Genomic DNA, 72,089 nt, shown 5'->3' with positions numbered 1-72,089 from the left:
CTATGCCAGTTGGTATAGGCTGCAGATTGACCAATCAACTCATCTAAACAACCACTATGGAGTTCCAATACTGAGTACATGTGTCACAGGATATACCTGTGTCCATCGCATTCATGACAGAGAAGGGATGAAAAACTGGCCATACATGCCAGGTGACTTTGACATTGCATCAGTGAGTAGGCATGTAGAAGGGTGTAACAAGGCTTAGAAGTGGGTTGATGCAGTGCACAACATGTGTACATTACCCACTATCTTCATGAACAAGTACATTATGATGTCTATCAATAAACGTGAAGGCAGTGCAATGGCAAGTTCAGGCATCACGTGCAATGTGCATGCAATGGGTTGCATGGCTACAAGCAAACCCTCCACCCCCCTTAAGCAAAAATGCAGGGAGGCATTGCATGTCAGCGAAAGGGTGACCAGAGACGTGTGTATTGGCAGACAGTGTTAACTAGCGTCAATTGCATCATCTGGGTCAACTGACAACACAGCAGATGATGATGGGACAGTAAGCAGGACACATGATGAACCCTGAGTAGTACACCCATGTGTGCAGAAGCCACTACACCAGTTGAACAGAGTCAGTGGGCCTGAAACAGGGGGAGGCCTGTGCTCCACACATACTGTGACACCCTAAACCTGTGTAGGATGCTGGACTGAGCCAGAGTGGGCATGGAATGGATGACTTTGACATTGATGTATGTGGAAGTGCACACATACACACGTGAAGGAAGCTCCACAGTCATTACATGGCCTTGACAAACACGCAACAACACTCACAGGACGGGGCATCAAAGTCCAGCATCTCTCCAACTCCTTTGACCATTCCTGCTGGTTTGAACTCCGCAGCGACTGACTCGTGCAAAGTGAGGTCTTCCTCCTCAGGTGGTGGCCCACTGCCAGTCACCAGAGTCATGTTGTAATTAGAGGCACGCTTCACCTTAGTACTGTGTTTGAGGTCATCCCAATGCTTTTTGCACTCTTGAGCTGTGCGCACCTCATGGCCGAATGCGCTCACACAATCTGCAAATTGCTTCCAGTGGGACATACGATGGGCAGCTGTAGTTTGACAATTCGGCCCCCTAGCATATCACGGTTGTGGTCCTACACGTAGTCCACAAGGAAGTCCAGTTCCTGCACGAAGAAAGGCTTCTTCCTCGATGTGCCAGAGACCGGAGCTGTGTTTGGGGTCCCAGCCTCTACTGCAGGTGCAACCTTACTCCTCTTGGACAGTGGTCCGGACCCTGGCTGGCAAATGCCGCCCTGATCAGTATGGGCTGTGGCGCTGGTGGATTGAACCGAGGGAGTGGCAGGTGGAACAAGGAAGGAAGCTGCTGGAATGGACCCTGCGCAGCAACATCTGCTGTGCCAGGGTCATTGACCGGGACTGTCCTGGATGGTAGATTCACAACCAGGGTGTTGTCGGCTGCCCATTCACTTGCCAACATTACTGCCCCGGGACACGTGCCTCGGTCAGGGCAGCCCTGCGTGCACATACGGTGTGTCTCCTGACCTCCTGTAAATCTTCCAGGAACTCTTCAGGTGCCAACGCAGCCTGTGCTGGCAGACCCTGAGCCTGGGTGGTGGTGTCCACAGCTGCACCTGCAGCTACCACTACCCTTGGGCCCGTGGTAGTCCATGAAATGGACTGCCAGGTCACATGGGCGCCAGTGCCAGATGCAAGAACTGCATCTCCCGGAGCCGCAGGGGGTGGTTGCATGACTGCACCAACACGTGGCACAACATTGTGCCGAATTGGCACACCCCTGCCTCTTCCCCCTCTGCAGCCACCCTAGACACCCTGGAGTCCTTCTACTCCCTGGTCACTGCGGCCACGTCCCTGACCATGCCCGCCATGTGGAGTACGCCCACCTGGGGTGTCCCTCACCTTTCGTGGCCTCCCAGCCATGGCACAGATGTAGTAGTGCCGGCACTGATGTAGAAGTGCCAATGGGAGGTTTACAAGACAATTGTTCTGGGCAATTGGGGTGAAGAGGGTGGGATACAAGATGTTAACAGCACCCCTGCACCTGCAAGGCTGTATGTGACCCCGGTGATAAAGTGACAGGTTACACAATGCTCAGGCACCCCATAACTGCAGTAAAACCATGCACGCAACCCCTGGTAGCCCATGTGTGTGGAATTAACCTCCCGCAGTACACAGTGGCACCCAGGGACAAGAAAAACATGTACGTGTGGGACACACAGGCTACTATGACCTCGAAAATGGGTACGCGATACACAGGGGCACCCACAGTGGGAAAAATAGCTTGCGTGACTCACCGTCAGACTAGTGTGATAATGAAAAACACGCGTAGCCAATACCCCCCCAAAAGAAGAGATACGTCCTTGATCCCCTGTGAAGTTGTGATGGTGCGCAAAACAACACGAAGTAGCAACACACACGTCGCTCTCCACAAAAGGCATGTACAGCGAACTGCTGGCCCCACTTACCTTTAACCCTGCTGAGGGAAACGCCTGTGCGTGTCACTTCTCTTACGCACTTACGCCCGTTCCTCGGATTACACACATTAACACGCGTATGTGAATTTTTTGCAAGTGCGGATGCACCCGTGCTGACGGAAACGCCCGCTCATATCACGTCACATACGCGCTTACACGTTAAGGGCCTTTCCTCGAATTACACGCTGAGGTGCACTTTTTTCACGTGCCAAATCACTCCATATCAAGCTGGCCACGTGACAACACACGGAAAACCACGCTCCTGCCCAGAAGGCCATTTTCCTGTTCCCCAGAGCCCCGAGCACGCTCCCACCTGCCACCTGCTGCTGGCTGCCTGCCTGCTGGCCACGTGTCTTGCTATTTGGTGCCTGCACGTCAGCCATCTGCAGGGTCCAGTTGCTATGACCACCCCTGCCGGAACAGAGGACTCCCGACTGGTATTCCATCGCTCCACAGCCCAGCCCCAGGACGCAGTTGCCCACCCACACCTGCCTCAGGGGTTGCCATGTCCTACACAACACCATCTGGCACCAGTGGCAACCCCCCAGCAGAGAGGCAGAGGGCTGCCAGCTTCAGTGCCAATGAAGGTGGCATCCTGGTGGAGCAAGTTCTGGGGAATTATGATGCCCTCTTTGGAAGTTAGTTCACGCACCGACAATGAGGGATGGAAGAGGATCTGGAAGGACATTGTGGCTGCCATCAACGTGGAGGGGGTGGCAGCCTGTGACATGCAACACATCCGGAAGCGCTGGGAGGACTTCAGGTCCAGGACCCTCAGCAGGCCCGGCAACTCTTGAAGGCAGCGGATGCTGAGGGGTGCCAGGTCTGCCTTACCAACAACCAGATGGGGGTCCTGGAACGTATATGCACACGCTCCACCTCCAGGTCCTTCAGAGGCAGACCCGTCCGGAGTCAAGCGGTAAGTGTACATGTGTACAGATTGGACGCTGTGAATGATGAGGTGTGCCAGGAGTGTGCAGGTTGGACATATGTCTTGAAAGGCCCATGTATGGATGTGTATGTACAGGGACATGGGCCTGCTGCATGTGAGTCCAGTCATGTGTGAGGCACATCAATGGTGTATGTGTTCAAATGCATGGTGCCCAAATGCATGTGTGGGTGCACACATGTTTAGATTTCTGTGTATGTACTGTGGCATGGTTGTGGCGTGACACTTAGATGCGGGTTCCACCTTCATGTATGTGCACAATGTATATGTGCGTGTGTGTGTATTTGACATGTGTGCCACTGTGATAATCCATGGATGCATGTGACACCGAAATGTAGGAGGCTGATTGGCAGATGTGACATGGATGCCAATGATTTCACTGCGACAGGTGGTGGATGTCTGGTGGCTTGTGTGCATGTGTTTGGCATTCTTCATGTTGCATGTGACATCAGGCTAACCTTCAGATGCTCATGCTGTTGTATGTGTATGGATGGTGCTGCCTGCTGCAACATTCCTGTGAATTTCTGCATGTGTGTGGGTTCAAATGATATGTGTGTTGGGGAGTGTGATGCTGTCTGTGAAGTTTGACACTGCCAATCATGTGCAACTGTCATATGTGTATCAGACCATTGTACAGTGCCCTGATGCCTGTATTCTGTCTCTCCCTGTCTGCAGCATCAACTGATGAAGAGGGCGGAGACGGTGCTGTGGAGCACAGCGGCAGGGATCACACTGCCAGCCGGAGACACAAGGCCCAGCTCCCCTCCCATGTTATCATCTTGTCGGGGAGTGAGGAGTCTAGTGCTGCGTCTGTGGATGCAGCTGCCAAGGGTAGGTCTAAGAGGCGGAGATCGGAGGTGGACTCCTCGGCAGCAGAAGGGGCAGCTGAGAACCCACAGGGGCCTATGGAGGAAGATGGCACAGAGTCATCCAGGTCGGTGGGGGTTTCGTTGAGGAGGAGGCCTTGGAAGGGCCACACACAAGGTCTGGAGGGGGGGATTCCACTGGTGCTAGTGGTGCAGTCCAGGGGCAGCAACAGGAGGCGACACAGGTGGCCGCGGAGGTGCCTGTGTGTAATCCTGTCCCTGATCCTGTGACTGCATCATCCCGCACCAGCAGGGATGCCTTCGTCCAGACCCGTTTTCAGCGAGGGGAATCCGCTAACAACAACTGGCCTTCCTCTCCCTGCGGACGTGTCAATCCGGGACCGTGTTGAGCCTGTCTTCGCTGGGGTGGCGTTGCGTCAACTTGGCATCCGGGATAATGTGCAGGGTTCTCGTGAGGATGCTGCACGTTATTTCAGATGCCTCGTTGACCGTGTCGACCGACTAGGAGGTTCCTCTGTGTGCTGGACCTTCTAGCGACCCTCTCCTCAACTGAACCCCCTATGCGCCAGTCGTCCTCTGTGCCATCTTCCAGGCCATGTATCACCTGGCCATCCTGTGGAGCTGCCCCTGACCCAGCAGCCAGGCTGGTGGAGGACACATCCCTGCCACAGTCAGGAGTTGGAGCTTTCAGCAGGGGTGGCCACCCCAACAACTGGACCCCAGCAGGAGGAGGACGAGCAGGCATCAACAGGCAGGGCACATGCACAGCAGCAGTAGGCTCAAGGTGGGAGCGATGATGGCTCGGAGCCATCAACATCAGAGGCGCAGGCATCGGCCGGAGGGCAGGAGGACTTTGGATAGGGGGTGTCTTCTGTGTGGCAGCAGTTGGGCCAGCAAATAGATGCGGAGCGGCGGCGGGCGGGAGAGGCACGGCTCACTATGGCCAGGGCGGAGAACTCCATGCGCAGGGCGTTGAGGCGGGCTGAGTGCCTTAAGGAAATTCGTAGGGAGTTGGAGGTGGACATGGCTTTATCCCTGCGAGACCTCAGGGCCAGGGAACAGGCCCGCCTCCTGGACGTTGAACAGGAGTTCGATGATGCCCTGGCCCGGGAAATCAACAACTGAGCAGTAGGACTTGCCCGCCGCCATTGTATATAGTTCATTAGTGTTAGGTTTCCTTTCTATTTTTCTTTCCTTTGGGGTGCATGGACTATGCCCCACCTTTTTGTATATAGTTATTTAATAGGTAGGGTTTTTTGTAGGTTTCCTTTGGATTTTTGGGCTCATGGACCCTTGGATGTTCTTCTGTAAATAGTTTTCGATGTGGATTTCATTTTCTTGGGCCCATGGTGGAATACTTTGCTTTTTTTGAACTGTGATTTTTTTTTTTATGGACAGACCCATAGGAGCCATTTTACTTTGGATTTTATTGGTTGCAGCATTTATTTATTTTTTGATCAATTTTGGATTTCCGGGCTTGGATTATTTCTTTTCATTATTGTGTGATTTTGTTTTATTCATTTTGTTGATTCTTCAATACACTTATTTTCTATACTTTACTTGTGTGGTCTTCTATCATTTGTTTTGTGCATGTCACAATGTTGTTTTTCAAAGTCATGTGTCACCAGTGTGTGGGTCTGAGGGACATGTATTCATGGGCATGCTGGTTACGTATTTTCTATCATGACTTTGGGAATTCAATGTGGGGTATTTGGACTGGAGTGGCCTGGGGTGGGATTTGGGTGGCCATAAGGCCAATGTGTCTGGAGTGTGATGACGTGTCGGGTGGGGGGACATGAGTCGGGGCCTGCTGGCAGGTGTCCGTCACTGCTGGGTGGGTGGGGGTGCAGGGAGACATGAGACGGGGCCTGCTGGCAGGTGCCCGTCACTGCTGGGTGGGTGGGGGTACAGGGGTCATGAGTCAGGGCCTGCTGGCAGGTGCCCATCAATGGTGCATGGGTGAGTGGGTGGGGGGATGTGAGTCAGGGCCTGCTGGCAGGTGCCCATCACTGGGGGTGGGTGGATGGGTGGGGGACATGAGTCGGGGCTCACAAGTGTGCTCACAAGTGCATGGTGCCATGTGGGCTGCCTCCAGGGCATGGTGAGGGTTGTAGGGTAGTCCCCTGTGGTGTGGGCTGCCTGTAGGGCATGGGGAGGGGGGAAACCGCACACCTGGGAGGGCCCACGATGCTAAATTGCACGTGAAACTCCCTGCGTAAACCCCAAATACACGTACCCCGCTCTCGCCTGGCGTATCGTGTGTAAAACTTCCAGCGCACCCCAGAAATACACGTACTGTGCTCGTCCGAGGCCTATCGCATGTGAAACTCCCCACGTACCCCCCAAATACACGTACCCCGCTCGCACAGGGCCTATCATGTGTGCAAATCCCTGCATACCCCCAAATACATGTACCCCTCTCGCACAGGGCCTATCGCGCCTGCAAGTCCCTGCATAACCCCCAAATACATGTACCCCGCTCGCACAGGGCCTATCACGTGTGAACCTCTCTGCGTACCCCCCAAATACATGTACCCCATTTGCACAGGGCCTATCGCGTGTGAAACTCCCCGCATACCCCCCAAATACACGTACCCCGCTCTCGCCTGGAGTATCACGTGTGAAACTTCCTGCGCACCCCCGCAATACATGTACAATGCTCGCACAGGGCCTATCGCGTGTGAATCTCCCCGCGTACCCCCCAAATACACGTACCCCGCTCTCGCCTGGAGTATCGCGTGTGAAACTTCCCGCACACCCCCGAAATACACGTACCACGCTCGCCCAAGGCCTATCGCGGGTGAAACTTCCTGCGCACCCGCAAAATTCATGCAGGCTGCCCATCCACCCTCCCCATGCCCCACAAGCAGCCCATCCACCCTGGCCATGCCCCACAGGCAGCCCACACCACAGGGGGGAGTTTTTCCACACAATTTGCTTGGTGCGAGCGGGGTACGTGTATTCCGAGGGGTGCGCTGGGAGTTTTGCACGCGATAGACCTGGCGCGAGTGGGGTACATGTATTCCGAGGGGTGTGCAGGGAGTTTTACACGTGAAATGCCTGGCGTGAGCGGGGTACGTGTATTCTGGGGAATGCACGGGGAGTTTTACATGCGTTTTCATGGTTGGGGCGCTGTATGCTGGTCCACTGGCCTTTGCGCCATGTACTGGATTTGTGCAATGTTTTTGGCGCACGGGGTTGGGGGCGTAACTGGCGCTGCTGCAGGATCATTGCGCCACTCTGCGTCACGGCTGCTTATGGATGTATTAATCCATTAATACGCTGTGCGCCTGAATGGGTTTTGGCACATGCGGCTGGTGCAGACTGCCGCATTCGCACTCTGTGCGCCAGCCGCGTTTGCCACTTGATCGCCGAATTCTATGAATTACCCCCTATATATCCTGCAGGATTGTGTTTGGGTGACCTATTGGTAACAACGGGCTTTTTAGATTCGAAGTTGTATTTTTGAGTCTCCATAGGCCCAGAGACTATTCCCATGTGCACCTGAAGCACCTATTTTGAGTCATTTGAAATATATTTCCTTGTGAGTAAAGCTATATACCTAACATTACACGCTTAAGTTGCAAAACGCAGTAGTGCCCCCCCTCTTTACCTTTTTGCTTAGACAAAATATCATGGTTTTATCCATTTGAAACAATTTAAGACAAAGTGTGAAACCCAAAAAAACAAATAAAAAACAAAAGCATAGCCAACTATGTTGATTTTTCAATAGGAAGACACATTTCCTCAGAAAGATGTTTTTGAATTACATTTCTATACATTTAAATGATCTACAAATGATCACAATAAAAGTATTAACATTTACTACCGTGCTTCATCTTGTGTTTACAAAACAACAACATGTTAGTCCTAGGTTTAGCATATTCTATAGAAAAGAACATAATGAGACGAGCTAAGTAAATTATTTGAGGCTTGTTTGCTGTGATGCTGAATTTGCTTTGAAATGAAATGGTTGAAGGCATACATGCTTAAGGAGCTTTACTAAATCAAAAACGGTGTGATAGCTTTAAGTAAGTCATTACCTCTCAGGTAGATGATTTTGCTGGCCAAAATGTCTGTATTCCGAAGGGCTTCAATTAAACTATTACCTTTTAAGCCTCTGTTTCCACAGGGAGAAATAATAGTTTTAAATCACCTAAATGTGACAAGAATTTAGATTGCACAGAATTGCTGCTACTGGTCATGGCACTGGCATATATGTATGCCGTTAACAGTTACGGGGACACTGTGCAGGGTCCTCGAGATGCAGGCCTGCTGGCAGGGGACCCCATGCACTGTTTGAAGGGTGCAGGCGTTCGCACCAGGGGAGCATGCAAATGTAGCTGTACTGGCTGTTTTTGCTTGCGTGGGAGCCTGTCAGGGGCGTTTCATCCGCGACTTCCGTATATGGTTACTTTGCGCCGAAAATTCCATGAATACGCGGAGCAAGCATTTTTTATTCTGCGCGCAAGCTCACGCAGTGTTATTCTCTGCGAACGGCCCTTGCAGGTCTAATGCCCTCTTGTCCATGAATCGGGCCACATATAAAAGCGTTGTCACGTTTAGCATGATTTTATAAAGTAAGGGCAGGCCTCTCTTAAAAATAGCTCAATCAAATGCATGTTTTAAAACGTTTGTTGTTGATACCACACATCCTAAGATTTAATTTGCAATGCTTGAAACAAATAATTCTGTGCTTCTCAAAAGAATGTGCAAACTTAGTTTTACTTTCAGAGAAGAATGGCGTAAGAGCTTGTTTTTTATGCAAATTACCATGGGCAATATACCTATATATGTGTTGGGAAACCGGTAGCTCTTTCACTGTTTTACCAAGCTCTAAGCGAGGACTTGAGTTTTCACGTTGTCTTGATCTTCTGAACTCTAAACAATCAACAATTTCCCCGGATTTCCTGGACCTAATAATACATCAGTAAACTAATTCTGCGTATGGTATTGATGGCAGGTCCAAAAACTTCACTTGGGGAAAGAAGCAATTCTGTCCTTTATCCCGCCTGCTTTGTTCCAGTACAGTTTCATTAAGCTCATTTAAAACAATTCTGAGAAGTCATATGATCAAACAGAATAAAAACATGCATTCACTTCATTTTTTTTTTTCGAAAGGACTGAACAAAGATAGAAACTGCAGACTTGCAACTGCCGCCCTAAACAGAATCTTTACACGAGTGGGCTGGTAGTGCAGGCTTCCCCTGGGCCTACCTTTCCCAGTTCTGTAACCGTCGGCGGATTGATTTCTTACGAAACTGTCTGGCAGGAAACAGGTCGGTCTGCCAGTCAGAGAAATAGGAATGCGACATGTCTGAAGTAACAGTGTGCCCCTTCGTACACATGAGCCACCACTTAGAAGAGACCAAGTGCCCTTTAAGGTAGATCTGGGTGGCAATGGCATATATGTGATGGGTAGCTTATATGATTTAACAGACCTAACTACCTAACTGTTTAAAGTGTTATTTGCATCTGTCATCAATCTCTGTTCATAAGCATTCTGTAGCTTCTAGCGTTCTTTATTTATTTAAAAACAAACAAAGGCACACTATCATGGGAAAAGCTGATGTGATGGCACTTCCTGTGATACCATGTATGCATACTTGCCAACATTCTGTGACCAAAAAGATGTAGGATTTTTTTAAGTTTCGAAATAGTAACTAGAATTAAGATATCGTTGGAAATGACTTCATGTCACCTTTGAACTGATGACATCACAGAAAATAACATCACCTGAAATATGACCCTAAACAGATCACAATGAAGCCCTGTTTTGCATGGTCTAACCCAGATCAACCTGAGAAATCATATTACTAAATGAGTGGCCTCCGAACACTGGTCAGATTTGACCAGTTATTTATTTCCATGCAGTCTGTACTACAGCACAACATGCATGGAGCCCTCACGTTTCCAGTGACCATGGTGACAAGGCCATCTAGGTCCAATTTCACCCTTTGGATACTGGGATGGCTAGTGTTTTCATACCCATTTGGATTTTGGGAAAACTTCAAGTTCAAGAATTTCAAGCAAAAACAGGACTGTATATTTTCTCACACGTGGCCAGGATAAACTTGAGAGCACAGCAATTTTAAAATAGTTTTTCACTTTTTTACCTAACCTTTTGGGTAACTGCCCTATTGTTCTGGAGCAATGGGGATAACAACATCATTTTGCCCTGGAGCAGATATTGAAAGTTTCGGGGAGAAGTCTGCCCAGACGGCACTGTGACGAGAAATTAGCCCTTTTGGAGATGTATATGGGGTTTTCAGTACTGGAATTTAGGTGGCTCTACACCCATAAGAAGAAACTATTGCACTTGAGAACAGCAAGGAGACAGATGAGATGTGAGGAGGGACACAGCACTTGTTTATGTCGTTTGGTTATTAGCCCCCCCTTTGAATTCCCTTGACCATGCTTATCCCGATGGCCATTCCGAACCAGTTATCAACTTTACAATGCCCAAAACTCCTAGTCCTGGGATCTATTTGAGGTAGTTTTATCACACAGTAATATCAAACTTTGAAATAAAACTGGCAGGCACTTCAAGCACAAAGCAGTCCTCTCAGAGTTAATGGCTTTGTTAGAGTTGTAAATATGCTAGTGGAGTAATAAAAATGTCTTACGTAAGTGTGCCTTCAGCCACCTGATATGAGCCGTATGCATGTAATTCTCTGAAGGCCTCTTAAAACACGCATTGACAAAGTCAGCAGATAGGCATTTGCCAGGCACGTTATATTCTCAGGTAATGCCACCATTTTGCAGATGCTGCCCCTAGAGGCTAGTTAGTATCATTGCTGCAGTGCCTGGCAAATACCTACACAAAGGTCCAAGCTGCTGGCATTGCCATTGCTGGTTTATTCCTGCTGCTGCCTGCCCCTGAGACCCATCTGGAGGGCCATGGAGGTGTTGTGAAGTGTCCTGTCTGCTCTATCTGCAGGCCTCTTGAACAGCATATACTTTATTTTTCACACACTTTGTTTCCAGTCGTGTTTGACTAATGGGCAGCAGTTAATTAATAGCTGCGGCAAACATCATGTGTTGGAGTGCTCTAACCTCTGAAACGTATTGGGTTAAGTGTCAATACAGATCGTATGTTGTGGAAATGCTATGCACGCTTTACATAAAATATGGATGCTATGTCAAATGGTGACTTACAAGCAGAAGGGTTAATCACACAGGCTTTTCTGAACATTGTCTACTTTTTTAACTCAGTAAGAGCTTCAGGATAGCTTAATGCGATCTCAAGTTTTGCACTGTTGTGTGTAAAATGATCAATCATCCCAGCTTTTAGGTTCTATCATGCTGCATTCTGGTACTTATAGTCTAGCACTTCTAATGTAAGAAACAATGCAAAATGAAATCCCAGTGTTTGCAGAGAACTACTTTAGATATGATATGATATGATATGATATGGTATTTGTAACGCGCCTATACACAGGTGTTTCAAGGCGCGACGAGGCAGGGAGGGGAGGAACAAGGGGAGACAAAACAAACGATCCTACTAGGCCAGGTGTCATTCAGATCGCGCAAGTGCAGGGGTGGGGGAGGGGGGAGAAGTGCAAGGGGAAGGGGAGGGGGGGAAGTGCAGTAAAGGTAAGTGGCGTAAGTAATAAATAAAAAAGGGCCAGATAGTGGCAAGTGCAAGGTAAGTGCAGAACAAGTGCTGGGGAAGGGGGGGGGCTGTAGGGATACAGAGACAGTCCCTTAGTGCAGAGGGGTTCCAGGGGATCAGTGACTGGGACCAGGACCGAAGGAGAGCTGTTTCCGCATATTTTTAATATTCAAGAGAGTGAATAATGTAGTGGCCCCAGATGACAAAAAGTGGGCAGTGCATGGTTTGCTTTTCTAGTTTTTGTGCCTTAAGAATTCTTATTTTGCTCAGATTACTTTGCATGCAGATTACTGCTGTGCAACAAAAGGGAAACACATTACCTTTTTCCAATCAAAATGGCTCATCCCATGAGGCTATCTACACTTATATGTAGATTCCCAGAGATCTTTTTGCATCCTGCATGTATGGTAGAATTCAAGGAGGGTCATCTTTGTACTTTTGTGATGTTAACGCCTATTGTGCAGTATGCTCCTTTGGCAATATTAAAAAGATGCCAATGATGTCCCTTGCCACTTTAAGGTTTACAAGTTGGCACAATACGTGAGCATTTTAAAGAATGGGATCAGTTTGTGAACTGCAGTAAGAAATGTCACTCCCATAGTGAAAATCAACAGCCAGCACCCAGGCAACCACGTATAGAAATGTGAAATGGTCAAATCTGTTTGATCGGATGGGATTATCATTCCTATGAACAAGTATTACCTTGGCAGAGGACGACTTTTTTCCTAAGGTGTGCCACCCTGTTAGAAGCACCACAGCCTTGGCAGTGATTTGCACAAAAGATACAAACAGCTCAGACACTGCTGCATCACGTCATGCTCTGCTCTACCCCTGATAACCTGACACCCTCTGGACTCCGTACACAGGTCTGAGAGAGACACATCAGAAGTCAGTCACAGGAGTGCAAGTACCACAACCCATCAATCAAAACAAATGACTTAATTTGACAGAGCAGCCCACAAGACACTTGGATACCTATTTCACTGCGATCAGCAGCTGTGTGCCCTGGGCCGGTTTGGAGGCAGCAGCCTGTGGAGCCATAAACCTGTCACTGTAAATCAGTAGGATGAGACCCTGAAGTCGGTAGGCTGTAGGACTGCAAAAAAAACAGTAGCCTACCGCCTAAATCCGTAGGGTTGGCAAGTATGTGTATGCAAAAGTTGGATTAGGAAGTCACTTCCTCTGTCAGATTGGTGAAATGCCGTACCTTGTGATGGCGCAGCAGAAAAAAACAAAGGCCCTAATTCACAGAAGCGTTTTATGATGACAAAAGCCCATTGGAAAACACTCTGTGAATAAGGGGTAAAAAGTTGCATACTTTTAATTGCTTTTCTGCAAATCCTCAAATAAGGGGATTACCTGTTTGGCAACATTTAAAATAATGTCTGCAGTAGAATTGATTATCAGATAGTTTAGTAATACAAAGTTCCTCTGGGTGAAACCATGCCATTCACATGCATTACCATATGGTGTCACGTCCATTCTGGTCATGATTGGAGTTACAACGCGTCAGTAGTCATGAGGTATTTTTGGCGTATCTGCTACATCCGCCCAGCACGATTTGAGGTATTTACTGCTAAGAGGTTTATTGTCACTGAGGCAAGCATTGAGCAGGAATGTATCATTTTTGTTTTATTAATACATTATATCACATTGATTACAATCTTAAAACAAGCATTAACATTCTATACACTTTTTACAAACTTTAAATATGTACCATTTCCTATGTTTTTCATCTTGCATCCAATACTCATCTAAATGACCAAATTTAAAATAATCCACCATTTAATGTTCTTTTTATATGTAACGCACTTAACCAATACACCACAACGTGGAGGGAAGAACCTAAAACAACTTCACTTTGGACTGATCTATAGCACAATTTTTTGTGATAACTAGAATTGCCTCGGAAGCGCACATCTGTCTGATAAGGACAACTGTTTTACACACTTGGCAACAGCCAATGCAATACTAATTGAATTTTTTTCGCTACACAGCGTCAACCACCACTCTTCCCTGATTCTCACTTTATATTGGCTTAAAAATGTCCCCAACAAATTTCCTCTCTTCTTCAAATTGGGGCAAATAATCAATATATTTTGCATTAGGACCACGATATCTACAGCCACACAATTCCTTATTCAACTGTGTTCTTCTACCTAGAATCTCGATAACAGGGAGCGCATTACCCGCATTCTTAAAAGAATTTCGCTCCACATGTCAATGTCTATATACATGTCATTTGGAAAATTCTTTGAAGAATTCGGGAATGTACTCAAAGGTTTAACCTCACCCTTAACATTTCCAAATGATGTATATCCAAAACATTCATTTTGAGTAGTTATCCAATATGCGATCCAAACATACATTTTTGCCCTCCCCAGGTGCTTTTTTAGGGCGTCTATATCAAGACCTGCATTAGGTGTATTGGATGTGCTATGAATGGGCCTGATGATTCCCAGAGCTTCCAAATTCTTTATCATCTCTCCTAATGATCCTAAACATGCCAGCGGTAGTCTATACTGGCGTACAAATACTGGACTTCTGCTACACCCTTCTGGTAGTGTGGCCACATGTAAATCAGTTAAACCGCAATCATAAGCATCTTTTGCAAATACATCCTTAAACTCCATAAATATCTCCTTCAGATTGTTTCTATCCTCATCGCTGTCACACGCATCCGCTAAGGAGATCTGCTCTTCTACCATTTTGGAAAATTCAGGAAAATCTTCTGGTAAGGGAATCTCGGCGCTTTCCTCTAACTGTGTGGCTGTGTCTTTTTGTAAATCTGCCACTTTTAAATATTTTGGCATATCAGCTTCCACTTCAATGGACTGATTTTCTGTTTCATTTTCATTTAAATTAAATGTTATGCAATCCTCTTGATGGCAGCATACTGTCTCTTTTGAATCATAAGGATACACAGAATTAATTTGAAATATTCCTTTGTGCTGAGAGTCCAGGTGTTCTGGCAACTCACCCTTGGCATCTACATACTTTTCAGGGATATTTCCAATCACCATGTTATTTAAATCTGCTGTATAATGTGATTTTTGTATGGCCATTCCTAATGGGGAGTTTTCCTCTAAATGAATATCCTGACAACCTTTTTTATTTACCATAATTTTTACAGATCCTTCACTAATATCTACCAATGGAATGTATTCATAATCCAGGCCTTGCTGTTTTATGGCATCAGAGTCTTTCATCTGCTGTCCATTTTTGCGTTTCAGTGTTATTGCAAACTGTTTTGTAAATGCAGGAATAATAGTATCTTTCCTCATTTGTAATTCGATTGCATAAGGAACCAGTTGTGCACAATGATAAGCCCTTCTTTTGTCTTCAAATTCAGGTGCCGGGCCACCTAGGCGTGACCATATTTTTTGATCAAGGAAATCTAACACCATACACATTCTGTGCATGATGTCATTGTCCATGTAAAAGTAATTTTGTGCTCCACTCACTATCCATACATTATGGTAAATTGTGTTCTGCCCAATGCTAATTTTAAGCATGCATCTGCCTGCAATTCGGTTTTCAAAGTCTGGACTGTCCAACCCAGAAACATATTGGTTTTTAATCCTAAATTTCGGGATTTCCTCCCTCTCCATTATTTTTTGCAACAATTTCTCATTAATGAAGCTCCTCTCCTGCGCTAAAGTGGCTTTTATTGTTTTAAAACAGTCATTTACACCAACATGAACCCATGGTTGCTCATCTTCCATGTGTATTTCAGCAAGAGCGGTAATGTGTTTTTCTGAATCTGTTTTAGGAGCAATATTCTGTTTGATTGTTTTCTCTTTAAAATAAAAACGTAATGTGTGCTCATCTATGGCAGTCTGCCAATTTTTCCTTGGGTCCAAGTATATTTGTACAGGTAGTCCTTCATTGTCGCTCTGCATTTTGTCTTGACACATTAATATAACAGTGACACTAGGAATGCAACTATTCTGGAGATATACCTCCACAGCATCATTTGTTTTGGCAACGGTGTGACATTCATTTATGTTGCTGTTTTGTGATTTTAGTTTCTTAGGTCTCAATGGTTTTTTGGTTAAGGACCACAGCACTCCATTCACCCCATCTATGAGAGGAGACAATCTTTTCAGGCAATCTGTCCCCATCAGAAATGGAATTCCACAAATAGATGTGATCAATACCTCTTTTTTCATTCTGTGCTTTCCTATTTTTATGTCAACCTCAGTTACACCTATGATGGGCACCTCCCCCCCATTAAAGTTATGCACTGGACCTTGATTTTCCTTCACTGTGATACTATTCTGTGGGGGTCTCCCTTCATTGATACTCTTTACCAGCTCCTTGGACATAATTGTGGCCTGTGCGCCAGTGTCAATCATATCAAGTGTTTGGCATTTTTCTTCTACAGTGATGGGTGCATAATATCTGTCCTCAGCTTCCTCTAATACACATAAGAAGTGTGAATTCTTACTGTATTCAGGGCTCACCTTTCTCAGGCCTTTTTCACTTTTGGCTAAGCACATTGGTAAATGGAAAGACATTTTTCCTTCCTTTTTACCCATTTCTGCGCGAGAGACTTTATTCATTTCTCCATGATCAGAGGTTTTTTGGAGTGTGGCCACTGTTCGCCAATCCATCTGGGTAACATCAGGGACCACATTACAACCTTCCAACTGAACATGTGTAACAACATCATTCAGCAATTTGTCATTGTTTAATTCTGTGCATTTGTGACCATTTAGTGTGATACCAGCCCTTTCAGCCTCTTCAAAAATATGTGGCTCAAAGAATTCTTCAGGTGATTGACCTGTACCCTCCTTTTGAGTATTTACTTTTTCTGCCTGTGTTTGGTCATTGTTTTGCTTGCCCAGGAAAGGAGCTATAGCATCCCCACTTACTCCCTGTTCACTGGTATTCCCCATGCATGAGTCATTTTTCTTAAATCTGTCTCTTTGTTCTTTTGGCATTTCCGGTGTTTCTTTTTTATTTGCACAAATCTTCAATGTTTAATTTAGTTCTAGGTTAAACCGTACCTCTTTTTTAGAAGTATTTGCATTTTCTGTTACATGTTCATTTATTGGTGCTTTCACTTTTAAATCATTAGGCATCTCAGAGTCATTATGCAAAATTACATCAGGGCAATCTGTCTTATTGGCACTGCAGGTGTCATAAGTATTTAGTCACTTCTCAGAAGCCCCCCGGTCATTACTAGGGCCATCAGCCCCCTCTTTAGATGGTTGTTTTTGCGCTGTATAGAGCTTTCCTATTTGCTCAGCTAACATTTTCACTTGGGCCTCAAGGCACTGGAACCTTTCCATCTCTCTAGAATCCTCTTTCTGTGGCCTAGGTCGATATTGGTTGTTTTCCACCTGATTGGATCTATTCTGATACCTCTCAGGTGATTGATGTCTGTTGGGATGGTTTCTGAACTCTTGATTCATTTGTGGGTGCACCCATCCTTTGATTATAGTCCCCTGGTGGGGAATCATTGTACTGACGTGGATTGTAGCTCATGTTTTGCCTCATGTTCTGTCTCTCAGATTGTGGGTACTGCCCCTATGTTGATTTCCATTATCAGTAAATCGATCCACATATCGGGGTCTATCCTGATTACCATATATCATGGTGTTGGGATCAAATCTGCTCTGTGTCCCCAATGTCTGGTAGGGACCATCATTTCTTTGATCTTGATTTTGTCTCTGGTTATTGTTCATACCTGACATATCAGGCCGATATCCTACCCGGGGTCTGTCCCCTAAATACCTAGGGCTGATGTTGCTCTCCCTATTACTAGGATCATGTGATTGAAACATTGGTACAGGCAAGGGCGATCTTTGTTGATTACCCCTTTGTTCAGGTGTCACATTATTTTTACCTGGGCTTTGAGCAGACTCAAGGGACATTTTGGCTGACCTGATTTCCATTACTGTGGCTGAGGGTTCTTTAGATTTAGGTCTAGTATCTTTCATTTTATCACTTTCTCTACCCTGACAATAGAGTACCTCATATAGTTTTGTGCTTTGATGTATAATTCATTCAAGGGACTTGTCATGGTCAAATTCACGGACCAATTGGGTTATGATGTCTTTCTGTAGCCCATAGAAGTATGCAGTTTTGAACTCATTGGAATTTGGGTCAAAACATACATCAAAGCGAGAAAATGCTCTTTTTAAGTCTTGTAACAATTGGTGAGGGGATGTATTAGGCCCAGCAGTGATTGTGTAAGCGACTTTCTTTGCCTCCTGCAATGACGGAAAAGGAGAAAAATGACGCCTAATTTCTTTTTCAAACTCCACCCATGTCATATTCTGCTTTTCATTTAATCCCCTTATGATGCTGGCCGTCGGGGCATCTAAAGTTAAATGAAAATATTGTCTGTACTGTTCCTTAGGTACCTGGAGTGCTTTAAAAATGTCATGAACCGCTTCTAAGTGATCCTCAATGCAGCATTCACCTCCCTTTTTAAATGGTTTGATCAGGGCTTCAATGGATTTCATTATTTTTATGGGGCTACTTGTTGCAATGCATGGCATTGCACTACTTAGTGATTCAATCCTCTTTTCAGGTGTATGGGATTGGTGGCTGCCCCCAATGGGAGTATCAAATCCCCCAAGGGCTCTGCAACCAAGTTCAGTCACCGGCCCAGTCACTGGAGCACTAGCTCTTTGGGTAGAACTAGAATTCACCTCCACTCCATTGAATGTGGTACCCTGCCACCTCTCCTGGGACCTGGGAATGCACATTTGTTGTTCTAAGTCTTTGCACTTTTTAAGTAGCCTGCGTGCTTCATTTTGCAGATAGTTGTTTTCATTACTCATTTTATCTATTACCTCCTGCATGTCACACATTTGCATTTGGCATTCATTGAATTATTTGTTTCTCTTGTCTTTTTCTTGAATCGTTTTAACCATTTCTTGCTCTGCACCTTGGAGATCACTTTTTTTTTCAAAATGTTCTTTTTGTAAAAGCTGCATTTCTGAAACAATCTCATCTTTATCCTGTCTAATGTGGTCCACTAAGGCTTTTAAGTGTACCAATTCTTGCTCACTATCAAATTGTGTCTTGCTTTTGGATAACTGAGCATCAAAGTCTCTGCATTTTAATTGCATGTCTTTTTGCCATACATCCAATTCTGCTCTTAACATTTCCTGATTTTTACTTGCCCCATCTAATTCAGTCTTTAACCTGTTATTTGCTGGGTATCATTTTCCTGCATTCGCAGGGACCTATTCAAAATAAACCATATTTTGCCGCATAGCCGTATTAAACAGTCTTTCTCTGCACTTTTATCGGCTGCATTCAATAATCTTGTAATGCAGACCTGAATTATGCTGCCTTCTGCAAAAATATTGTCTAGTTTTTCTTTCTGCACCTCACCCTGAATGCGGTCATGCCATTCTAAGGTACTGTTCGACGACCACGTCCCATGTGCAAACATCTTTGCCTCTAAATATTGCACTAGGTCTGAGAATGTGGTTTCCCTTAGTGACATTCTGAAATTTGTTTTTAGTAACACACTGCTATTATGAAATGGGTTCCCTTTAATGTACAGATGGCAGTGTGAGACATACTTGCCACGCCCAGTAGGTGCTCTGTGATCACTTTCCCGGCCAACACACCATAAATATGTTGGGTATTTTGTGTAGATTTTGGGCCTGGTGGTATTTTCTTACTGCCGAAAATAATTTAGCAACAATCACTCCTTGTATTCAGATTGGTTTATGTATAATAATAATACAGTGGATATGCATTATTTCAGTACACAGACATGCGTGGTTGGTATGCGTGGTTGGTATGCATGGTTGGTGGTATTTTGATGAGCATAATTCCTTTGTTTTATTTGTGACCCCAATATCCAGAACCCCTTATTTTTGTTTAGATTTTTCGTGTTTTCACTATAGAGACCTCAGGCTTGCATTTCAGGAACAGCACATTTTCATTTTAGTGTGCCACCATGGGCAATTTCTCGCTGTCTTATCTACGGCAGTGAGCTATCATGTGGTATTTTTCACTAACTTATATACGGTAGTGAACTATGTCCCGGGTCTCTATTTTTGCTGACTCATGTACCTTCAGCAAAAGGCTATAACACACACAGTTAGTTATAATTGCTCATACTGAATGACATTGCGCACACAGCTGCAGCCAAATCTTATTTTTAGCTACCTTAAAAATGACAATTGCACTGTCTAAACATCTCCCCACATCATCAGCACTGTATTGGTAAATATAAAACACACCACCCGTCTGCTTTTAGATATTTTTTCTGTATTATAAAAGTTGCATTTAAACAAGATCTCACTCTTTACAGAAATAAATGAAATAGCACAGTAACAGCATTATTTGTGATACACTGAGAAGAGAGTGGCGGAGAACAAGAATTCAATTTGCAACATTAAACACATGGGTAAAGCACAGGAATCTGCTTTCCTACACTGACTGAATATTTCCACACACACTCAGCCCCCACAGTTCAGCGAGATAATTACCAGGCTTATTCAGTATGTAACTTCTTTAGCTGGTCGCCTTCTGGAGGGGTTCACCCAGCAAGGACAAGCATCTGCTGTCACTCAAACTGGGACTTGTTGACTGGAAATCCCAGTCTCTGCAACCAAGTTGAATCTGCTTTAGGAATCAGGCATCCCCAGCTATCAACCCAGTCCTTCTTCGAGCTGTGTCAAGATGTCTCTCCCTAGCTCCTTCCTCGAGATTATACAAGAAAACTCTGGTTACCTCCTACCAAAGGATCCTAACCAATAAAATTCTATCATGCCCTAACCACCCTCTGCACACAATGGCTTGGCTTATACAGTTAAAACTGTAACCAAACTGATTTCCTGCTTATTCGAGGTCTTTGCTTCCTGCAGTTACTGTGGACAGAACAGCAGAGCAAAAAGAAAAACAAAACTGAATGTGCATTTAAATAATGACTTTCAGATCCTGTCATTTTCCAATCATGTTGCACTGAAAAACACCTTATTATTAGTGGGTTATGATCAGGTTAGTTGTTAATAAGGTTAGTTTATTAATTTTCAAATGTGTCTCTTGCAACATAGGCATTTCAGGTGAAAAATAGTGCACGTTTTGAATGTACAAATGTGTGCTTTTAACTGTGAAAAAAAAATGATTTTCTTTTTATATGTAGAAATCGTTTTTGACTGAATAACCTGCCCTCACTTATATGTCCATGTTACACTGGCAACATATAGCTTGAAGCAATTGCATCATAGCAATGCACCAAACCCATGCAGTGGCGCTGCACTTCAAAAAGAACATGCTCTACATTGTTCCTGTGCATTGGTGCTGTTCTCTGTGCTCCCAAAACACGCTAAACAATCCTACAGATGTATATCAAAAACATTCATTTTGAGTAGTTATCCAATATGCGATCCAAACTTACATTTTTGCCCTCCCCAGGTGCTTTTTTAGGGTGTCTATATCAAGATCTGCATTGACACACATCTTCTGACAAGCATTCCCCACACTGATAGGGATTGATCCGTACTTTTAGCACAGAGAATAGATATTTATTCCCCGCTAGCATGCATTTTCTATATAGCGATAGCGTTTTCCAGATAATCAATGTGTGCATACATCGCAGACCTAATTACCAATGGATAATTTGTATTGTCAGGGATTGTGGGAGCACTAAGATTCTTTTCCAAATCATACCCTCTATGATGTTTCATATGGATTAAGGGGTAGTAAGGGAAACTGAAGTTAGGGTCAGGACTACTTTCAATTTATAGAAGTGCAAAATTGGTACCATTGAGAATCTTCCAAACCTCCTATGTATAGCCAAATCATATGCAGCTAATGATTCAATTCTTAGTCTTAGGGTTCGCACATTAGATGAGTTGCTTAGATTATTATTCAAGTTAAAACCCAAATAACGATTCATGTCCACACTAGAGACATAGGAAACAACTATTCTATATTTGGAAAATGCTATTTTCTTTACCTTAGCAAGGTTCTGAATGATTATATTCAATTTAAGGCAATTTAGCTTACATTTTTTCTTATCAGCATATGGTTGTAATGCATATAGTTGTATTTGAAAACATATGGCCGTTTGGTCTTACAGAACCAGATCATCTACATAGAGTTGTGTGGATAAAGGGTATCCATTCATTCGAGGAGGTAAGCATTGTACTGGTTCCAATTTCCTGTAAAAATCAGATATATACAAATTAAACAAATCAGGGGTCAAGATACATCCCTGCGTTAGGGAAAATTCTCATTTATGGCTAATTTCCCTCACCTAGTGAGTCCCCCAGCAGCTTTGCTGGACTTCTGGAGTTTATTTTTCTGTTTTTGTGAGTGTGGACTCTGAAATACACCACTTCAGTAGCCCCCGTCTTTGTGTGTGTCACACAGCACCTTCAGTGCTGTGGCACAGGGTTGTCTTTGAGACTTCCCTCGACTCCATTTCTGAGGCGACTACTGTCCCCCAGAAAAGGGTAAAGTTACCATTAACTTTACTTAGTCAATCTACCACAGATCCAGTACACCCCATCCTCCATGGAGTACTGGAAAGGGTTAACTCATATTCCTTTTTTATCTGTACCTCCTAGAGAATTGTTTCGCTCTTTTAACATTCAGACTTGGCTGATGGCCGTGGTATCTACCCTAACTTTTCTATTGCGATTATATTAGATAAACGGGGTACTGTTCTTAGCCTCGAACATAAACCCGCTTGACCAAATTGTTTTTCTTTTTGCTCCGGTTGGGTTTATTCACCATTTCTTTTTGTTAAAGTCCTTCTTGAGTTTCACTTTGCGCGGCAAACCATGTTCGCCTTCTTTGTTCACTGTCTTTTGGCGGGCTTCTGCTCTGAAGCCTGGGTGTCTAGGTGGGCTGAATGTGAGGGAGGGGTGTAGTCACCCCCTGCACAGGGTATCCTAGGAAACCCAAGTCGCACTTTGTCATGATTGGCCAGGGTAGTTGTCCGGGCTGGACAACCCCCCTGCTGGGTGATTGACAGCCAGGCTGCGTGAATGGGGTTTTTTCGCATAAAAGGCAGGTCTCTTGGGCTAGAAGTCAGAGAGTAGCCACTGGAACTACAAGGAACCGAAGAGAAGCAGAGAGAACGACGGCTGCTGCAACTACCCCATCCCGGTGAAGCCCTGCTGCAGTCCTGAGCTATCTACCCTTCAACAACTCAGAGAAGATCCAGTCCGGAGTCTTCTTCCCTTGAGCTTGGTGGGGATAACCAGCTCATCTTCTTCAGCCAGAGGATCCTCTTCTGTGGTCGAAATCGCTGCTCACTGCTGTAGTGGTCCGGATAGCCACCTGAAGAGCCTCTCCTGTTTTTAAGGAGCGTACCTTTTATTCTGTGTCGCTGCTGTTGGCCTCATCCCTGTGTGGTGCAGACCCCCTTCAGACGTCCTTCCTTCTCGATGAAGCTCCAGGAATCGTGGGTCTGCGGGAAACCAACAGGAACAACTGCCAGGGCACCAGCTGCACCATTGGAACCAGGTACTGTGTTCTGTTGAGGAAACTGGGTGAATCCCTTTTCTTCATTTTGAAGGCTTGACCTTGTCTTCCCTCCTTCTTATAACTTTTGTTTCCGAACATTGACAATATCAAAGTACTTTCGGCTGCGTTGAATCGTGAACTGTCTGACTGTGTGATCTTCGGCAACTGGCCCCGCCGTCTTCCACCCTGGCTCCGGCCCTTTGACTTTTGAACTCCTGTCTCTGAGTGTTTCTTGATTCTGCCTGCATAACCAAAATATTGCCTGTGATTTTTGCCTCCAACTCCCTCTGGGTATCTCAGGTGCTAAGTGTGTTTTTGCCCCGGTAGCATTTCATGTCACGGATACACGTTTGTTTAGTAGACCGAAATGTCAAAAAGTGATTGCAATCGTATTCGCGGTAACGTGTTTTGTGCCTAACACCAGTTAATTCCAACACAGGGTACTTACCTTGAGATTTACTGTACAAAGTGAATTGGTTAGTTGTAGTATATTTAATGTGTGGTTTTTTATTGAAGTTGAATAGAAGTGTTGTGTTTATAACGAATGGTTTAAAAATAAATGTACTTATATTTTTCTACCTGAAACCTTGAGTCAGTGTTTGCTTGAGTCACAGTAATTGTGGTCCCTTTGTGTAATCTCTGCTACTGCTCATATACTCTTGAGATAAGCCTGGCTGCTCCGCCACTGCTACCACTATGACATAGTAGTACAGGCTTGTACCAAAGGTAAAACTTGTATCCCCACCTGTAGTCTTAATTGTGTGTAGTGGTCCCTAAGGGCACTGCACAGGATTGTGCCTAACACCCTGCTTTAGTCACTTATAAGTTACATTCCTCCTTGATAAATTCCCTAGGAGGTTTAGCTTAATTTAAATCAAACTTCCAGTATAGAGTTGCACCAGATATCCTGGACAATTCCAGACTCTGAGTTTCTTCCATAGTCGGTTTCGGTCAACACTATAAAAAGCTAGCCCGACATCTATAAAGGCTAGATATGTTGCTTTCTTTTCTCTTATTGCCCTTTTCTTCAATCATTTTAGAATCCATACATTCAAGGCAGTTCCAGTGAGGTAAGAATTTCAGTAATGGTAAATCTTCCTGACCTGTGTCAACACCAGAACCTTTTGCTTTACTGGTGGATTAATTGTCCTTATGCCTATGTGAGTGGGAAGCTTTTTCAATGCTCACAGAATCTTTTACTATTTTTATGGATGTCATTTTTTAGACTCTCCATAGTGTCTTTTAAAGGTTATTCTCTTTGACAACTTTTTGGCAATAAGTGCTTGTTATTGCTGGGTTGCCCTTGGGGCTCCCCTTTTCACTTTCTGTGGCTAACCTTGAGAGACCTACAGTTCCCAAGGGTAGAAAGGATCTTTGGATCCCTTTTACATTTTATTTGGTGAAACCAGCACGCCCCACCTTATGTGGCGTGCTGGGGAGATACAATGTATCCCCTTTCACACCAAAACTTAAACAATGCTGTTACAGAGACAAGCTTACATTTAATGGCTGGTGGCAGTGATATCTTTTACTAATTAAGTGCACCTTTGCCGCGGGCTGTGTTCACAGCTGCAGTAAAGACACCCAAGTGTGCTCATTTTACAACAATGGCCCCTGTCTTGTTTTTTTGCACATTTTTGTGTTTCTTGTCTTGTCCTTCCTTCTTACTTCCCCTGACATCCAGGGTGGGGAAATCCTTTGTGTGATTTTTATCTTCAGTGGGAGTCCCCGCACAGGCTCCAGTCTGTCTGTGAAGGCAGGAAGCGAAGGAGGAGTCCAAAACTCCACAGTCCTTTGTCTTCCTCCTTGCCTGAATGGGGACACATCCCAGTGGGGGGATGGCTGTCCTGATTGGACAACCAGAATGCCCCTTGTTGTAAAATGCAGTTAGAGAATTCAGAATTTGTGCTGTTAGTTTGTTTATTTTATTTTATTTATAAGGCGCTACGAACCAGGGTGTAACTGTGCGCAGTTTACAAGGATATGCATTTTCTTGGTTACCCAAATGGCAATACAGTAATAAGAAAAAAAAAGTTACAGGATCACATATTTACACACATTGCAAGGATATCTTATTTACACAAATGGAATGTACAATAATATATAAGTTAGATTTCCAAGGTCTACATTGTCTAAACAATAGTTACATAGTTACTTAGTAAAGATGAGCAGAGATCCTATCGAAAAGGGCACTAAAGGGGAAGGTATCTACTATGGAATGGTGATGAGCCAACGTTTGATATGATATAGCATTTATAATGCGCCTATACACAAGTGTTTCAAGGCGCGACAAGGCAAGGGAGGGGGAACAGAGGGAAGACAGATCTTACTAGGCCAGGTGCCATTCAGATCGCGCAAGTGCATGGGAAGGGGAAAAGGGAAAAGTGTGGGGAGGAAAGGGGAGGGGAAGTGCAGTACGTGGGATAATAGAATAAATAAGATAAATACAAAACGGCCAGCTGGCTGCAAGTATAAGGTAAGTGAAGACATAAGTGCTGGTAGGGGGACTGTAGGGATACAGAAAACAGTCCTCAGGGGTTGCCAGGGAGGCAGTGAAGGTGTGCAACTGGCGGGGCATGGGCCCGAGATAAGAAGGGTAGCCAGGTAACCAGTGCAGTTTCAGTTTCAGCCAGGAATTTAGCAGGGGAGAGAGGAGAGAAAGCAGAAGCAAAGTGGAAGGTTTTAAGGTGCTTCCGGAACGAGAGATGGTTCTCCTCAAGTTTCAGGGAGGCCCCAGCCAAAGAGAAAGATCTACCACCAACTCATTGCTTGGAGAAGCCACTGACCCTGAGGGAGTTGGAGGTGGAAGAGCAAAGAGCTCGAAGAGGAAGATATTTAGGAAGAGAGAGTTGAAGGTATTGCTGCCCCAGGCCCCAGAAAGCCTTGTGGACAACGCAGAGGGGTTGAACTTAATCCTCGCAGCCACTGGGAGCCAGTGCAGAGATTTCTGTCCTGGAGAGATATGATCCCTTGGCTTGAGGCTAAGGACAAGTCTTGCAGTCCTGTTCTGGATGAGTTGCAGAGGATGGAAAGTAGAAGCAGGCAGATTTAGAAAGAGGCTGTTGCAATAGTCCAGCCTAGAGAGAACCAGACCTCTGGAGACAGTGAGCGTCTGGGGTAAGGAGAGGAAAGGAAGAATACCTCTGAGGAGGTGCAGTTGGTAGTGTGACTTCTTAGAGACGTCAGATATGTGAGGAGAAAAAGAGAGTGTGGAGTCAAAGATGACCCCAAGGTTTTTAGCCTTGCATGTTGGAGCAGGAAGGGGGCCAAGAGAGGCCGGCAGAGAGTGGCAGGAAAGGAGGGAGCGGGTGTGCCGATGAGGAGAATCTCAGTCTTACTGGCATTAAGGCATAGATAATTGGCACTACACCTCTCCTGGTTAGCAGACAGACAGTCAGAGATGAGTGAAGGAGAAGAGGTCGCTGAAGGTAGCCTGGTTTCTTTCCTAAAATTATAGACAGACTGGTCTGTTCTTAGGGTGGCCGGAAGTGAGTTCCAGAGATGAGCTGCCATTATAGGGAAGCTGCTGGCCCTTGCTTTTTGTAGTCTGCACCTGGGCACTTTCAGGCAACCAGAGTTTGCAGATCTGGTATGTTGGGAGGTATTATTTTTTTGGGAAAATGTATCCACAAGATAGGACAGGGCTGAGTTATTGAGGCATTTGTAGGTTAGGGATGCTGTTTTTAGTTGTATTCTCTCATTGATGGAGAGATAGTTGTCTTGTCTAATCCCAGAGATATGTTGCCTTCTGGAAATACCCAAGGCAGTTCTATGAGCATTATTTTGCATGATCTGGAGTTTATTTGTGATGTATTTGCTGGCACCTAGGTATAGTGCATTGTAGTAGTCTATTGTAGACAGTACTAATACTCTGTCCAATGTGGTGCAGCTTTTTTGCGGAAAGGAAGAGTTTGCATGCATGGATGAGCTTGCAAGTGTACGCTGTCGCTGAGGCTGTTGCGCTGACCTCTTTGCGCAGATTCAGGGAGGAGGATAGGTATTGTTAATTTTTTTCAGCTTGGCAGGTGTGGCTAGGAGGAGTAGCTCAGTCTTCTCATCATTCTGGCATAGGCCATGTGTGGCCACCCAGGCCTGAATGATGAGTAGTTTGTGTTAGTGAGGACTAGGTCTTTATCATAATCGCTTGTCAGAGGTATGAGGAACTGGGTGTCATCTGCATAATTAGAATTAGTGTAGGTGACACCCAGATTGTCCATGTCATCAAACAGTGGTTTGATGAATGCATTGTACATGGTTGGCAATATGCAGGAACCTTGAGGGACTTAATAGGATTTGAGGATAGGATCTACTGCCGCCGAAGGTGAGAAGACTCTCATGGATCTATTGTTACAGAAGGATTCAATCCAAGTTGTAGCTTCTGCTGAGAAATGGGCCGTTGTGGAAAGATGGTTGCATAGCACCTTATGATCAACCAGATCAAAAGCAGCTAACAGATCCAGCAGGAGCAAGAGGGCTGATTTTCCTTTGTCTTTCAGCTCGTCAATCTGGGTCTTCAGATTAATTAAGGCTGTTTCTGTGCCATATTGGGGTCTGAAGCCAGATTGGCAGAGTCCAAGAAGCTTATTAGTCTCTAGGTAAGACTGTATTTGAATGTAGGGAGCTTTGAGGATAATCTTTAGTAAGAAACGGAGTGTGGTAATAGGCCTAAAATTGGTGGGTGTGTTGGGGTCCAGGGATGGATTTTTTTAGAAGTGGGAGGACCCATGAGTTTTTTAGATTAGTGAGGACAGTGCAGGTGCGGAAGGAGGCATTAATTAGGTTGGTAATAAAGGGGGCATGTACATTTGCAGCTTCCTTTACGACAGAAGCAGGGCATGTATCATCTTGACAGTTGGAAGGTATGTGAGAGGCTATGATTTTTTGCACTTCCCAGGTGGATACTGTGTCGATTTGAAGCGTTGCTGTGGTTTAGGTAATGTAAGGCTGGTTTTCAGGGTGTTGGCCTGAGGTGGTAGGTTACATTTTTTGATGGCTATTTTCTTCTGGAACACGGTGATTGTATTAGATAGGGCATCTTGTGTTTCAGTGCACCATTTTTTATCTCTGGTGCAGTTATCAGTTGTCGGGCTTGGAGATTCAAGTTCTCTAAGAATAGTGAAGAGTTCTCTCATGCTTGAACTCGCTTTATTAATCCTATCATTGTAGGTATCACGTTTTGCTAGCAGAATTTCTTCTTTGTAACTGGCTGAGATTTTTAGCAAGATGCCTTTGTTACTAATGGAAGGGTTATTTTTCCAGGTAGTTTTGCCTTTTCTTTTTTCATTTCTTAAGGCTTTAAGCTTGGGATTGAACCATGTGTTCAGCTGCGCCTTGGGTTTACTTTTAAGCATTTTTACCGGTGCTATGCTATCTAGGGCTATGGTGATGGTTTTGTTGTAGAGTTCCACTAGTTCAGATGGATCAGAGGTGGCAAGTGATATTAATGATACAGAACCAGAACTATTGAGCAAGTCTAACATCATCTTCATCATCATCAGAATAAATCAACACTGTTGTGGTTATACAAGAGCTAATATATTTAAAGGGATGGAATTACTCAGAATGTAGCAGCACTATTCAATAACCCAAAGGGCTTAAGCATAGTTAATGTGAAAATACCACACTTCTCACCATTGGGACAGTACTGCCTTGGCCAGAGTTTCACACTGAACAAGTGAGCAAGTGATCCGGGGTATGCAGTCCACAAAAACGCATGGGATTCCCATGCACCCACTTGCACAGTCTTTGCTCTGAGGTTTGACACACTTACAGGATGGGATGGCATTTTGTTCTCCCATCCTAGTTGTGTTGCTCTGCCTTTTGAGGTCTACTACAACCTGGATGATTATAGAGGGGTTGAGTAGGGGCAGTATTGGCCTACTGGAATGCAACTGGAAAGCTTAAACCTCCTTCTTTCTTGACTTTAGTATAGGCAGTACATGCTAGGCAATGTTTCCACTGTTCTGCACCCCCCGCCCCCGTTGCACCAAGTGGTGACTACATGCAAATGCAGTCATATGACTGCTGGTGATTTCACTTCCTATATTTGGGCACCCCCCGGGAAATTCATAAGTCGGTTCCCCTGCCCAATTTATTCATTTGTTCAATGCTTGTCAGATCCGTGGACATGATTAATTTATTTATTTCTGCAATGTTGGGTCCGACCAATAAACCAGGCCGTGGCGGAGGCCTTTACTGTCTCAGGTGCCCCCTGGAATTGGATTATGCTTCTTTCATTACCACAGATGTAATGAATGTGTATTACAGAGAAAAGCTGGCATATGTACTGGGAACACTGCACATGCTCAGGCAGCATCAATCATGCTTTGTAGAGGATATGATATGATATGGCATTTATAATGCGCCAATACACAAGTGTTTCGAGGCGCAACGAGGCAAGGGAGGGGGAACAACGGGAAGACAGACAACGATCTTACTAGGCCAAGTGTCATTCAGATCGCGCAAGTGCATGGGGAGGGGGAAAGGGAAAAGTGGTGGGGGAAGGGGGAGGGGAAAGTGCAGTACAAGGGGTAGTAGAATAAATAAGATAATAAACAGGCAGAGGTGGCAAGTGCAAGGTAAGTGCAGACATAAGTGCTGGTACGGGGACTAAAGGGATCCAGAAAACAGTCCCAGGTGCAGGGGTTGCCAGGGAGGCTGTGCAGGTGTGCAGCTGGCGGTGTTTGGGCCCGAGATCAGGTAGGGTGGCCAGGTAACCAGTGCAGTTTCAGCCAGAAATTCAGCAGGGGAGAGGGGGAGAGAAAGCAGAAGCAAAGATGAAGGTTTTGAGGTGCTTCCGGAACCAGAGATGGTTCTCCTCAAGTTTCAGGGAGGTAGGAAGGCTGTTCCAGAGGGAGGCCCCTGCCGAAGAGAGAGATCAACCACCAACTCGTTGCTTGGAGAAGTAACTGACCCTGAGGAAGTTGGAGGCAGATGAGCGAATGGGGCTCGGGAACTAAGGTACTTAGGAAGAGAGAGTTGAAGGTATTGCGGCCCCAGGCCCCAGAAGGCCTTGTGGACAATGCAGAGGGTTTTGAACTTAATCTTTGCAGCCACTGGAAGCCAGTGCAGAGATTTAAGTCCTGGAGAGATACGATCCCTGGGCTTGAGGCCAAGGACAAGTCTCGCAGTCCTGTTCTGGATAAGTTGCAGAGGGCGGAGAGTAGACGCAGGCTAATTTAGATAGAGGCTGTTACAATAGTCCAGCCTAGAGAGAACCAGGGCTCTGGAGACAGTGAGCTTCGCGGGGAAGGAGAGGAAAGGAAGAATACCTCTGAGGAGGTGCAGCTAGTAGTGTGACTTCTTAGAGATGTCAGAGATGTGAGGAGAGAAGGATAGTGTGGAGTCGAGGATGACCCCGAGGTTTTTAGCCTCAAAGGTGGGAGCAGGTGGAGGGCCAAGAGAGGCCAGCCAGAGAGCTACAGGGAAGAAGGGAGCCGGTGTGCAGATAAGGAGAATCTCAGTCTTGCTGTCATTAAGGCAGAGGAGAGAGGTTAGACCCCTGAGGGACACCAGAGGTAGAGTGAAGAGAGGAAGGACCCAAGTTGGACCTGGGAGGGTCGGTCAGAGAGGAAAGAGGTCAGCCACGCCAGAGCCTGACCAGCAACACCCAGGTTATCATGGAGACAGTTGAGCAGGTTGGCATGGTTGACAGAATCAAAGTCAGAAGAGAGAACAAGCAGGATGAGGACGCAAGGGCGGTTAGAATCAAGGTTGGAGAGCAGGTCTTCACGTATGTTCAGGAGTGCAGTTTCCGTGCTTCTGGCAGCTCTGAAGCCAGACTGATGGTCATGAAGACAACCAACAGATTCAGTATGGCGATTCAGCTGGGAGATGGGCAGTTTCTCCAGGAGCTTGCCCAGGAAAGGAGTGATAGAGATTGGGTGATAGTTAGCCAGGCAAGTGGGGTCAGCAGAGGGTTTCTAAAGAAAGGTGGTGCACAAGGGATTGCTTCAGGGGGGATGCAAAGACTCCAGTGGCGAAGGAGTGGTTGCACAAATAGCCAGGGCAGGAGCCAGGGAGTCGATTTGGTCCTTGATAGTTTTGGAAGAACAGGGGTAAACCTGTTTCGACGAGACTTTCATAGATTGGACTTGTCTAGAAACCACGTCTGCGGAGAAAAGGGGAAAGGAAAAGAAGGATGGAGGAGGGGTGGCTGCAGAAGGGCTAGAGGCAGAGTAGGGGGAGGGAGAGGATAGGAGGAGAGTGCGGACAGGATGTCCTGAGTTTTTGAGACAAAATGAGAGGCCAGTGCCGCACAGAGGGCCTGGGAAGGAACAGGAGAGGTAGAGACTGTGGCAGGATTGGCCAGTTACTTGCAGATTAGCAGATTAGGACAATGCTGGCCTAAATTGGGAACAGCCAGCATAGACATGTTGCTACAGAGGCATATTTTGGGCAAAACCAGCATGCCAATGTGTTACATCAGCGACAGTGCTGTCTTACACTGTGGACACATTGATCATTAAAATGTGGTGTGTTCTACAATGTTCTTGTCTGCTGTTGGTGACTTGGAATGTACATGTTCCCCTTTAGAACTGATTGTAAACTCATGGTTTTTTGGTCACTTTTCCTGCTGTAAAATGTACAATTTCAGCCCCATATTTGGAAAAAAAATCTTGGGGGGATCCCCCCCCCCCAAACATTCCCTAGATAGTTATAGCTTCCTCGCTTCGCTCGGTTGCCCCCACTATTTCAGAGAAAGATCAACACATACACACTGGAAGAAATCACAAGAAACTAACCTTTGATCACTGCCCCGACACCAAAAGCTATCTTTGGGACATCATGGCTATGCCTGTGATGCTATTGTGTCAAATGTCACACACCATCGCTTTTGAATATACTGCTTTGGGTGAGGGTGTTCACTTTTGGCTCGCCGGCCCACCGGGTGACAAAAAGTTAATGCTTCGGCCCCACATTCGAAAAGGTTGGACAAGGCAACAATTCAACCATGACTGGCATCTCCAGCATGCGCTGGTAAAAATGACTCATGTCAGTGTGCGCTGCAAAAGAAATGTTTGTTAAAGGAGGTTTATAGTTCTTTCATATATGTGAAAAGAGGAATTATTAATAACGTATATACAGTGCTGTAACATCATGAAACATTTTCACTAATAAAAACCTATGAAATTCACTGAAACAACTTTGTTAAAGGGATGTTATGGTTATGTTGCACTGATAAAAATGTAAAAAATTCATTAATGCCATCAATGATGCCACTTGTGATGTCATCTTTGATGTCCTGGGTGTTACTCATAGAAGTGCATGGTGGTGTTGCTTAGCTTACCATAACTGACACATTTCTTTGGTTTTTCGATTTTATCTTGTAATCATAATGTCCTTTTAACAACGTGTTTCATAGGTTTTTATTAGTGCAACTTAAACATAGCATACCTTTAACAACGTTTTTTCAGTGAATATATCAGATTTTCAAAGCTTGCTGACCCATGTTTCGACAATTGAAATGTTTAAAAGACTGTAGCTAGGTTTCGCTGGAATTGAAACCTTAGATGCGATATATGTAGATACGAATCCAACCTCAGGATGGTATGTGCATGTCTTCGACACGTAACACCACAGACACATCCTGTCCTTGGCCCTGTTCAGTTATGGTGAATAGCATTTGTTGAACATTTTAAATGAGATCCTTTTTTGTTAATCAGAAACCAATTACAAAATGTCCTCCATGCGCGACAGCGTTTCTTTGAAAAACAGGCTATTCAGTGATAAGAGTGTAGTGACAACAAACCGATAAAGTCATATTTCTAGACCCCAGGCTTTGATCGTCTTTAAAAATGTATGGGTATTTTCATCAGCTGTTGAATAATTTATAGCAGGCAGCGTTTCACTCGTTTATTGACATACGTGATTAAAGTATACGTTTCTCTGATTGCGGCAGAAGCATACAATGGATATGTTAAATAGACTGAGTATTCCGGAACAGACTGTGTAAGGAAATTAAGGATGCAAGCTGTCTCTTACGTATCGACGTGCCATACTAATGGATTACTGTGAATGCGGCACATTGTACATTCTCCTGAATATGGTGGGCAGATTCGATAGTAAGCTACTCCATCCAAGGGATGTTTTTGTCCTGCTTTTATAAAATGACACACACACGGACGTGCAAGTGATATATTTCCAGTGGAAGACTAATAGATTGGAAAGGAAATAAATATTTGATTAAAGCAAACTCGCCTCATAAACTGGGGAATGAATAAAGACTGGGGGAACATGTTACAGGAAGCATTTGTGCATCATACTGGTTAGAATGTCATGCAAACCGAACCTTTGTTAGATATTATCCAAATCGCGGTATTTTGACACACTCGGATAAAGGGCCCGATTCATGGAATAAACTGTGCGGGGAAAAAGCAGACTTGCGCAAAAACGCACGCAAATCCCTGTTCGTCGATTCATTTTCACACAGGCTTGGGCGGAGCACGGAAAATGGGGACGAAGATGCTCAAAAGATCCCTCGCACGCCCACAACAACACATGTAAAAGTGAATTTATGGATTTGGCCGTGCATCCTGCCGGACTGCAAAAAACCCACGCACAGCCCTCAAACTCTACACCAGCCAAAAGCAGGTGTAAATACTCGTACGGTGGATGTGCAAATATGGAGTAGAGTTTGCATGTCGGATTGAGGGGTGCGTGTGAGGAGAAAGATCGTACTTTCGAGGATGCGTACACAGTGTAGCGGGGTGCAGTAACGGTTTATGGGGTTCGCACACAGATTTTCACGAGTTATGATAAATGCTGCCCATGTTGTTGGGGTGCCGGTGACAGTCACAGGCCAACCTGCGCAGGGTCCCAGAGGTGCACGCCTGCTTGCCGGGGACTCCAGGTACTGATTTCAGGAAGCATGTTTTTGCATCTGGAGTGCACGCAAATGTGGCAGTTTCTGTCTGTTTTGTCGCTATGTGTGGACATGTCGTGCTCGTTCTGGCCACGACTTGCACATAGGGTATAATGCGCATAGATATCCATGAATACGCATCGCGGGCAGATTTTTATCTGCATGCTGGCTTGCGCAGGTTCGTTCTCAGCACGCAGAACTTGCGGGAAAAATGTGCATGATTCCATGAATCCGTCCCAAAGTGTTTGACTTTGCTGCTGTCTGGCATGCTGGGTAAATTAGTTAAATAGCAGTGTGACGCCAGCTATCATATAGCATCATAAACAACAAGATGCGTTTCATAATGGCAAAACCCCATTGGAAAACGTTCTGTGAATCTGGGCCCAAGTCTCCAAATATTTGTTGTAAAACCCATATCGTCCATGTGTCCGAAAGGGCTGTAAATAAAGGGGTGGTCAGGCAATCTCTGAGCAATGTGGTACAAACGAAAGGACTACGATGCCAAAGAGCTAAACCCACTTAACATGGTTACTAGGACCGTGAACGCCCGAGACAGTTGAGCATGTTATATCTTGCCATTCAAACAATGTAGTTAAGTAAAGTGCACTTAAATTGTACAGTACTGCTCTATGGTATCTCGCTAACAATTGACCATAAGACAGCAATAATTTCGAAGCAGAGTCCTCAAGCTTTCTTATGCCTTGTGTGTGTGTGTGTGTGTGTGTGTGTGTGTAGGTCATCTAGTTCTAGTTTGTTTTGCATTCTGAAACTTTAATTCTGAATCTGAAATGGCAAATGTAAAACTGCCAGTACTGGAATGCAACCAACACACACTGAATGACCTATTCAGGCTTAGGCTGGGGTAACTTGATAGCTCTGTCTATGAATTTATGTTTTGATAAGGTTCTTCTTATAGCTGGCTATAACTTAACATTAGCAATTCACTCAAATAAAATCCTTCAAGTTATATGTCTAGTAGTACCAGCCAAACGTGTCCTATTTACGTAGTGATTCAAGCATACATCAATTTTATCACAGACATATGTGTCAAGTTTAAAGACGTATGGTTGCACAATCTTACTTGCAAACCCGTATATGCTATTCAGTGGTATTAGAAGACTGACTTACAATCAAACTCTCAGATCCTTCTAAAACCACTAGTTCTGCTTTTGTGTCTTACACACTTGACTCTGTACACAATCAAAGTACACTGACCTTTAATGACAATTTTCGGAGGTAATAATCAGGGCAGACACGGGCTTCTGGATTGTCCAGGAATATTCCTTGGAAGTTTCTTTAATCTATCTTGAAGCCTTCTCTGCATCGTTTCCCGTCCCTTATGGAGGTTTTTTTTTGTTTATTTTTTTTTAATTTGTTTGTAATCCAATCGGAGATGACTGCGAGTTGGCCAAACGAAGTAAACTAGTCTTAGATTCTAAAATGTATTTCCCTGATGAGGTTGAAACCCTGTTTGAGTCCTGAAGTGGCAGCATCACTTTCAATATGTGTTGGAGAATGTTCACTGTTGCCAGCAACCATTTCGGTTTGTCTCCCCCTATCAGTTTGTACCAGCAGTTTTCCACGTCTTGGAGGTTGAAGGTTGAAATGGTGTTTTTCAGGTATATAGATCGAATATTTTGCGTCGCCGGACAGTTCAGAAGTGGCGAATGGTTTCCTTTGTCGTTGTGGATTTACAGATACGACAGCTATTTGTTAGAGCTAGGCCTCTCATTTCCACAACTTCGTTTGTTTCCAGTAAGTTCAGACGGATTTTCAGAAAAAGGTTCCGTGCCGGTCTTCTTGGGAATAGTTTGAGGTATGTTTGTACAGTGTCCAGTTTCTTGAAAAATGGGGGAAGATGTTTGGCAAGTTTAGATTTGTTTGCTGTTTCGATGGTCTTTATCCAGTCCTGTTCTCAAATCTTTTTTATAACTTTGACTGGGTTGGTTATGAGCTCTTCTTCGCTACTTTCCACTGTATGTAGAAGAGACAAGTTCTTAGTTTCCCACCTCAGCAGCATTTTGCATGATCCACGTTGGATTTCTTGGTTTATCGGGCGGTAGGCATATGGCGAATCTTTCATGATACATTTTCTATATAGTAAGACACTGTTTGAGTCAACTGTTGTTTCCAATGATGAAAGACTGAGTTCACGTCTGATCAATGCGATGGGGGTTGAATTTGATAGGCCGAAGATTGTTCTTCAAAAGATTGCTTCTAGTTTAGGCCATAACTCGGCAGGAAGGTTAGGCATCGCGTCAGTGCTGTAAGTTAAAGATGCAATGACCTTCTTTTTATAAAGTCTCTGTCTGGGATTGACGAGTAGCGTCCAAATTTAGTGTCAATGGCTTTTCCTTGGATTTCTAGTTGTATTGTTTTTTCATAGAGAACCTATTGCATTGCTTTGTCCTTCATCGAGCTGTCCAGTGTGATGCCTAGGTATTTGAAGTTGGTGACTCTTTCAACGGTAGGTAGCCCCAAATGGAGCTGAATCTTTTCTTTTGTCCTGGTCGATTTTGCAATGATCATCATTTTTGTTTTTTTGTCGTTTATTTCCAAATTGTTTTCCGCCATGTACTGCTGCAGGTTGTTAAGTTGGCCTTGAAGGTCTATAGGAGTGTGATCTAAAAGGATCAAGTCGTCTGCGTAGAGTAGTCGACTGATATGGTCTCCTTCAAGCTTTAGTGGAAATGCTCGTACTGATTTTTCAGTTTCTTGGAAGTCTCCTAGGTATGTCCAAAACAGGGCCAGGAACAGGTGACAGCCCTGTTTGACACATCTGGCCCTGTTTATCTCATGGAGAGGGCCCCTGGTTGGTTTAACCGGACTCGCATGGACGTGTTGGAATATAGGGCTTTGATTGGACCAAGCAGTTCGTGTGGACATTTCTAAGTTTCTGCCATAGTCTTGAGCGGTCAACTATATCGAACGCCTGAGTAAGGTCGACAAAGGCGATGAAAAGGCAGGGTCGACCTTCCAAGATCTTGCTTTTCAGCGAACTCAGGATAAGTATGTTTACGTTCGTGCCCAGGTTCTTTTTGAAGCCCGTCTGTAGGTTGTCCTGGCAGGGGGATTTGTTCGCCCATGTAGTGAAGTGTTGTAGAAGGAGAGACCCAAAAAGTTTACCTATTGGGTCTAGAAGGGCAATTGGGCGATAATTTGCAGGATCTGCCCTGTTTCCTTTTTTATAGATGGGAACTATATTAGTAGAAGTCCATGATGGTGGGATGGATTTGGATGTAGTACAGCGTCTGAAGATTGTGCTCAGAAGAGATGACCAAGCTTCTGGGTGTGTTTTCAAGTCGAGGTTGGTGATCCCATCTGGACCTGGAGCACGTGATGGTTTTAATTTTCTTATCAGGTCCTGGATGTCGTCTGTATTGTCTAGGCGTATCCATGGGGTGTCACAACTACCCGTGTCCTCCTGAGCGGTTTTAGGCTGTTGGAAAAGGGTGTCAAAGTAGGCCTCCCAGACAGATTCTCCGATTCCGTGCAATTGGGACGGGGAGCACCTGGTGTTGCTTAATGGAGGAGGGACCAGAAGTCTCTAGCATGGTTGCCGTTTATGGCCTTGAGGATATTTTCAGCGTCTTGTTTGTATAGTTTGTGATGATATCAATTCAACCACGTTTTATAGGTTTTTACGGCTGCGCTAATGATGGTTGATGACTGCTGAGGGTCTAGTTTACGTGCCTGCCTTTTAATTCTTCTGAGGTCCCTCTTTTTTTCAGCAATCAATTTATTGTATATGTGTTTTAGTTGGGTCTTGGTTTTCTTTTTCTTCCCCTGTGGGACCCTGAAGGAGGTCAGAAGTGGGATGTAGTCCACCACCATTGGTTTTTCTTGGTTGTATAAGCCCCTGTAGGCCACCGTTAAAGAGCTAATTGCCCTTTCTGTCATTCTTGTGCCTTGACTTGTAAAATCTATGTTTGAGGTCATTGATGGTTTGGTCGGAGGGTACGAAGACCAGGCGGTTTCTAGGAGGTTATGATCGCTTTTGGGTGTCCTCAGCACTTTGAATGTTTTTATTAAAGGCAGTAAAGATCGCAACGCGAAGATGAGGTCAATCATTGATTTTGTGTTCGTTCTTTCCCAGGTTGGAAGTATGTTTTGTTGGTAAAAGACCTGGTCGATGTTAGAGAAAGATCTGGTTTTCATCAGATTCAGCCATTTGGTTGACCTCTGGTCTGTTTGAGGTCTTGTGGGTTTACTCGTAGTGGCGTTGGAAGGGGCCAGGCAGTTGATGTTAAGATCACCGAATATAACATGTGGTCAGCTTGGTGGTTGGCTTGGATCCAGTCGATTTCCGCCTCGATCATTTTGATGAAGTTTATACAGTCTATGGTGGCTGGGTTCCAATAGATAGTAATAATGACCAACAGGCTTGACTGGGTTATGTTGTTTTTCACATCGGTTGTTAACCAGTTTAGCTTCTCCATCAACATGTAGTGATTCTCTTTCAATTTTTGGATGGCAGTTAAGCCGCGCCCACTACGAATCGCGATTAGTAGACCCGCTGTCGTGCGTCCTGTGGAGCCCTTTTTGGCTAAGACTGTGTTAATCTCGTAGCCATTGAGGATGGGAGGTTGAAGTAAACATGTCTCCTGCAGGCAGATGATGTAATTGCTTAGGTTTATGGTGCCCGGGACAGTTAAATGTTGGAAGCCTCGTGTGTTCCATGAACACATCTTTATTGGGTCAAGGTCGCTGGTTGATCGATTTTCAGTCGTGTTGTTGCAGATCTTGTCCTTGAGTGGCTATTTTTGACATTGGATCTTCAGGGCCTTCGGAAGCCATGACCCCATGGTCTGCAGTGAAGAACTTGGGTGGGGCTTTATCTCACTAGAGCAGATCTCGTTCTGTACATTCCTTTGGAATTTCTGGTTTTCTTTTAGTTGTAAATTCTTGAGTTGAAGACTTGAATCTATTGGAGAATCAAGGCGGCTTCGGTTTTGATGGACAGGTTTTAGGGATCAGGCTGTTGGATTTGAGGACCCCACTGTCTCTTTTTTACGGTAATCGTTGGTGGGGGATCCGTTCATTGCTGAGGAGGGTCTGGTTTTCTTTGGCGTGCTACAGTATTTTTGTTGATCTGGTTTCGGTCATTTTCTTTCGAAGGTTCCAAGATCTTTTTAGGTTCCAGGTTTCTGCTTACTTTTATTCTCCTCGATGATTCAGTTAAATCATAGCCCATAATTAGCAATTCCTCTGCTGCTGATCTTAGAAGGTTATTTGTGGTCGACGATGCTATATATAGGTGTGAGATCACCTTAGAGTGGTTATGACCTGGGTCGATAATCTGAAGATCAGCTGATTTAACTGAACGTAATTTCGAGATATTGCTAAAGATGTCAATAACTGCTCTTCTGTTTAACGTGACGCCATCGTAATTTCAGGGGATCTGCTCTAGCTTCAGTATCCATCGGGTTTGTGTTTTCTTCTGGTAAATGCCTGTCTTTGATTTGTAGCGCGACTTGAATACCTTTGTGTGCTCTCTGGTTAAAGTATTCCCTAATCGATCATTTGGTCAAGGCTCCCTAGATCTCCTACGGGGTTTGTCTTTGTGTCGCACATTGGACTGATGTCCATAGTTACCTTGATTGCTTGTGTCTCGACTTTGGTGGTTTGGTCTTGGTTGAGCGGTGGGAGTATACTGATGAGTTTGGGTTTTAAATATGTTGTGTGTTTCATGGTCGCATGATGTCTGCGATAATCAAGGGTAAGGAATGGAGATTCTGGGGTTTCGAGTTCTTCGATGGTGGTTGTTTGTGGTTGAAGAGACGTTTTAGCAGGTTCAGGGTTGCCTTGGGAATCTGAGTGTGAACTTATTATCGAGTCTGTTAGGTGTTGTGTAATGTTCATCATGTCTTCGTTGATTAGAAAGGCTTTTAGCCCTCTTGGAGATTGATTGATTGACTCAATTTCTTCAGAGTGAGGCACTCGTGCTTCTTTAGCTATAGACTTAGGCTTTAAGTGAGCAACTGGGAGTCTTAGGAGTGGTGCCGTTTTACCTTTTGCAGGCTCTTGTTGTTGAAAGATTGGTTCAAGCGTCTGTTTCCTGCTGGGTTTGGGTTCTGTGGTATCTTTTGGGGTCTTGGGCTTCACAGTTGAAGAAGGTACTATTACTGTCAAGTCAATAAATGGTAGAGTTTGGGTACCTTCTGATTTGGAAGATGGCTTTGATTGGCACGAAAGTCTCGTGTTAATGCAGTTTCGTGAGCGTTGAGGGGGGATGGTGGTCGTTGTGCCAATCTCGGGTCTGTGGGATTTTGCTTTAGTTCTAAGGCCGTAAGGCCTTCGAGATAGGTCAGTTGGGTTAACATTGAAGTTTGGATTTATATTTGATCTTTGAGAGTATCTCCGATAGTTTCGTAAAGTTTGGTAAATGGTCTGAAGGCAATCGTTATTGCCGACAACAGGGTACACATATCAGGTTTTTTTGGTTGAGTTTCTTTAGAAGCTGCTGAGCTTTAGTATGATGGTCTGCTCCTGACTGTAGACAATGGCTGCATCGTTGGTGTACCTGGGTGTGGCGGCATTCTATTCGGTTGATCCAGAGAATATCTTCGTGGACGGTTATAGTTGTCCAGGTTTGAATAAAAGGTGTCTAAGGTTTTCTCGAATTGCAGTCTATTTTTCGATTTCAGGGGAATGTTGTTTTCGTACGGGGTTCCCGAGGTTTCTTTGTTGAGTCTATGTGGTTCTTCTAGAGCAGCAGGTGATGCTTTTTCCGCCTGTTCTTTACTGTTATCAGGTTCAACTGGGTGGGGTCTTAGATCACAATTAGGGGTCAGGTCATGCTGGTGAGGTAGGTTTGGCCTGATAGGGGACCTTCTGCCGGGCGATAGTAGGTTGGGGCTTTTAGATGGAATTTGAGCCCCCGCCGACAGGTTTTCGTCCAGGGGTTGGATCCGTTCTTTCTGCTCCAGTTCAGGGGCTTTTGTATTAACGGTTGGAGCTTCCTTCCGGGTGGACACGGACGCTTCCGGTCTATCCGGTGGTATGTTTGTTGTTGGGGGTTTTGGGGGGGACGTTGAGAGAGAGCCTGTGTCAAGATCGTGCTCCACTTGCAGTGCAACAGTCTTTGTTGGGGCAAGTGTGGATGCAGGTTTTCTTTATTCTGTGTTCCTTGCCTTGCCTGCTGTCAGATTTGTGGCCAGGTGTCTCCCCTTTCTAATACTTGCCTCCTCTATCCAACTCTATCCAACTGCCCAAACTATGCCCCCTCTTGATGTGCCCGAAGGGGATCTGGGATTGCGACCCTCCAGTTGTTTCAAGAAGATAACTTCAAATAGCAGAGTAAGCATGAGTCATTGTGCCCCTCCAGATGTGTTGATAGCATTACATTGGGTGCTGCATTCTGTAGTTGTTCATTGGGTCCTGGGGGAGGAGAGGTGGGGGTTGTCGAACTGCAGGGTTTTTCGGCCTCTTTGTCTTCTGCCAATGTTTACTGAGCGTGGAGGTCGGGTTGTCTACTATGATGGTGTGATTGGCTAACTCGCCATCAACAATCTTTCTCGTACTTGCCCAAATTCAGGGGTTTAAGTGGGGAAGTGGGGTTTACATTATCATGGACGTGGGTAATAGCAAAGGTAGCAAGCAGTAGAAATCTGGAACAATTTGCGGGTACTGTGGGAAGATCAAGACAAGATGCATGCTATGGGAGATGGTAAGAATCAACTCCAGGCAAATAGCTCTCAAATGAAAATAAACAATATCATACTTCCCAATGATGTCAAGCAGAGATGTCCTTGTCCTCTCTTCCTTATACATTGATGGTGTCAATATTAAACGCACCATCCCCTTCTGAAGGATGTCACGTGGAGAGCGGACATTGCAGATCCGTTATCCCGTAGACCAGGGAGCTTTCATCAACGCGTATTTCCAGCCAAATCGAAGAATATTGGTTGTTGGTTTGAATGCATCTAAAAGGCAAATTTGCCCCTAATTGCTCTTAACATAATAGCTAATTTTAGACAAAACCAGCAACAGTCCAGATACTCTCATCAAAAGAGGGAAAACAAGTTACTTCTAAAGACTGAAGGTAAAACGAGTATTAAGCCAGTTAGAAATGTAACATATTTTTCACAGAAGGAGAAATTATGCAAATGCAAAAGGGATCTGGATCAGGCTACTCAAATTGAGGGAGAGCGACAGAGAGAGAGAGAGGGGAAGGAGGGAGGGGTGGTGAACGAGAGAGAGAGGAGGAGGAGAACCAAAGTGAGCGAGGAAATGTGTGTTTGTGTGCCCTTATGTTTTTAGGTGGAGTTATAGGGAGCGCCCGCCCTCCTACTGGTGAGGCTGCCTGTCACAGGTATACCAGGGGAAACATATCAAACCGGGCCGTAGCCTGGCAGAAATGTCCATGCAAGGATTACATCGGAAAGTGCGTTTATCTTTAGAGACCACCTAGTCGTTTATTTGTTTTTTTGGCAGTAATTTCATGCTTTCAGAGCGTTGCATTTATGTCTAAATATATACTAGTCGCAACTGTGAAGGATACATAGGATGTGAAGAGTTCTCTGGATTGTTTGTAATTCTTATATTTATATATAACATTGATAACCTATATTTGATGAGTGTGTCAACTTCCAAATTATGCTAACTAAAGCCATCTATCTCCTTGTGCTCGCTTACAACTCCAGCCTAATTAAGGATTTCGTATTTGATGATACACTTATTTTCCAGGCATGCTATTATGGCAGCAGGGCAGCATTGATTGCCAACACTGGGCTTGACAATAATTTTTGAAAAATAGAAAAAGATTATGAGATTAAATCAATGCACGTTTAATAATGTGAAGGACTTTATCACTAATTCCATTCTTAGTGCCTTTTTCTTTCGACTGTATTTAATTCATCGTCTTGCATGAATTGGCAGGCTCTCGTTATCATTTTCATAAGCCTTATTAGTTTCCTGCATTATAAAATAGTATTAATATTAGTGGATTTCTTGATAAAACAGCTACTCTTTTGGCAACAAAAAATACATTTTAACATGAAAAGTACTAAGGAACAAGCATGACGCATATGGCAATTCTTAACCTTTTCTGAAAGCTCCTGCAACCCAACCCTTGTCAAGTGAAATTGTCCTAAAATATTCACTGACAGCAGTTAGTACGTACAAAAATCATAAGTGTTTATTCTGTCTGTTAAAATAGCAACTATTCTGTCATTCTTGAAAAATAATTGAAATCACTTTATGCTTAGCAACGTCATCCCATAGACTAAACAATTTGACGTTAATTTACATGGAGCAGACTTTATTACACATTTGTATACATAGGGTACTTGAATAGGCTATGCTGCTAAAAGATGCTAACTTTTGTCTCAGCCCACATGTAACATTGGGAACTCATTTTACCTAGAGTGCCTCATTCAGCCGACTGTTACGGTAGAAGATGTTCACTTTCTCTAAAGCAGGAGACAGCAGCCTTTGGTTCTTCAGATGTTTTGGAGTGCAATTCCCATGATATATGGCTATGTTATTGACTATGCTTGTTAAGGATGATTGGAGTTCTAGTCCAAAACATCTAGGGAATCAAAGGCTGCAGACACCTGCTCTAAAGTCTTCTCTTAAATCCCACGATTTAAGATAAGTGGCCAACAGCAATAAGATGTAGTCCTCATCTGTGCAGTGATGATGCGATCAGTTCATTAGGGTGTCAATAGATGAAAATTCTTTGATTGTAGTAGAAGCAAAGATTGCTTCAAGTGGATGATGGTTAAGAGGAGAGTGTTATATATGTATATTTCACCATCAGAGGCAAAGTTAATGTTTATGTACAATAATATAAAGTTGCAGAAGGGAGATGGATTGGACAGCACAATCCATTCCATTCTACAATTGACATCGCGTGTCGGGGAAGGGCGTATGCATCGGAGTTTCAGATATCGGCTCTCCCCCCTCTGGCGAGTGGCTGTGCTGCGGCTCGGCATGCCGGACTCAGGGATTTGAGTCGGCTGAAAAAGGCTGGATGGTCTGACTAATGATTTGGACGGATTTCAAGATATCAAGGTACTTTGAAGTGTGTACTTATCGTTGGATCTGAATTAATGGGAGAAAAGGCAATCAAAGTGATGGCGGTGTATATACAAACAACCTAACGTGTTGGCTGTGAAAGATTCTTTCCTTGAGAAGTGACTGCAGGGGGTCTCATCTTTATGCAAACACAACACTGAAGACGTCATGAGGTGCACCATCGCTGGGGTTCGGTTCAGTGTGATGTAAACACACCATATGGTTGGTCAGGAAATGGGACACATGCACCATGGCACTGGGAGCACAGATAGATCAACACTAGCCCCAGCACCGCTGTCACCTTTACTACATCTGGTAGCTCACAACATGTGCAGCTCATTACGTGGGTTACTAACCTGACGGATTAAATGTTCAAATACAGAGATAGGGAGCTGTCACAGCCTGCTACCGTTTCCTATCCCGTATGCTAGGGAAAACGCTCCCCATTCGAACAGCAGATGTCCGGCCCCCAGATCGTTTGCCCATCGAGTCCCCTGTGCCAATTTAAAGAGGTGGTTGCTCAGGTGTAAGGAGTAGGTTGAACGCAGCCGGGAGGCCAGTAAACAGGTCTACTGCGCCTCGTTCGGCCTAATGTTTTGGTCCTGCCCTTCCCGACACGCTGCACCGTCTCCGATCATCAAAGAGCTCCGGGGCTATTTCATCTGCCTCTGTTCAGCCTACCCAATTCGCTTGCCCCTTCTCTGCCATACAGAGTGGTGCTTGTGTGGTCGTGCGTGCTGCTTTGAGGGCCATGCGACATTGCGGATATGTGGTATTCCCTTTGGGCAGCCTTTTTTGGGATAGCAAAGGGAAGGTAAATGGCCACGTGAAGTGGCCATTTTAGTCTAACTAGCTGCATCCAGGAACTTATTCAGTTACTGTGACTGATAGTTCTCAATTCCAACTGTAACGGCAGGATGGATTTCTACAATGCTACATTGAAAGGCTGGACTTAGATAGGACTGTAGATTTATAATATGATTTTGAGTTTTATGTGTTGCTGCACTATTATTTATTTTACTGTTCTATTATGTTGCTGTTCTCGTATATTTTTCTTCTTTCTTTTTTTTTTTTTCTTTTAGAGGGGGTAGGTGTTTGTATTGCACCTGTTACTTTAATGTTTGTGTTGCTTTTAAATGTGATTCAGGTTTTGTTTTGATGTTAGGCTCCTTAGGGTCTACATGGCTCTTTTTAACTTTGGTGTTTTATGGTTGGTGATGTCTATATATGATTGGGAGGGGTATCGGGGGTGGCTTGGGGTATGTTAGTTCTTGTTGACGTTGGATCCATACTTCTGTAGGTGGGGGTGGGGGAGGGTTTTTGATCTTTATAAGTACCGTTTTTTTTATTTGGTCTTTTGTTGTCTTCTCTTTTTCATTACAATGCCGTCTGAGAGGGGTGACCAGTTGTCTGTTTCCTCGTGGAATATCAATGGTCTAAATAATCCGCTCAAAAGGCAAACGATTTTTAATTGTTTGAAAGATATGCACAGTGATGTACATTTTCTCCAAGAGACCCATTTACTGCTAGAGGATGCTAATATGCTGAGCAAAGGTTGGATTGGGGAATTTTTTGTCTCTTGCTATTCATCCAGGAGTAGGGGGGTTGCTATTTTGATTCGGAAGAACTCCCCGATTAAGGTTTTGAAATCTCGCACTGATAAAGAGGGTAGGGTCATCGTGCTCTTGGTGGAAGTTCAAGGAGTACAGTATATTCTTTGCAATGTTTATGCCCCTTCAGTGGATGATGGCGCATTTTTTGGGACAGTGGCTCAAATGTTACAGGATTTTGCTTGTCAGAATGTTATTATGGGAGGCGACTTTAATTTGGTTATTGATAATGTCAAGGATCGCAGTGGGCCGCATATTGCTATCAGAAGAGACCCGACTTTTTGTTCCTTTAACTCACTTATTTCTGAATTTGCATTAGAAGACTGTTGGAGATTGCTTCATGGGGATTTGAGAGAATATACATTTTATTCTAGTTCTCATGGCTCACATTCTCGTATAGATATGTTTTTCTCGGCTAGTTCAGCAACCCTGAATTTGAAAAGCTGTGAGATTGGTTGTTTTGCTGTCACTGACCATGCACCGGTGTTTATGAACGTAGATTTGCAGTTCAGTACTCCTAGATCGTTTTGTTGGAGAATGAACACCTCAATTCTTCGAGATGAAAAGATTGTGGAGAAAATCAGTTCTGAGGCTGATCATTTTGTTGTGGAAAACAGGACAGATGGTATGGCTGTTGGGACAGTATGGGAGGCATTGAAATGTACAATGCGGGGATTAATTCTAGGTTTGTCCAGTAGCAGGAAGAAATGTATGGTGGACATAAGTATGGATTTGGAACAAAGTATTAAGCAACTTTCACTGGAGATGATTAATGACTCTGGGAACATGGAAAAAAAGAGAAGATTGAGGGAACTACAGAGAGAATTGAATGAAACTTTGAAAATAAGGTCTGAGAAGGATTTGTTTAAATTGAAATGTTCGTATTTTGAATATGGTGAAAAGTGCGATCGCTGGCTTGCCTATAGATTAAGACAACAGCAATCAGAAAGATCTATCACTTCTATTATTAGAGAGAATGGTCAGGTGACTTGTGACCCGAAATTGATTAATGAGACTTTTAAGGAGTATTATATGAAACTCTATCAAAGTGAGTTGGGTGTCAATGGATTGAATGGTTCCTTTTTTGATGGATTGGAGATACCTAGAGTGAATGATTTGGAGAATGCAATGCTGAGTGAGGCTTTGACTGTGGATGAATTGAAAACTGCAATTGGGAAGTTGAACTCGGGCAAGTCTCCGGGTCCGGATGGTCTGCCTGCTGAATTTTATAAAATCTTACCTGATTCAGTGGTAGAATTTATGCGGGATATGGTCATAGAATCCAGGGTGGGAGGTTTGCTTCCTGCTTCTACTAGTCATGCCATTATATCGGTTTTTCTGAAAAAGGGTAAAGATGGTTGTTTGACTTCGAATTACCGTCCGATCAGTTTGATTAATACTGATAATAAGATCCTTGCGAAACTATTGGCCCTTCGTTTGCAGAATCTTCTTGTGAAGTTAGTGCACACTAATCAGTCGGGCTTTGTTCATGGCCGGAGGACATCTAGCAATATTAGGAACTTATTGTTGTTGATGACATATGCACAGGATATGGATGATGATGTTGCGGTGCTTTCCTTGGACGCGGAGAAAGCGTTTGATCGTGTTGATTGGAACTATCTTTTTTCAGTATTGCGTGCTATGAATTTGGGAGAGGAGTTTTTTTCATGAATCGTCTTGCTTTATGCTTGTCCGACTGCCGCTGTCAGAACTAATGGGCAATTGTCAGATTCCTTTGTGCTACGGAGGGGTACGAGACAGGGATGTCCTTTATCCCCCCTGATATTTGTTTTGGCCATGGAACCATTGGCGATTGCCTTAAGGAGTGACTTGGGGATACAGGGTCTGAGTTTTCATGGTGCTGACCAAAAGTTGTGGTTTTATGCGGATGACCTACTTTTGTTGTTACGGAATTTAACAGTGTCCCTTCCGGCCTTGCTGAATGTTTTGGAAAGATTTCATGCGGTGGCAGGATTTAAGGTTAACTGGTCTAAATCTGAGATGTTGCCAATTTCAGGATATTGTGACAAGAACTTGATTACTGGGATTGGGTTTCAATGGTGTGAAAGGAAACTGAAATACCTGGGTATATGGCTAACCCCACTGGTGGATGAGATGGTTGTGGTAAATATGAATGAGGTATGTACTGATTTGAAAATGAGCATCTTGAGGTGGTCTTTGCTTCATTTGTCCCTTTGGGGCAAGGTGAACGCTATCAAAATGAATGCAGCTCCAAAGATTAATTTTGTTCTAGGTATGCTTCCGATGAAAATTGGTCAACATTACTGGAAAAAAATTGATGGTTTGTTGCAGTCATTCCTGTGGGATAATAAGCCGCCTAGGCTTAAATTGTGGAAACTTCAGTTGCCAGTAGAAAAAGGTGGTCTGGGTGTACCGAACTTCAGGGCATATCATTTAGCCTTTTCAAGTCATTTTATTGTGCCTTTTTTGATGGATTTGCCTGATAAATGGGTAATTGCAGAGGAAAGTATGTTGGGTCCGTTCCCTCCAAGGGCTATTCTCACGGCGACAAACAAGTCATGTAATAAATCTCCTTTGACGGTTTTTCTGAGAGAGACGTGGAGACAGGTTCATGAATTGTTAGGCTCAGTTGCGTCAAAGACCATTCACTCATCCATTTGGTTGAACCCATTGATTGCTATCGGGGGCAGGTCTTTATTCTGGTCAGATTGGTTTCTAGGCGGGGTGCTTTGGATTGATGATGTTCTGGTGGATGGAGGGTGGATTGGGGAACGTGAGTTACGAGCAAAGTTTCACATTGATAATTTCAGAACTGAAAACTTCAGGAAATTGAAAAGATGTATCGGTGATGTGGCGGAGCTAGGTAGTTCAATGGTAAATCTCTATCTTATGGAGAGGGAGCCAGGTGGTTGTTCCATTGCTAGCAGGATATATAATTGTATTGTGTCTGCTTATAAGGAAAATTCAAATTTGAGAGATGAATGGGGAAGGAGGTTAGGGTGTGAGATTTCGCCTGAGATGTGGTTGGATATGTGTGCGAATGTTAAACCCTGTGCAATTGATATGGTGGAACGGTCAAGACAGATAAAGATCCTCAATAGAGTGTTTTGGAGCCCGGAGCGAATATTTAAGAGGGGGCTTATGGACTCGGATGAATGCTGGTGTTGTAGGAATGGACAGGGAAGTCTGGAACATCTGTTGTGGGAATGTGTGCGTGTACGGGGATTTTGGCACGATTTTTGTGGTGCCTGTCTGCGTGTTTTGAATTTGGATGTCGAATTGGATTTTATGACAATGATTTTGGGAGGTGGAGATTTGCTGGATGATTTCTCTGTGTCACGGAAAAAGTTTTTACTCCGTGGAGCTTGTCTGGGTAAAAATTTGGTCCTCAGGGGCTGGAAATCGCGGAATGCGCCTTCTCTTGATGATTGGGTGGAGGTCATGTCTGCCCTTGCATCCATGGAAAAGGTGGTTTACAAGAGGCAAGGGAAGTTGAGGTTGTACGGAAAGGTGTGGGATGACTTTCTGAATATTTACTGATTTATTGCAAGTTATGTATATATAATATTCTGTTATTCTGTGTATTTTTGCTGAGTATTTATTGTTCTAATTGTTTGATTGATTATATATGTGTAAAACTTTATAAATAAACAAATTAAAAAAACAAAACGGTTACGATATGAAAAGAAAACTGTTAGCCAACTAGCAGCAGATTGGGGCTGCTTTAAACCTGATACTTTATTGATGATGAATGTAAATACATACTGCAATAATTACCTCCAGATTCCTGTGACTTCATTCTTTTGATTGCCTATACTGTGGTCTTGTTGGGCTTTATACCGGAGGCCAACAACTCATGCCCAATATACTGAACGCTATTCACCCTGAACATGCACTTTTCAACAATTAATTAAAACTCAGCATCATTTATTCCTCCCAATACACTTTTCAATCGCTCATCATTTTCCTCTGTGTCTTTTCCCCATACTAGTATATCATCTTGAAAACAACACACCCTGTATGTCCTTAAGTAGCCTTCTCATCACTCTCTGAAATACACTAGATGCAGAAAATAACCCAAACAGCATTCTCGTGCATCTATACAAACCAAAAGGCATTATGAATGCCGTTAAATCCATGGAGGATGGGTGCAATTTCACCTGATGATAAGCTGCCTTCAGGTCCAAGGTTGAAAATACCTTCCCCCTTTCAATTTCTGATAATAAACTGTCAATCTTCGGTATGGGATACCTATCTGGTAAGACACACTTGTTTAGCCCCCTCAAGTGAATACGTACTCTTACACTCTCATTTGACTTGCATACTGTCACTATAGGGCTTATCCACTCTGCAGCCTCTGCTTCCTCAATAATCCCATCGCTCAGCATACGCTCAAGTTCCTTTTCAACATCCGCATGCAATGCCAAAGGTATAGTATGTGCTTTTGACCTCACCGGCATGGCACCTGGTCTTATTTTCTGCTGTATTTAATGTAGGTAATGCCACTGTGGAAAGGTTTAACAGGACTTTCATGGAAGTCATACGCATTGCCATAGCAAGTGCCGGGTAGTGGTCTCGGGTTGTAATGGAGAGTGTCATGCAATATAGGTTTGCAGCACATCAGGTTACGGGAGTTTCTTCGTTTGAGGCATTGAGAAGAAGGATGCCCAATTCAAGAATAAAGCCAGGTTGGATGAGTAAGTTTGCTGGAGATCAAAATTGTGTGTCTCAGGAGGGTTTACGGGAGAGTGATGTTTGGTAAAGTCAAATAAAAAAAGAGGTATGAGAAGACCAGTTGGGTGAAAGAACGGTTGATGGGAGAGAGTGTAGAGGTGAAAGTAATGTGTAGAAGGAGAGTACAGAAAGGATGTATGAAGTATTTGGGGTGTAGACACACGTGGGATGAGTTGTCCTCACAAAAGTGAAGGAGGTGTGTTATATATGTATATATCACCATCAGAGGCAAAGTTAATGTTTTATGTACAATAATATAAAGTTGCCAGAATGGAGATGGATTGGACAGCATAATCCATTCCATTCTAGAATTGACATTGTTTTAGAAGGTTGCGATATAAAAAGAAAACTGTTTCCAAGTAGCAGCAGGTTGGGGCTGCTTTAACTTTGATAGTTTTCAAGTTTAGTTTTGATCAATGTTAATAAATACAGCAGTAAATACCTGCAGATTCCCGTGAATTCATTTGTAATAGAGAGCAAGTGCTTTATCTTTAATGTGCACTGTTGAAAAAGTTTATTTATACTCAGATGGGTCATAAAAGTAACATACAAAAATACATTATATCACACAATGAATAATAAATAATGTGGGTAAAATACAAGAAGAAACAGTGAAGATTCAACCAAGCTAAACCAGATATAATGTAAAGAGCCCCTTTAAACGACCTGTGCCAATAATTTTTTGCCGCTGCAATTACATGCTTAGATGTTTTCCTCCACGCCTGCAGCAGAACATTCCCAATGAAATGGGACACTACTTCACACTCTCCTGACAGACAGAGGAACAACACCTCTTTGACCTTTTCGACATAAAAATGCTTAAAAAGCGGTATCAAATATTTCCTCCTATCATGGTGGTACGCAGGGAAAAACAGGGTAATATGCTGTTATCACTTATTAAAGCTGCACAAGAGAGAGCGAGCGTGCAAGAACCTAAATACAGATATTACAGTGCCTGCGGTAGTGGTCCAGTAGTTGGGGTTAAGTTGCTCAATTCATAGAAAGAGCACTTTTTGGGTGGCTTCTAACTTTTCCACCCCCAGAGGAATCCTCAACAAACTTTGCAAAATAAGTATATGGCACCCTCGCAGGGATTCTGTGATTTTTGTCCTGGTTTGGTCCTAAGGGGCAATGTTGTAGGAGGAGTCGCAAATTCTTTTTAACTACTCATAGACCCAATGAAAAAAATGTTTTTCTGGCACCTGCAGCTCAAACCGCGGGATGGATTTTCACCAAACTTGCAGCCAGGAGCACCAGCTTTGTCCCAAAAGTGTGCTTTTGTAAATTTGGTGTAAATCCGTCCAATCGTTTTTTAAAAAAATGGCCATAAAGTAGGTCAAAATAAATTAGTAATATCTGGGTCCGGTCTGCAGACTCATTTCCTGATTCCGTGACAGCAGAAACCTCTGGACCAATCAGTGGTTGGCTTGGTGTCCACAGACACCAAAGAGGCACACTGATTGGTTGGTGAAAAATGTGAGGTGCGTCATAATTTTATAAATGGTTGCCATGTTGGATCCACGGACAGCCACCACTGACTGCTGACACTGCAGAGAGCAAAATGTCTGGAAAACACATTTGGGGTTATTTGGTGTTATCTTATGTTATTTGTCATTTATATAGCACCTTATGTATAATTGGTATGATCTCAAAGCGCTGGTAGGTTGAATGCCCTCGGAAACCGCAGTTCAGTCAGTAGAGAGAGAGAGTGCGTGGGGGCACCAGCTATGTGTGCAGCTGGTGTGGTTGTTGCATGATAGCTGCTTCTTAGCGGTAGGTGTTGTGCTGAGGAAATCAGTTGGATGTGTTCAGTCCGGAGGGTGGGCACCCAGACTGAGCTCTGGCTACTTTAGGCCTGAGGAGACACTTAAGCTAGCCGTAAAGTGCTCAGCCAGCTGTGTTTTATTAGGATGATGTGTAGTTCGTGGGGTCATGTCATTGTGAGAACAGCTAGACCGAATGTGTCATAGTACAGCTTTGTTCTTGTTGAATGATGGTGTATAAGGGAGAGTAAGCATAGTAGTGTGATATGTTGGTTATCAGTAAAGCATGAGAGCAGGACAGGGGGCGTACATTAGGCACAATTTCTAAGTGAGACATATCATTCACAAGTCTATCTAAGTGTGGGATATGCTATCATTCACAATTCCAACTAAGTGAGGGATACTGCTACCACTCATAATTCTATCTAGATGAGGCACATGCTATCATTTACAATTCCATCTAAGAGTGGCACATGCTATCATTTATAATTCCAACTAATTGAGGGATACTGCTACCACTCATGATTTTATCTAGATGAGGCACATGCTATCATTCACCATTCCATATAAGTGTGGCGCATGCTACCATTCGCAATTCCACCCAAGTGTGGGACATGATATCATTCACAATAACAACTAAGTGAGGGATATGCTACAATCATATTCTATCTAGATGATGGTGGGCAAAAGAGGGCCTGGGGGGGAGTGGAATAAAGTTGATATGGGGCTGTTTGTATAGGTGAAAAAAGGGTGTGCACGTGCCGCCGAGTCCGTGGACATCGCCACTGACCACAGCTAGTACGTGAGAAAAAAGTCTGAAAAACACATTTGGGGTTATTTGGTGGCTGAAAGAGGGCCTCGGAAGGATGCGGAGTGAAATAAAGGTGACATGGAGCTGTTTTTATAGATGAAGAAAGGGTGTGCAGGTGCCGCTGTGTCTGCAGTCAATTTTGCTGTCCACAGACATCATTTGGATTGCAGGGGGTTCTAGATCGGTCTTGTTATTGGAAGGTATATTGTACGCACTTGTTATATGGTTTAATTATATTGTGGTGGTTGTGGCCAGTGGCCAGTGGCCAGATTCTTGGCCCAAGAATCTGCCCACTTGCCACACATAGTATAATATGCGTATAGTGATTATAGTTACTGTATAGGGAGGATACCGTTTTTTGTGATATGGTGGAATTATATAATTGAAGTGTATATGGTATTTATGATTGTAGTGCAATTGTGGATAGTGCTTAACGAATTTCTATTTGTTTCTTTCTGAAGATAACAAATAGGATAATACTTTGCATTGTTACTTAGTTGCATACAGTAATACAGCTGGAATCTCTAGTTCTTTTTCTGTAAAAAAAAAGATATAATCTGTTAAGCAGGATAGTTTGAAGACTTTAATTGCATACACCTTTACATATAGATTTGCTTTTCTGACCCTTCTATGTACTAGGTTTGGTGCAACATTAGCGTGTGGTGCATTGTTGTTGTATTGACATTGAAATAATCATTGTGTCATTGTGAAGAAAAATCCTTAGAGGATTACAACTACTGTTATCATGTGAGGGTAAGTGTGATAGTGTTTTTGTTTGAAGCGTGCTGTAATTAAGGCGATTTTTAAAGTAGTTAGATACCTGTTGGGGTCTTCTAACTATATTGGACTTTACAAGAGGTTTTACAGTAAAAATAACTATGATGATGACCATGACATGTGCCACCCAGCCACACACCCTACCAATGTGTTGCTCCCTCAATAAGGCACAATGTAGTTTGCATGCTATCTGACACAACGATTTCAATACACTTTACTATAGCTTTATTCTGAGGTGACAAAACCTTTATGCTTTGTTAATCACTAATGTAGTAATAATTTCATTCCTGGGAACCTCGACTCCTAACAGGGGTTCTAATACATTGTGGCATGTGCATGGAATGATAACTTGCCATCTGAAGTAGTCATACGTGAGGACTTTTATTAAAAGAAAATATGGGTAAACTGCCCACGTTGGTGGTATGCCCTACTCCTCAGAAAGCAGGGCTTATATTAAAAAAGATGAAGCCGTGGTTCTAAAAAAAAGGTGTCCCAGGCGAGGATGCAAACATAAGAAATGTTTTTTGTAGGTGAACCCTTTTTAATTTAAGTGATTCAATATTTGGGCCAAAAGTATTCACCCTGGCCTAATATTTTGTATTTTAACTCTGATGTGACTGATTGTTGGTGGAGTGGGACCTCTCCAGTTCAGATCAGTTCTGGACTGGCCTATAGCGCTCTCTGGAGATTTCCTGGTAGACCTCTGCACCCTGGGCCTCTTTTGTTGCCACATGTTCATATAGGAAAAGGGCTGGCCTTGCTGAAAGTGTGTAATATGGGGCCACTTTTGACAATTATTTCCAGGCCCTCTTTTTGTTCCCAGTCCACCCCTGGTTCCGATGTGAGTATATGCTAAAATCCCGAGTGGCACCATACATGATGGGATATATCACATGCCAACAGGTTCGCAAGACTGCAATCTGCGTTTCACATATGAAATTATTCTGAGAAAAGAATACTTTGATAGACTAAAACTGTTGAATGAACCTGTACTATTAGAGATTCCAATGAAGGCCTTGGTAATAAAAAGTCCTGTGGGTTCCATGCACAATATACATAATGTATTGCTGCAGGATCATTATCTCCTGTGTTAACATTCCCAGGTATCAGCATAGTGAGGGCAATCGGCAGTGCACCATAGCAGAATGACACTAACAAGACCCAGATGTTCGGAAATGAGCGGCGCATTGCCAAGGCCCTCCTGGGTGCATTTGGACGTGTTTGATATTTCTAATCAACCCATTGGTGCTTTCCCTAAACTGTATTTGCGGTTATACTCTGAAGATTTGTGTTGGCTACTGCCCTTTAAACAGTTGCCGTGCTGAATAATGCAGACCTTGGGATTTCTAATGGGAGCGTATTTCCCCGACAGAACACAACCAACTAGTTAATCACAGGTGAAGGGACGCAATAAGGAAGAGATACATATGAAGATGGCATATATAAACAGGACACGCAGCCCGAGCGATCGAGATTTTCCAATTAGTTGTACGTTTCATGGCGCTCAAGGTAATTGTTTATCAAGAAAGATTGGCCCAGTAGCACTTCTAGTTTTGAAAATTAGGAATACCGATTTTGTTCTGAGTTCTGCTCAATGGATACTTTTAATTTTCATTGTTTCTTTTTTATTATTAGCATTATTTGTATACAATAACCACATATAAAAAATCCTAATCATATATCATCATGTCATGAATTATCTAATCAAATCTTCACATCTAATGAAATAGCTAATTTAAAATCGCCATTACAAAATCCCCAAACTTAGCTAGATAAAATATTAAATTGACTTAATTTTCATAAATAAAACGAAACCACATTTCATTCCGTAGGGCCAATGCACCTTGATTACTATAAGATTTATAGAAGTGTGGTAAGACTATCGCATTCCAACAGAAGATGCTGTGCAGTTTCAAGGTATGGCTCTTCACAAAGTCTACAAAACCTTTAATCGTGTGCTATGTCTCACCTGGCCCATTCAATCTCTAAGCAACTAACCTAATCGAATTTGTATCTTCTGATTGTGTAATTCTTTGCATTGGCGCTTATATATCCGAGAGCACAACACCTGCTCTGAATGTATTATATAAAGTTTCTACTATTTACCGTCATTTCTAAGTTAACCATTGCATTGTCCTTCTTGGACACACTTAAAACATTCTTCACTACACGTTTATAAGCTTACTACAATGATTGCAAGAGGTGCATATCTATGAATGGTGCCCATTGATCAGCAGTCAGAAAAACCCCAGACAACAACTTTGCACCTAACTATTTATGTATCCATTTGTAGGAGCAAATTTGACCAGTGGGCGTTGAGGTGTTAATTACAGTTTACATGTTAAAACAACAGCAGGCTTTGAGGTTGCTAATGAAATAGGTGGGTATTAAGTCTTTTCCGGAACAAGTTGTAGGAAGGCTCAGATCTCAAGGCCGGGTGGAGGGAGTTCCTGAGCGTGGCAGCAGTGACAAGGAAGCTGGAACCATCGGCTTTGGCTCGCTTGAATCTGGGAATGCATAGGCGATTAGCATGGGCAGTATGTGTGGGCTTGGAAATGGCTGGTTTGGAGAGTCTCTGGGCTAGGTAAGCAAGTGCAGTGTTGTTGAGGTATCCTTAGGTAATAGTGAGAATGTTTAACATAATCCTTTCTCTGACTGGCAGCCTGTGTTTTTCACTCCTTGCTGCAGTAACAAAAGGTCATGTTTATGCAGGCCAAGGGCAGCTCTCACGGCATTATTCTGAATAGTTTGCCACTTGTTTAGATTTCGCTCAAGGTTCCCCCAAGGAGGGCATTGCAGTAATGCAACTTAGAGCTGAGGATGGGCCTGGTGATATTGAGGCAGTTGTCAGTGGATAAAAAGGGTAGAAATACCATTGATTAATTTGATCACGTTTTCTGCAGAAGGGGCAGTAGTTTGACATGACAAGAACAGGTGAGAATGGCCTCTAGATGGAAACTATTCATCTTCACAGCTGGAGAGATGTGGATGAGGTGGTGGTCAATGGTGTACAGGTGATAGGCAGGGCTGAGTTTGGCGAGGTGTGCAGGGTTGCCTACAAGGAGGAGTTCAGGCTTCTCATCGTTCAGGCAAAGGCAGTGAGAAGCCAACCAGACTCGGATGGTTTCATAGATCAAATTGATTTTTTTGGAGTCCAAGTGGTGATCCCCAATGAGGGTGATGAGGATCTGGGTGTCATCAGTGTAGTTTGTGTACTTGATGTTGAGTGAGTCAAGGAGGTCGAAGAGGGGTTTGGCGTAGACATTGTAGAGGTTAGGGGAGATGCATGATCTATGGGGCACTCCACAAGTGATAGCTATAAGGTTGCAGGAGTGGTTGTCCACAAATACTCTTGAGGTGTGGTCGGCCAGGAGGGATGCAACGCACTTGGTAGCCTCCGGAGAAAAGGAGGCAGTGGTGGACAGATGATGTCAGAGGATGGAGTGGTCAACCAAGTTGAAGGCTACAGACAGTTCCAACAGCATGAGTATGGAGAGGTTTCCTGAGTTTCTGGTCCCGTCAAGCTGGTTCTTGAGGTCAAAAAGCACTGATTATGTTCGGTGGCCAGGGCAGGAGCCAGATTGATGCAGGCTAAAGATATGATAATGCTCAAGGTGTTGCTGAATCTGGACATAGGCAGGCGAGTCTATGATTTTTATCAGGAAAGGAACAGTGGTGATGGACCTGTAGTGGGTAGAGATAGCTGGGTCGGGTGAAGGCTTCTCGAGGAGGGGTGAGATCCAGGATTCTTTAAGTGAAGCAGGGTTGAAGCAGGAGGCAAATCATGCGTAAATGAAGAAAAAGAGGTACAGGCACCCCCCCTGCGGGAGCGAACACAGCCTAATGACCTGTTCTATGGGATGGTACCCACTCGAGGGTCCGCAGCCACACTTAAGCTCACTGTACTTTTCACAGAAGGGACGTTTCCATTTTCATATCAGTCTTTGTCCCGCCCATTTGAGCAGTCGAGCACCGAAATGCTAGGCAATCATCCTTTGTACAAGGGTACCAACAGCATCCCCAGACACACGTTTCAGCCAAGTGAGGCCTCATCAATGAGGTGGAGCTGTGCCTCTCTGAGCACAGTGAGCAAGGGGTCCATGTCTGGATAACCCAGGGCAACTTAGGGCGACCAACCCTATAGTCACCCGCCACTAAAACAATGTATAGAAAACATTCAAACAGAAGAGCTATTAGCTCACCAAAGCAAACTTAAAAAAGTAAGCCCCATCTTTCCAAAACTAAAACTAAAAATAAATATTTAGAATGGAAAAAACACCTGAAGATGAGCCTCACACTATATCTAGCAGTGTTAATGTAGCCACAGTGAAACATTCTAAAAAGTAAATTTCACAAAATAAAATTCCAGCATAGAATTCCTAGCAATCTCATAAAAAAATATCAGCAGTCACGTTCAATGCTTGAAAATTACCAGAGAAAACTGATCCTTGTAGCTCTGGTTGACATTGCACTTAAACTAAAGAGAAAGTTCTTTATATTGTTTTTGAACAGAATGAAACAACTAACCAAATTAATAAAGAAAATACAAAGACTACTACTAAACGTATGCACTATCAATATAGATACTTTTTCATACTTTGGTGCAGGTGAATGGTTGCACATGTACAGCAGAGAATCATATGTCAATGAATTGGCCTATAAAGAAAAACAAACAAATACAATTGCCATAGACACTCATGGGCGAGGCTATGAAAAGGTAGCACTCACTGTTGTAGCAAAAGAAATCCATACAGAAACATCTTTCCCAACATACTTTCAACCAAAGTTCCTTTTGTCCAAACAAGTCATCTAATTTACAAATGGACCTACAGCTCTATATGTAAAGTATGCCCACCATCATTTAAATGTTTATAAAAAGTCCTGAATCACTATGTCAAATTAAAAGCAAAAGTAGAATTAAAACTTGACAAACCATAGACTCCTGCCCAGTACGCATTCACAATGGACTGCAGGAACATTAATTAGCCTGAATTTCTGGAACTGCTTATAAAAACACCTTCCTTCACATAAAAATGTTAGCAACACACCATTCTGCTATGTAAAACACATGTCCATAAATTGTACTAATGAAAAGGTTCTCCTCCAGAACTCGCAGAAATCAATAACATTCTGCTAAATGGAACATCCGAATAACTTCTTTCATAAATTAAACATATCCAAACAAAATATTTTGGAACTGAAGTTCACTTAGAAAGGTCGGTTACTTTCGAAAACATTAGCAAATACCTCACCAACAGCAAACTCCTTACAAACACATACACAAAAGAATTAGCAAAGTTTCAGAACACATCTGCTGAAATAGCAGACAAGGTGTGCCTGCTGTTGCAGGACTTTTTTTTATAAGAAGAATACATAAATAGTAGATATGGCCTGTAAAAGAACAGAAATTGAGGAATCCTAATGGTTCAATTAGCTTTATACCAAAAAGCAGAACATGAATACAAAATAACTGACCCCTCAACAGTTTGCACATACTGCAATACAATTCTTGACAATAACCAAATGCCATCATGGGTTATCACTAATAACTTAGAACTCTTCCCACTTCAAAAAGCTCTCCAACAACTTAACTTGTATGAGAGCATCATAATTCAAACAGTAAACCCATTTCAAGCTATAATACACCTTCAACCCAAAACTGGCACATTGCCTCCATCTGAGTTACAGAAAGGCATTAGTAGCAAAGCAGCATATTTGCCATTGGATCTTAAAGGAAATGTTGAGACTCATGGAGTAGGACTTCTAATAGAACAATATTTGATTGTACCTGTTAATGGTGTAACAACAAAAAACAAAAATAATTGGCAACAACTAGTTGACTTAAAGTTAGACAAGCCCTAAAATATCTTAAACAAAACAATCACTACGGCAGCGATATGAACATAGAAGAAAACTTAACAGAAACCACCCCAATAATTGAAGATTCACAACAAATTGGCCAATTTGAACATGTGGAACCTGTTACTTCAGCCATCATTTTACACCAGTATACAATTAGCACACTACTTTCAAAAGACACCATAGAAGATGCATTAGAAACATATCAAATGTGTCAAGCCAAAGGATCACCAATGAGCATATGGGTGAAAATTGTGAAGAAGTACATTCTTTTCCTCTACTCTTTCCCAAAGGAACTGGAGGAAGATATGATGAAAGAGCTACACAAATTAGTACATCAGAATACCATTTTTTACAGATGTATTCCGAAGACCCAAGATTCTGAAAAAAAGTTGAATGCTTTTTCCACCTCTTGTTCAAAGGGGAACTTGGAACTCTATGTTATAGAGTCAAACACACAATACAAACAGGCTCTCATTTCTTACACATGCAGCTGCCAAACTCCTTCAAAAGATAAAAGTCAATGATGATATTTTGAAGGCAAGTATCACAAATCTCTTGGAAAAGATGTGTTGTACAAAATAATATTGGTCCCAACATCACGCTGATGTACATTGTATGCCAAGGGACCTATGACCACCTACATGGTGTGTTACCTTAAGTTGTGCAAACTGAGCTCAAAGACCTTTGGGATGACATTTTAGTCAACAAACCCTTGTCACACACATTGTACAGCTTTGGTAGAGCTTTGGTATCATATGAAGCTGCAGATCGTTTAATAGGTACAGCCTTATACGGGAAATATGAAAACATTGTCTGGCTAGAACTTGGTCGAGCTTCATCACAAACAAGGGTACAAAAATCCTACCAAGAAATACAAACAATAGTCACAAATGATCCCAACTTCCAGGATATTTTAAAAAACAACTTATGTGACACATGCTAGCCAAAAGAAGTCCTGCTTTGGAAAACATGTGCCTGTACGACATAGCCCAAAACGGCTCCTACAAAACTAATGTTTTGCAAGATGAGAGAACTGTCAAATATTCTGTCTCAAATTGTGAAGGGAGCATTGTAAAAATTAGCAAATCTATCCTTTAAATCTCCACAGCAAAGAGAACTTTATTACGTTGTCCTACCGCAATGATTCAAACTTTGGAGAAAAGAGAAAGAATTGTTTGGCGACCATGACACATTTGAAGCTCCATTCAAGGCAGATGAAAGCAGCATAACAAATGTCAATTTTAAACAATACACGCAATTTTAAAAAATACAAGCAAATGGTAGACAATGAACCCCAACAAGAGGAAGAAACTCCAACTCTACTAGATGAACACACTCCTGAAGGCAGTCAACCGTCTCTTACAGGAAGTCAAGAGCCACTTGGCGAACCACTCATTCAAAACAAAGCAGAAATAGCCATGACTGAGGTAGAAAATACCATATATCAATCTAAACAATCTGAAGATGTGTCAGTGATGCTCAAATTATAGCTAAATGATGAACAACTCAGCATTTACCTAGATGTCACTGAGGAAATTGAACCTGGAATAAAATATTAAATAAAAACTTGAGCTGTACACAGTATAAACCTTTTCTCTTCTATGTAAGTGGTGGAGCTGGTTTTGGCAAAAACCTTTCAAAATAAAATAATGACATTTGTAGAAGAGTTAACAAATAACCTTTCAGCTGTTGCCTGCAATATAGGAGGCGTAGAACATTAGAACAAATTAGAAGAATAGAAATTGACAGCAGAAGCTGCTACTGAAGGAAGCAGAATTCTGCAACAAATGAAAGTCCTAGTTGATGAAGTGAGCATGGTTTCCCACCTCATGATGGCTTTAATTCATCTAAGAATGCATGAAGTCCTAAAGAACGACTACAAAAACCGTTTGGAGGATAAAAAGGTATTGTTTTCAGAGACCTCCTACAGTTAATACCAGTGAAAGGCCAACCCATATTCAAAACATTACGTTGCAAATAATGCCGTAATACCCTCAATTCTGTGGCAGCATTTTTGCTACAGAGAATTAACTCAAAACATGCATCAGTCTGCAGATGTTACTTATGCTAACATTTTAGAAATCATTATAACTGGTCTACCTACTAAAGATTCAAAATCCACTTTAAAACTAGATTAATCCACTAGCTGTATGGACGAAATGCATCTGCCCCTGATGTCATGGAACAATTAACTCAGCAAAATGTAAAATGCATGTGCTTAATTCCAATGCTTGCAAGATGTAGCCAGTTCAACAATAAAATGTAACCCATAGTGCATATCAGCTCCACAGACAAACTAGAAGTTCATTGTATCATGATAACTAAATATCTTAGAATAATGTATCTCCAACGCAGCTGGATTAGAAAAACTATTAACTCTGTGTCTAAACTGCAGAGTAATTCTAGAACATTACCTTGATGTAGAACAAGGTTTAGTCAATGGAGTAATTGGCACAGTTATAGGCTTCCAAACATTTCCACATGAGAAATCATTCAGTTATTCAACATCCACTTTGACAAACTTGCAGAGTTAAAAGAATAGGCTGCACAATCGTACATTTCCTTCTTTTCAAAGATATATACATGTATGCAGAGAAAAAATTCTCTCTGTCCCATCGATATGCTGTCACTATGTACAAGTTGCAAGGCCTAACTCTGGACCACACAATGATCGATATTGGTAGAACAGTCTTCAAAGAAGGTATAAGTTACATAGCATATTCATATCACTGTGCACTCAGTGGTCTATCCGTAGTTAACTTTGATGCAAACAAAGTCAACACTGACATTCCTTGTACCCTAGAAAACAACACAGCAGGATATGTGCACTGTACATCCCCGTCTACATACCTCAAAAAAGAAAAACATTTAAGAAGAGAACTAATAAACATAGAATGTGTAGCAGATATCGCTGCTTCAATCCACCCCAAAAACAAAGAACAACTGCAGGCCTTTCAAATGATAGTAAAAAGAAAACTCCCTGGTCCAAAAACAACTGCATGTCCTTTAAAAGACACAGAGCAAATGTCTCCCATCCAAATACAACTGCAGGCCCATCAAAGGTTCCAGAGACAAAACCCGCTGGTCCATTTTAAATTCTGCACACAACTGGACTAAATTGATATGCCAATGTAGCAGCAATCTACTCTTCTAATTGCCGCCAATTGTTGAGAACATTTTCTAAAATGACTCAGACCAGTTGTGTTTAAAATGCTCATCCTTCATAGAAATGCAAAAATAATCTTGACATCACCCACAATGTCTCAGGTGTAAAGCAGGGATTGGACCACTGGATAGGAATGATTACATTCACCCTAAACACACAGGAAGAACCACAATAATTCTTAATGTACTTACTACAAGTAATAGAAACAAAACACATCCCTGTGAATGAATTCTTCCACATTTCATACATGTGGAAATATACACGTACTCTCTGCAAGCATGTTTCATAAGAGCACATCCCTAATCAACTATTTGTGGATCTATCCATACCAAATTGTGAATCCATTCATTTCACCAGCTTCTGTAATATGCCAAGCATGTCATATTGTGCTCTTTTTGCAAATCAGATAATCGCTCCAGCAAACAAATACATTGACATGGCCAACATGTGATACTAATATTGTTAAGGTACCATGCAGATGGTACCTAAATAACTGGAAGCTCACTAGCTTTACACACAACCAAGTATTTCTTAGCAAGAAAACCTTCACAACAGTAGGCATAATATGCCACACTGGTGCCACAACCACTTCAGGCCACTAAACTGCATATGTGAAAGAAATAAGTGGTTGGTTTGAATGTAACAACACTCCTGTTTCTCAAAGACATAGGTTACCAGCAAATCTATCAAATGCCGACTTAATATTCCTTCAAACTTAATGTACTCATTAAAGTACACTAAGAAATCGTAATGACTACAATACACAGTTAGAATACATCAATAGGTATCTGACTACTTTAAACATACCCTTCAATACAAGACACTTCAAACATGCCATAACACTAATACTACCATAATTAATCCAAAGTAGTACAAAGGTACTTTTAAAATCCAATACAGTCAGAATACGCCAATGGGTATCTAACTACTTAAAACAGAGACATATATTCTGTAACAAGAACACTTTAAAACCAGAAACTGTAACTGTATCAAATGTTTTTTTCAATCCAACATGATTTTTTTTCCCAATGACACAATGATTACTATATGTTAATAAAACGACAGTGTACTACGCACACATGTTTTACCAAACATAGTACATACAATGTACTATTTATGAGGGTCAAAAAAGTTAATTTATGTGTACAAATGTAAGTAATAAAAGAAATTGAATTATGTTGCATGACAAATTATCTATGTTTTTCTTTGCAGAGAAACAGCCACAGATTGCAGCTTTGTTACCGTACTCAACTAATTGTCCCCGTCTAGTATCAATTACTCTGGGCAATTACTGTAGCCATAATTACTGAGGAGAAATTATTATTGGCTTTTGCCAGGGTCCAGATTTTAACATTGCAGACTTCTAACAATATTCAACTAAGCACCCATGTCTACTATCAATTACTATGAACATATTACTATAGCATAATCATTGAGGAACAACTATTGTAGCCATGGCAAATGTGCGCATTTCTGAGAGAATTATAAATACTGTATACACTTCAATAATACCCTTCATCTTCGCCATCTTACTGTGGTTAAAATGACTGACCACAAAATGACTGTGGACATAGCCGGTGTCCAAATTCTTGGGGTCATATTCTGTAGCCATCCCCCCAAAGAATCAGCACACTAACCATAGCCACAACAATACACTTCAACAATGTTATAAATACTGTATACACTTCAGTAATACCCTTCCACCATATTAGAAATACTGTACACATCCCCTAAAATAGCTATAATTACTATTCACATATTACTGTGGCCATGGCCAGTGTCCAGATTATTGGGGACAGTTTTTAGGCCATGCCACCAACAATCTGAACACTGGCCACGGCCACAACAAAAGAATTCAGTCATATCACAAGCACTCACATTACACCATCATAAAACATGACTCTCTGCATTTGCTGTTCCTATTTTCTGCAGATTTAAAACATTTCTGCATACACAGCGCTTGGTCAAAGGACCCGGATGGCATGTGCAGCTCTGCACAATACCGCGTCATCTGCGGATGTCATCGCACAGGGCAGTCCTTCTACTCTGTTTACCTTCATCTCTCTAACACTCTCTGATTAGCTACTTTTTAACAGTCACACATCCAGTCACCAATCACATCCAAAAACTCAACATGGATCTCTACCACTCACTTCACCAGATCAGATCTATCTTTCAACTCTCACAGTGCAGTTCTCCCTTGATTTAACTACTGAGCTGATTTAAATTTCCAGATTCAACAAGATCTACATTGAATAAGGTATGGTTCAATTTTATATGTACTTATTTTAACCACCTTTTTATATTTTATGGCCTGCGTTAGCAGTCGTCTGCTTATAGTTACGTTTCTCAACCCATGGGAGGAGCAGTTTTTGGGGGGGCTTATAACTTTGGCACAGTTTGATGAATCCTCGTCAAACTGCAAAATGAGTATATGGCCGACTTGGAATGATTTACAGAAGTTTGGTGCCGTTTCCTCAAGGAGGGGCAAAGTAATAGGCGGGGGTGAAAAAACATTTGAAATCATCATAGACATAATGGAAAAAAAATGCTGTCACGTCTACTGCCCAAACCGCTGGACGGATTTGCACCAAACCTACACAAGGAGAGGGGTTTTGTCCCAAAAGGGTGCTTTTGCACATTTGGTGTAAATCCATGCAGTCATTTTTTTTTTTTAAATAGCCAAAGATTTGGTAAAACAAATATATTTGCATCTGGTCCTTGGACTAACTTTCTGATTTGGTGTTTTCCACGGACACCTCTGAACCAAACAGAGATCTGTGTAATATTCACAGAGATCAAACACACACGCTGATTGGTTATTGAAAAACGTGAACTGCGTCAAACATTTTGAAACTGTCTCCATGTTGGATCCACAGACCACAGCATTTGTCCGTGGACAACGCAGTGAAAAAAACTCTGAGAAATAGTTTGGGGTTATTTGAATGCTGAAAGAGTTTCTGGGAAGCGTTGTGGAGGAGGAAAATGTTAAGATGGAGCCATTTCAACAGGTGAAAAAGGCAGCGCTGATGCCTCTAGTCCATGGTCAATTCTAATGTCTGTGGGCATACTCCAAGCTGCGAACACGTCTGCGGACACAGACATGTGCCATGGATGCTATTGGGATTGGGTGTGGGGGGTTTGGGGTGAGTCATGTTATTTGAAGGTGCGTTATGTATTTTAATGATATGGTTGAGTTCTATTGTTCTGGCGGTGGCCAGTGGCCAGATTCTTGGGGGAATAGGAATATGTGTATAGGAATATGTGTCTAGTAATTATAGGTACTCTAGGGAGAGTATACAGCATTTGTAAAATGGTAGAAGGATGCTATTGAAATGTATATAGTATTTATAATCCTGCTAGAATTTTGGATACTGCAAATAGCTACAATAGTTTGTCCTGAGTGATTTTGGTTACAGTAGTATCTTGATAGAAATTGATTGTGAGGATGGATGTTTATTTGAATATTGTGAGAAGGCTGCGATGTAGAATTGTAGACACTGGTGAAAGTATAATACTTTTGTCCTTAGTAATTATGGCTATAGTAACATGCCAAGAATAATTGAGACTGGGTGTGGATAATTACTTGAATATGATTTGTGGTTGCATAATGTGTTAAACAGCATACTTTGAACCATTTAATTACATACAGTTGTACATATAGATTTACTTTTCTGACCCTCATAAATAGTATATTGAATGTACTATGTTTGGTGCAACATGTGTGTGTGGCACACTGTTGTTGTATTAACATGAAGTATTCATTGGGTAATTGGGAAAAAAATCCATGGTGGATGGAAAAATGGCATTTGCAATGTTTTAAGGTATGTACTAGTTACGGAATACATGTCTGTGGTACTATGGATATATTATTTAAGCATAAGTGTGATAAGTGTGATGGCATGTTTGCAGTGTGTTGTAATGAAGGGTATATTTAAAGTAGTTAGATACCCGTTGGCGTATTCCAACTCTATTGGACTTTACAAGTACAATTGTATTACTATGGATGTATTATGTAAGTATAACGTTGATGATATGTTTGAAGTGTATTGTAATGAAGGGTATGTTTAACCCCTTAACTGCCAAGGGTTTTCCCCCCCAGTGCCAAGGCCTTTTTTGGTGATTTTGGTATGTCGCCATTCAAACCCTTGTAACTTTTTTGTTACATGAGATATCTTGGCCAAATTTGGCCCCTTTTCTCCCCACATGTAGGCAGTCATAACATGGTGTACAAAGAAGCCTATGGTTTTTTCCTTGAAAGAGCTAGAAACAAATGTTTTGCTGTGCTGAATTCACCATTTTCCAGCCTTTCAAGAACAGGTTGAGTGGAAACCAAAAACATATTTGGATTTGATTACCAGCCTTTTTGTGAGAGGGCATGCATGTAAGGAATGGAAGAGGAGGGTAGGAAAGCTGAATGGGAAGACTGAAATATATGCCTTTCTAAGTTTAGGAAGGGGTGATTTGCGCATGTCAGGCAACAACTATGTAGGGGAAAATTCCATAGTTTGGGGAAAAATTGGAAACATGACAGACAAAAAGGTATGTGGTGGACATGGTTGTCCCGGTAAGGCAATGGCTTCTGTGAATTTGAGAAAAGCAATGCCCTGCTACATTGCCCCAACTCTTCCAGTTAGGAAATTACACATGTTTCGTAATGTTTCACAACAACAAGCATTACCAAAAGCCAAACACTGAGCCATTATAGAAAGGTTTTGTATGCTTACGGCCTAAACAGACGTACTTAGCATGTGTAAGTAAGGAAAACAAATGTGGTGAGAAAGGCCACGCAAACATTTTTTGAAAGAGCACAGGCAGACGGGTAGGTGACTTGTGCAGGTTACAAATGTGTAGAGTGCCTAAAGCAGCGACTAAATGTAGGTCACATTTGAGAAATTAAAGGGTTGTCTGACAAAGTGCAGCAGCAAATATTCAAAAACTTTATTAAAACCACGCAAACGCAACAAATGTCCTACGATCCCGTGTTCCCTCAGGTGTCTCGATGAAAACTGTACCTCACATGTGTGGGTGCACCTACATAGGTGCAAAGGGAAAAGGCTAAACCACTGGTAAACCCAAGTGTTTTGGCAGAGCAGATTTTGCGGGAATTTGCTCTTGTGGACAACCTACAGATTTGGTTCCAGGGTGTGGCAGCCACCAAGGAAAACAGGGAACCCTATGCATTTACGAAAAGAAGACACCAGTGGGAATCCACAGAGGTCTGACTTGCACAAATCGCTCCAGAATGTATTACCCACAATCCCTGGCAAGGTCTGAAATTTGGTGAAAAAAGCACAATTTTCAGACATTTCCCTCTGCCCACCAACCGAAACATGCCACCAACAACATATGTCCTACGTTCCCGCGTTCCCACAGGTATCCAGATGAAAACGGTACCTCACATGTGTGGGCACACCTACCTGGAGGCAAAGGGAAAAGGCTAAACTACTGGTAACCCCAAGTCTTTCGGCAGAGCAGATTCTTCAGGAATTTGTTCTTGTAGACAACCTTCAGATTTGGGCCGAGGGTGTCTTAGCCACCAAGCAAAACAGGGAACCCCATGCATTTCCGAAAAGAAGACACTCATGGGAATCCACAGAGGTCTGACTTGCGCGAATCACCCCTAAATGTATTACCCACAAGCCAAAATCCAAAATTTGGGGACAAAAAACCCCACAATTTCAGACATTTCCCTCTGCCCACCCTCCGAAACACACCGTCAACAAAACATGTCCTACCTTCCCTTGTTCCCACAGGTGTCCCAATGAAAACGCTACCTCACATGTGTGGGTGCACCTACCTGGGCACAAATGGAAAACGCAAAACCACTGGTAATCCCCAAAGAGTTTGGGGAAACAACCTACAGATTTGGGCCTAGGATGTCGAATCCACCAAAGAAAACAGGGAACCACATGCATTTCCGAAAAGAAGACACCCATGGGAATTCACAGAGGTCTGAATTGAGTGAATCGCCCCTCAATTTATTAACCACAAGCCCTGGCAAAGTCTGAAATTTGGTGACAAAAATCCCCACACTTTTCAGACATTTCCCTCTGCCCACCCACCAAAACACACTGTCAACAACACATGCCCTGCCTTCCAGTGTTCCCACAGGTGTCCCAACAAAAACGGTACCTCACATGTATGTGTACACCTGCCTGGGTGGAAAAGAAAATGTGTTGACCATCCACAAGTTCTACGGCAGTCCCACGGAGCCCCGGCAGGGTCCCCAACCTTTCCCGGAGGGAGAAGCTGCAACACAGGCCAGCTAGAGCTCCAGGATAGTCAGGGGTAATGTCCCTAGCCTTGGTGGGCTGTCTCCCATATGGAGCAACCATACCGAAGTGGATCGGCTGTCCCAGGGAGCCCTGGCAGGGTCCCCAACCCCTCCCCGAGGGAAATGCTGTAACACAACCAAGCCATGGCTCCAGGATTTGTCAGGGGTGATGTCCCTGGCTTGGGTGGCTGTCTCCCATGTGGGTCGCCCATACCCACGTCCAGTGGCAATTGCAGCAGAGTCCCCATTCTTCCCTGGAGAGAAAGGCTGTAACGCAGCCCAGCCAGAGCTCCAGGCTGGGCTTGGGGATGGTCGACCCACATTGGAGATTGGTGCCCAAGGTGAGGGACATCACCCCTGACCACCCTGGAGGTCTGGCTGGGATGTGTTACAGAATCTACCTCCAGGAAGGGAGGGGGACCCTGCTGGGGCTCCCTGGGACTGCTGCTGCACTTGGGGATGGTCAACCCACATGGAAGACAGCCACCCAAGGCCAGGTACATGATCCCCAACCATCCTGGTATTCTGGCTGGCTTGCGTTACAGCTTTTCCCTCCAGGAAAGGATGGGTAATATCCCGGGCCTCCCAGGAAACACAGCTGGGCTTGGGGGATTTCAAACCACATGGGAGTCAGCCGCCCAAGACCAGGGATATCACCCACTACCACCCTGGAGCTCTGGCTAGGTTGCGTTACATCTTCTCCCCCTGGGAAAGGACAGGGACCCTGCCGAGGCTCCCTGGGACTGCCACTGCACTTGGGGATGTTCGCCCCACATGGAAGACAGCTGCCCAAGACAAGGTACATCACCCCTGACCATCCTGGAGTGCTGGCTGGGCTGTGTTACAGAATTTTCCTCGGGGGAGGGAAGGGGACCATGCCATGGCTCTGTGGAGCAGCCGCTGTGCTTGGGGGCAGTACACCCACATGGTAAGTGGATGTCCAAGGCCGGGGACATCACCTCCAACCATCCTGGAGTTCTGGCTGGGCTGCGTTAAAGCCTTTCTCTTTGGGGAGGTGTTGGCAGGCCAGCAAGAACTCCAGGACAGTTGGAGGTGATGTCCCTGGTCTTGGACATCCGTTTACCACGTGGGTCGACCATCCCCATGCCCAGCCTGGAGCTCTGGCTGGGCTGCTTTACAGCCTTTCCTCAGGGGAAGAATGGGGATCCTGCGGACCTGCCACTGGACTTGGGGATGGTCAACCCACATGGGAAACAGCACCCAAGGCCAGGAACATTACCCCCGACAAATTCTGGAGCTCTGGCTTGGATGTGTTACAGAATTTCCATCAGGGAAGTGAAAGGGACCCTGCTGGGGCAGCCTGGGACAGCCGCTGCACTTGGGTATGGTTACCCCATATGGAAGACAGCCCACCAAGGCCAGGGACATTACCTCCGACTATCCTGGAGCTCTGGCTGGCCTGCGTTGCAGCTTCTCACTCCGGGAAAGGTTGGGGACCCTGCCAGGGCTCCCTGGGACAGCCGCTGCACTTGGTGATGGTTGCCCCATATGGGAGACAGCTCACCAAGGCCAGGGACATCACCACTGCCCATCTTGGAGTGCTGGCTGGAATGCGTTACAGAATGTCACCCTGGGGAGGGATGGAACCCTGTAGGGGCTCCCTGGCACTGCTGCTGTGTTTGGGGACGGTACACCCTGTTAGGCGGAAACCTGTGCAGTTCCCTCTGGGACCACTGCAAAAGATTTAGGACTACAGGTGTTTGGCAGTAAACCCACTTGGTAGCAGCCTGTACCACACAGATTCACTTGGTAGCTGTGGCTGAGCAGTCAGACTTCCCTCAAGAAGAGTTAGGCAGTATGTGGAGTATACAAAATAGGGCAATTTACACAGTAGAACAAGCAAACACGGAACAGAGCTTGGGTGTAAAGATATATAGGTATTTATTTATAACAACACATCTATGAAAAACACTCTGGCACTAATACGGCAAACAACTCACAATTACAATTGCTATAAGCAAATCAATCCCCCTAATAATAGTTCGAGAAGTCTAGGTTCAACGGCACAACTTATTTGCAGACATAGGTGAATGCTTTAACCTAGATGGCACTCTAGTATTTGTTAGGACGGGAGAGAAAAGGCAGGGTATGAAATCAACTCGGTACCAACACTTTTACGAACAAATGCAAGGCAAGTAAGGCAGGGTCTACTGTAGATCGCAAAGTTCAGAGGCCAGGCCCACTCGGAGAGAGGCAAGGCGATATGTCCCAAAAAGTATCACAGTGGAAATGCACTTCGAATCTTTGTCGCAAATTGTTATCGAAAGATTGGACCAGTTCAGTACAGAAAGTTAAGAAAGCTTGGAGGTGACCCAATGGAGAGGCGAAGATTAAGACACCTCACGCTAACCGTCAAAAAGGGAAGCCAGGCAGACACGGTACCTAGTATGTGGAGAGACAGCTCCGGTGGGGCAGTTGTTCCTGGTGGTGGATGCAAGTCGGGGCTTTGCCAAGAGAAGAGATGCTCTTGTCGTCGAAGGAAAGTTGAAGATCGTTGCACCACCAGGGAAGAGATCAGCCGCGGATTGCTCCGTCAAAAGGCACCACCTTTTGGTCGCGGTATGGGTTAGTGGCTATCCGGTTGCCGGGGTGCTCAGCATGGGCAATTCGACCACTATGCCCTGGAAGCGAAGAAAAAGCAAAGGGGACTGGTTGTTCCCACCAGTCAGGGGAAGAAGACTCTCCGGCGGGGAGATCTCCTCTGTCATTGGGAAGTGGTGAGTCGGTTCAGCAGGGCTCCACCAGAGGTGTCGTCGTTGCAGGTCGGCTCAGCTTTACCCTCATCGGATTCTTAGGTCCTGTGGCGACTTCTGAAGATCCAGCTTTTATGCAGAAAACCCCCATTCATTCAGCCTAGCTGTCAATCAAAACACGCTAAGTGGTGAGCG

Source organism: Ambystoma mexicanum, chromosome 8 (assembly GCF_040938575.1).
Source record: "Ambystoma mexicanum isolate Mex_15411 chromosome 8, UKY_AmexF1_1, whole genome shotgun sequence".
NCBI lineage: Eukaryota > Metazoa > Chordata > Amphibia > Caudata > Ambystomatidae > Ambystoma > Ambystoma mexicanum.
This window is presented reverse-complemented; position numbering follows the sequence as displayed.